The sequence below is a fragment of the Cynocephalus volans genome, chromosome 2 (genome assembly GCF_027409185.1).
Source record: "Cynocephalus volans isolate mCynVol1 chromosome 2, mCynVol1.pri, whole genome shotgun sequence".
Classification (NCBI taxonomy): domain Eukaryota; kingdom Metazoa; phylum Chordata; class Mammalia; order Dermoptera; family Cynocephalidae; genus Cynocephalus; species Cynocephalus volans.
The window spans coordinates 130,905,604-130,977,692 of NC_084461.1; the positions used below are offsets into that span (position 1 = coordinate 130,905,604).

At 34.8% G+C, this 72,089-nt stretch overlaps 3 protein-coding genes and 1 pseudogene across 3 annotated transcripts; 3 read left to right on the forward strand and 1 right to left on the reverse strand.

Annotated features, from left to right (window-relative positions):
- Positions 1-9,481: 9,481 nt before the first annotated feature.
- Positions 9,482-9,662, reverse strand: LOC134371258 (U2 spliceosomal RNA; annotated as a pseudogene).
- A 12,150-nt stretch (positions 9,663-21,812) lies between these two features.
- LOC134366908 (serine protease inhibitor Kazal-type 6-like) lies at positions 21,813-33,802 on the forward strand. The gene is made up of 5 exons (XM_063083449.1): positions 21,813-21,870; positions 24,749-24,771; positions 30,369-30,443; positions 32,646-32,761; positions 33,757-33,802. The coding sequence occupies exons 1-5, from the start codon at positions 21,813-21,815 to the stop codon at positions 33,800-33,802; spliced, it is 318 nt and encodes a 105-aa protein (XP_062939519.1).
- A 14,621-nt stretch (positions 33,803-48,423) lies between these two features.
- LOC134369131 (serine protease inhibitor Kazal-type 12-like) lies at positions 48,424-53,231 on the forward strand. The gene is made up of 4 exons (XM_063085309.1): positions 48,424-48,484; positions 50,062-50,087; positions 52,813-52,937; positions 53,186-53,231. The coding sequence occupies exons 1-4, from the start codon at positions 48,424-48,426 to the stop codon at positions 53,229-53,231; spliced, it is 258 nt and encodes an 85-aa protein (XP_062941379.1).
- A 9,560-nt stretch (positions 53,232-62,791) lies between these two features.
- Positions 62,792-70,838, forward strand: MARCOL (MARCO like). The gene is made up of 5 exons (XM_063087666.1): positions 62,792-62,840; positions 66,687-67,470; positions 67,570-67,765; positions 69,690-69,811; positions 70,793-70,838. The coding sequence occupies exons 1-5, from the start codon at positions 62,792-62,794 to the stop codon at positions 70,836-70,838; spliced, it is 1,197 nt and encodes a 398-aa protein (XP_062943736.1).
- The last annotated feature ends 1,251 nt before the right edge of the window (positions 70,839-72,089 follow it).

Genomic DNA, 72,089 nt, shown 5'->3' on the forward strand with positions numbered 1-72,089 from the left:
TGTTGTTACTTCTGTTCAATATGGTACTGTGAGTACTAGCAAGAGCAATCAGACAAGAAAAATCAATAAAAAAAAAAGACATAAAAATCAGACAGGAAGAAGTAAAATTATCTCTATTGCAGATAACATGATCTCATATGTAGAAAACCCCAAAGACTCCATTTAAAAAAAAAAAAACTGTTAGAACTAATAAACACACTCAATAAAGTTACAGGATACAAAATCAACAAGTTAATTTTTATCAGTTGCATTTCTGTACACAAGTAACAATCTATCCCCCAAAAAAATAAAAATCAAGAAAACAATCCCACTTACAAAATCACCAAAAAAATAAAATACTTGGGAATAAATTTAAGGAAAGCAAAAGATCTGTACACTAAAAACTACAAATATGAAACATTGATAAAAAACATTGAAGAAGACAGAAATAAATGGAAAGGTATTCCATGTTCATGAATTGAACAAATTAGTTAGAGAGTTCATACCACTCCAAGTAATTAATATACAGATTCAATGCAATCTCTGTCAAAGAATCTATTCTCCACAGAAATAGAACAAACAATTCTAAAATTCATTTAGAAGCACAAAGGACCCTGCATAGCCAAAGTAATTCTGAGAAAGAAAAAGTAGGAGGTATCACACTTCATGATTTAAATTAGATTATGAAGCTATAGAAATCAAAAGTGTGTGATACTGGCATCAAAACAGACACATAGACCAATGGAACAAAAGAGAAAGCCCAGAACCAGGAAGACACAATGGGAAAAGGATAGTCTCTTCAATAAATGGAATTGGGAAAACTGGATTTCCCCATGCAAAAAAATAAAATTGGACCCTTCTCTTATACCATTCAGAAAATCAAGTCAAAATGGATATGTTAAAATTTTTTGCATTTTGTGATTTTTTAGACTTCCCTGTTTTTACTATCAGAACTTTGAAATCAGGCCTCTGTAAACTTTGTGACTTATGATCCCTTCTTAGAGTTATCACTAAGGAAGATTATGCCATCTTAATGACTAGGTAATATAGAAATATAAACCTCATATAAATCTATGATAAAGAACATCCATCTATAATTGTACTATTAACCAAGTAAAGAGACATGGAAGAGACGCCGATTCAGTAGAGATCAAAAGGAGTTTAGTCTGAATATAATGGATTTTAGAAACCATTGGGACTATTAAACGGAAAGTATATATACATTAGCATGATTAAATGATTCTTCTTAACTGTTCTTTCTTATGAAATACTTGTATGACTAAAAGTAATAATAATGGAATATGTATACTGCAGAGGTGAGAGCCTTGCTCAGATTCCTCAGTTTGTTGAATGTTTTCTGACAGTGAGAAAGTGGCACAGAAGACTGTTCTTAAGGAAAGATGAATACATCACAGGTATACTCTTTTTGTATTGTAATAATAGCCTCTCTGATTACATGTTTACTCGATCTCTTCCTACATCAGTGTTCCAAGGGAAATTATGACATGTTAGCATTATGACTAAGTTTTAGAAGAGGAAATGCCCATACTGCAGAGTTGCATTCTAACCAGTCAAGCAGAAGCTTTGTGTTTTTTTTTTTAGTGAATCCCTGCTGAGTTCACACTTACAGAATGACTCCTGACTAAGGGAAAAAGTCATTATACCCATTTACATGACCCTCTACTCCTCTTTCCTAACACATTTGTAATTATAGTTATGCACCACAAAAGGCATTTTGATCAACTATGGACAGCATATATGTCAGTGGTCCCATAAAATTATAATGGCTAAACCGTATAGCCTAGGTAGGCTATACCATCTAGGTTTGTATAAGTACATTCTGTGATGTTTGCACAACAATTGCCTAATGATGCATTACTCAGAATGTATATCTGTTGGTAAGCAACACATGATATACAAAGATACTTCAAAAAGTTCATGGAAAAATTGAATTCAAAGGTAATATAAATATTTCCATGAACTTTTTGAAATTCTCTTATACTTGGTGAAGTGATTACTTTTCTCTCTTCCACATAAGAATGCAAATTGTGTACAAACCAATTTTGTGTCAATTTAGTACTCTTTGGATTGCTTCTAGGAAATAGTAGGTGTCTGATGTCTATTTACTAAGTCTAAGCTACTTACAATCTTGGGAGCCAGGTGTTGCATGATGAGAAAAAACTGGGGTTCTGTCCCATTTATTTAACTTACTTGCTGTATGGCTTTTGAGAATTCATTTATCTTTGCTGAGCACTGGTTTACTCATGTGTAAAGTAAGATAATACCTGGTAAGCACCTCACAGAACTGTGATACTTGAAATGAAATATAACAACAAATGCACTTTTTAAAATTACATTCTCATGTAAAGGAGAGGAATAGCTTATTTTATAGAGGAAAATAGACCCCCCCCCCAAAATGAGCTGTTCTACTTTTCTCACCTTTCCACGAGTATTCTTGCTTTATGAAATATGATCTAAGATCTGAGATACAACTCCTGTTTGATATTCAAACTTGAATCTTTAGTCTGTGACAACTGGAACACGGAATCTGATTTTTTTTTAATTCAAAAATTAAGATGACTGAAATAATTCAAACAGCAATCATTACAATAATCTAATACTGTAATCTTTCCTTGTACAAGAAGAACATGAAGATTATTCAATAACCACATTACAAAAACCAATTAAAATATAAATAAAAAATGAAAAAAACAGAAAGCATATCAAAATATAACAGTCATATGAAACGAAGAAAATAAGGTAGAGAATAAAGCAAAGTTGAATTTAAGTCAGACAGCATTAAATTTATCTCATTTAGCATCTTTATTCTCAGTTATGGAGTCTTCCTTTTTTGACTGAGAATGTAGAAGAAATTCTAAAAGATCTGTATAGGCTCTGACCAGCACATCTGCCTACATACTGCACTCTCTTCTGTTACTGTGGAAGAACTCTCCATGTTCCTACCAAAAACAAACCCTGGAATTTTTCTTCTTTTATTAAAAGAAGGAAGATCTCAAATCCATGACCTCAAATTCCACTTTGAGAAACTAGAAAAAGAAGAGGAAATAAAACCAAAATAAGCATTAGTAAGGAAATTATAAATATTAAGGGGGAAAATAATGAAATAGAAAACAGAAAAGCCAGTAGAAAAAGATCAATAAAACCAAAGGCTAGTTTTTTGAGAAGATTAATAAATCTGGTAAAACTCCACTCAGACTAATCAGGAAAAAAGAAAAATTACCAATAAGAAAAATGATAAAGGTAACAATCCTAGAGATTCCAAAGAAATTAAAACAATAGTAAGGAAAGGTTATGAAAAATTTTATACCAAATATTTTGAAAATTTAGATAAAATGGACAAATTCCTTGAATAACACAAACTGCCAAAGTTTACTCAAGATGAAATTGATCATCTGACTAGTTCTACGTCTATTAAAGAATTTGAATTTGTTGTTAAAAATATCTGATATGAATCTTTCCAGGCTCTGATGCCATTGCTGGTTAATTCTACCAAAGATTTAAAGAAAAAAAAAATACTGATTCTACACAAACTCTTTCACAGAATTAAAGAATAAAGAGTACTTACCAAATTATTCTGTGAAGTAAGCATTAACCTAATAACAAAACCATGAAAAAAATTTTTAAAAGATAAAAAAGAAAAGAAACTACAGATAAATATCCCTCATGAACAGAAAGGGGTGTTCTAAACAAAATTTTAGCAAATAGAATCCAACAATATATAAAAGGACAATTTATCAATACCAACTGGGGCTCATCCAGGAAGGCAAAATTGGTTAATATTTGAAAATCAATTAATATAATTAAAGGGATTAGCAAACTAGAAGAGCAAAAATGTATGATTATTAATGGACAAAGAAAACACATTCGACAATTCAACATCAATTTCTGGTTAAAACAAACAACAACAACAACAGCAACAAAAAAAATTCTCTGCCAACTTGGTATAGGATAGAATTTCCTTAACCAGATAAAGGGTATCTATGTAAAACCTACAGCAACTATCATACTTGGTAATAATAACTAAAATATTTTCTACTTAAAAAAAAGAACAGGACAAAAATTTCATCCCTCACTACTTCTTTTCAACATTTTACTGGAGATTCTAGCAATGCCATGAATAAAAAAAGAGTAAAAAATGAAAGAACAACAACAAAAAGCTTCTAGATAGGAAAGTAAGAAATAAAACTCTTTGAAGATGACATGATGGTCTACGTAAGAAATATGATGCAATCTATAAAACGAGCTACTAGAAGTGAGTTTAGCAAGGTTGGAGAATACAATAACAGTACAAAATATATTGTATTTTTTTGTTTTATTTTTAATTGAAAAATAATAATTAATGTGTGGGAGGTACACAGTGATGTTTTAATGTATGTTTACATTGTGATAATTAAATCAAGCAATTAACAAACCCATTGCCTCACATACTTATTTTTTTGTGGCATAGACATTTAAAATTTACTCTTTTAGCAAATCTGAAATGTGCAATGCATTATTATTGACTATGATCACCATTCTGTTCAATAGATCATTAAAGGTTTTTCCTCCTCACTGAAATTTTGCACCCTTTGATCAACATCTCTTCGTTTCCCCTTCATCCCACTCCCCCAGCTTTTCTGTTAACCACCATTCTACTCTGAAATTTTATTTCTATATACTAAGAGCAAACAATCAGCAATTTAAATGAAAAATAATATCGTTTCCAATAGTATCAAATATATAAAATACTAGGAAAATATCTGATGATAATTGTGCATGTCCTGTATATTGAAAACTTAAAATAACATGATGAAATAAAAAGGAGACCTAAGTAAATGGGAAGGTATGCCTTGTTCATAGGTCAGAAGACTCAATATTGCTGAGATATCAATTATCCCCCAAGTTGATTTATATACTCCATGCAATCTTTATTAAAATCCCAGCAGGTTTTTTTTTTTTTTTGGTAGAAATTGACAAGCTGATTTGAAAGTTGATATGGAAATATAAATGTCCTAGAATGTCAAAACAACATTGAAAAGAAGAACAAACTTTGAAAGTTAATGTCAGCTTTCAGAACTTATTGTAAGGTTAAAATAATTAAGACAGTATGCTGTTGGAGTCAAGACAGAAAAATCATCAGAATAGATCTATACACATCTAAATAACAGATTTAAAAAAAAAAATCCAAAGTCAGTTTAGTGGAGAAAAGATAATCTTCAACAAACGGAGCTAGAACAACTGTATGTACATAGGCAAAAACAATGAACTTCAATCCATATTTTACAACATATACAAAAATTAATTCAAAAAGGATCCCAGAACCAAAATCTAAAACTATAAAACTTTTAGAAGAATATATTTTATGACCTTAAGTTAGCCAAAATTTTTATATATAATACCAAAAGCATGATTCATTAAAGTGTACTTTATAAAGTGCACTTAATCCAAATCAAAAACTTTTACTTTTTGAAAAATACTCTAAGTGAAAAGACAAGTCATGGATTAGAGAAAGCATTTACAAAGCACATCTGATAAAGGACTGAAATTTAGTATATATAACACTCTCAAAACTTCACAAGAACACCATCAACCAAATATAAATGTGCAAAAGATTTGAATTGACACTTCATCAAAGAATACATATGGTTGGCAAATATGCCCTTGAAAATAACAGGGATAGATCTCAAAATAATTATGCTATGTAAAAGAAGTCAGACCAAAAATAGTACATCCTGTATGATTCCATTTACATCAACTCTAAAATAATGCAAATTAATCTATAGTCACAGAAAGCAAATCAATGGTTGACTGGGGATGGTAGGACCTTAAGAAATTTTGTGACGAAGGATATGTTTATTATCTTGATGGTTGGTTTTATGGGTGTATGCAAGTTATCAAATTGCACATTTTAAATATATATGGTTTATTACAGGACAATATTACCATCATACAGCTGTTAAGAAAATATTCAAGAGCCTGCACAAGCTATCTCCTCCACTCTTGCCTTCTCAAGAATGTTTCAGCAACTCTCCAGTCAAGGTCCTGCATTGTCAATTTTACTCTTTCTTCCAAACCTTTTCCAAAAGCTTGTATACAGGCTGTTGTTTCTCTCATTTACAAAAATAAAACATAGAGGAAGAGAAATATTTCCTTAATTCTACATCTTCCTTGATATTTTTTTCATTAGCTTCTTGTCGTTAGACCAAAACTCCTCTAGCGGATAGTCTACGTGCTCCAATGACAATTCATTTTCTTCTATTTTCTCAACAGTCTGCTCTAATCAGTTTCCAACCCATGACTACATCAAAACTGTTACTGTCAAGGTCAGAGATGTCTCTATGCTGCTAAAGCTAATGATTCATTCTTAATCTTCATTCATTTTTAACTACTGTGAAAGTTGTCAGAATCAAAATGGTATCACTTGTGTTAAAAAAAAAATTTTTTTTTTTAATTTAAAAAACCTGACAAATAGAGCCAGGGAAGACCATGAAAGAGGATGTTCTGAGGCACAAATGCCTAATAAAAAACATTGTCACAAAGGACTCTGCAAAACCACAACCATGCACGAAGGCCATTGCAATCTTACACAAAAAATACTTCTGTGAGAACATCTGCCCAGCCTCAGACAGACATCTCCCTTGTTATTAGTCCTTGTAGCCAGGGATAATTATCTTAGAACAATTATGTAATCCTCCATCATTTTTTCTTTAAAACCCTTTGTCTCCCTTTACCTTCCTGAATATGCATGTAATTTACAATGGCATGCAAATTCCCATTGCAATGTTACCTTCCCAATTAAACTCATTTTTCTTTTAGAGAGCCGCTCTCTGTTTGATATTTTGGTTAACACTATCGACAATGTTTTATACAATAAATCACTCCTTCCTTCCTAAAATACCTCCCCCCCCAACCCTCACACCTGGCTTCCCAGACAACTTCCTCCTACAGGGTCCATTTCAGTCACTTTGTAAATTCCTCCTCATCAGTCTGACCTCTACATGTTGAAGTGCTGAAGGTTTCAGTCTTTGGACCTATTATGGATTTTACCTATACTTACACTCTTAGGGATCTCACTCTATCCACAGTTATAACTCTCATCTGTACCTCTTCCTTGAAATCTAGATTCTTACATACGATGGCCCACTCAGCATTTATATTTGAATATCTAATCAAAATCTCTAACTAGTTCTGTCCCCAACTGAGTTCCTGACATTCCCTCCCACCCAAAATTGTTTCTCTTGTTGCTCCCAAACTCATAAAATGGAAACTTTATTTTTTCCACTTGCGAAACCAAAAACTTTATAATCATTCTTGACTCAACTCTTTCTCTCACACATAACATCCTCTCACACATAACATCCTTCAGCAAATTCTTTTGATTCTATCTTCAAAATATACCCCAAAGTTAATCCTTTTTATCACCTAGCTTGTTAATTCCTTAGTGCAAGCCACTGCTTTATCTCATTGTAATTATTACATAATCTCCTAATTACCATCCTTGCTTCCGCTCTTTCAGTATGCATTCAACATTTGTTATGCATGAACAGTTTATGTTCAGCCAGAATAATTCTTCCTAAATATTTTTTTTTTATCATGCCACTTCCTTTATGATAAATCTCCAGTGATGAGGAACGAATTGTTAGTTCTCTGATTAAGGCCCAGTACTGCTACCTAAATTAATTCTCTGCTGTTTTCAGTTCTGCCCTCTGGTTTCTTGGTTCTTCCTTCTGAGCCACCTTTTATTTTCCCTATAAAAACATGGTCTGTGTTTACAACTGAGTAGTTTTCTTAGCTTGCTTTCTGACCAACGATGCTCTGCATCAAATTACACAAAACATGGCTTCTTCGTTTTTTACTATCTGTCCATTTAATCTTGGCGTGTTTAATTTTTTCAAAAATGTTTTGGGTTCTTTATGCATCATTTTATATTACACTCTATTGGTCAAAAGCCATAAGTCAAATTTCTTCAAGATAATCCCTTTTTAACTTTTGGCCCTGTACGCTTTCTGTCAGACAATGTTATTAAGAGGGTCTATTGTTTCACAGAGAGAGTTTATGAGACATAACCTTAAGATGTTCAGAAAGCCTATTGTCTAGTACAAAGGTCCTATGAGGGACCATCTTAAAACTATCTGAGGTCTAAAAGGGTTTAACAGTTATATACTTGAATATGTCTTTACCTGGAGACATTTTACTGGTAACAACCAGGCTTTAAATTTTGTCCTGAATCTCCTTGCTGGTAGAGACTGAGAATGAGAAAAAATTATGTTTTCAAACTAATAGATCTGCAACATGACCAGCGCCACTTTAGACAAGCCCAAGAACAAAATGGTGCTGCCCACCTCTTCCCCTCCCCTCCCCCCTTCCCTTTACAGAAGCCTCGTGACTTAGAAACAAGTTTCTGGCTTCTGCATCGGCGCAGTTCTCCACCCAGTTACATCAACCTAATGGTCTCTCCCCCCCATACATTTCAAGCCCCAAAGCTAATATAAACTCTCCCAAACCCAGTGTTGGGACTGTCCACCATTTTCAGGGCAGCCATGGGCCCTGTGCCACTCTGAGCACAGCCCAGCAGATTTCTTTCTTTAATAAAGCTTGAATGGTACCCAGCATCTCGGCTCACTTTCTTTCACAAACCTAGAAAGTCCCAAGTCTTTTATATTCTCTCTAGAATCTGCTTGAAAATTGAATAATTCCTTCTTTAGCTCATCCTTATTTTTTTTTAAATTTATTTATTTATTTAGAATATTCATGAGATACAAAGCTGAGATACCTTCTCTTTTGTACCTTATGATGAAATCAGTTGATACTTTCAACATTTAAGCAGGAAATCTTTTTAGCAATTCTACCACCTCATTAGATGCAATTTTTCCTATTTTTTCATGTTATTTCAGGCTTCAATTTTGCTAAACTTTTCATCCTTCAATAAAAAATGTCTCATTTTCTCCAGGTTCCAGTAACATTTTCCTCCATTTTATTTGTGTCCTCACCAACAGCTTCCTTGAGACTCATCAGACTTCTGCTCATAGTTTCCTTAAGGCTCTTTTAGTTCAACCTATCACCTAGTTCCAAAGCCAATGCTTCATGTTTTAGATTTTTGTTATTGCCAAAACAACTCCCAGATACCAAATATGGTTCTACTTATTCATGCAGCATTACAAACCAACCCAAAATTAGTGGCATAAAACAACAACCATTTATCATACTCATGGATTCTATGGTGGCAGGGAAGAGGTAATAGGGAATAGTTTGTCTCTGCCTGATGAAGCTTCAGTTCCAGAAGATTCAAATGGTCGAGATGACTTGAATGGCTGGGAAGTGAAATCATCTGAAGGCTAACACTCAGCTGGGAAAACTTAAAGGCTGAGTTCAGCTGAGACTGTTGATTGAAACACTTACATGAGACAATACCCATGTACCCTGGGCTTCTCATAGCATGTTGGTTGCATTCCAAAATATACACCACAGCCAGGTGCACATGGTGTGGCTTTTTATGACCTACTCTCAGAAGTCACATAGCATCAGTTCTGACATACACTAGTGACTGACAAAATCCCAAACCTGCCCAGATTTAAAAAAAAAAAAAAAAATGGACTATAGACCTCACCTCTTGTTGGAAGGAGTGTAAACAGTTTCCAGACTGTATTTTACACTTGATCTTAGCCAAAAGGCCGAGAAGCGATCCAGACTGTATTTTAAAATCTCTATCCTACGATAAATTGAAAGTCAGACCATATGCCTTCTGAAACTGTCATTCTGGGGGAAAAGATTGGAAAGTGCCAGAGTGAGAGTGTATTCTGGCTTTTACTTTCTTATATTAACATGCTATAATAAGAAAGAGATGAAAGAACATGGAGGTTTACAAGTAGAAATCAAACGGGATACAGTATGGAGAACATTCAAATTGTGAGATTGCAAAGGTTATTAAAAAGATGTTTGCTTCTAAGCCCCCAAAATTAAGAAGTAAGACTAAGAAAGGCTTTTAGCAATGAAATCCATGTATATTTTTCTCTTTAAGAAAAGCTTTCAGGTTTGTTGCCTTGATCATATTAAGCATGTTGCCTTCTAAGCTGATGGTTTCAGATGACCACAAACTACCCACCAGTAAATTTAGACAGAGAAGTAAGAGATGAAAAAAGAAAAAAAGTAAGGTAGTCTTCAGAATTATGGATAGGAAAGCACTTTGAACACAGTTACTGATGTATGGAAGCAAGCAAAAGGAAATAGTTCAAGAACCTTCTACATTTTGAGGGATTTGTATTGCCAGAAAAACTATAAGCACAGATTAAAAAAGAAAGAAAGAAACATTATTTTAGATAACTGAATCAGAGTCTTATTAAAGAATGTATCCCACTACAAGGTCAGGGGTCTCTACCAGTTATAGTAAGCAGATTTTTATCAGTGTTATGTGCCAGCGACATCATGTCTATCTCATTAATCTTTTTCTCTGAATGCGAGTTTGAATTGTCCTTATCCTGTTCATACCTTCTATTCTAGTCTCTTTCATGCTGTTCTATTATATAAAGAGTATGAAGGAGGAGAGAAGAGTTGATCGCATGCCTTATAATGTACAGGTCTCCATAAAGAGCTACTTTCTGAAATCCTGAACTTTTTGGTTGTTGCAATGATTGGGTAAGACTTTAGATTATCTTTAAAAAATAGAGTATGTCTTATGTGTGAACAAAAGAATGTGCATGCTTTTCTGATGGTCTCAGGGCCTAATTGTCTACAAAATTTATGCTCCATTACTAGAATATAGTATCATTACTGGGAAGAAGAAGCTCAACAAGGGAATTAATTTCTCTGCCCTTATCCACATGGTGTGACTATGGGCTTAATTCTCAGCAATGATAAGCAGAAATGTTGTAGTTCACTTTTAAGCCAAGTTGGTAAAGAATCCCAGTCTATTGTGTGTAAGTTATTTTGCAAAGGGGTTATTTGTTACATGAGCTGCGATTACCTTAAATAAAATAATCTGTAATTAAAGGAATGATGAGAAATTGACTTGCATTAAAGGTATGAAAATAAGGGAGTTATTGGGTGGTGCTATCTGATAGATAACAGGATTCAGTGTCTCACGTACTCAGGTGACAAGACCACACCATACAGATCACCCTCTATTTGCAACACAGCTAAATAAAACAAAACTAGCTTTGGAAATTAAATCATACAATCACTGATTTTTCCACCCAACATAGTTATTTAGCTTCTACTATTTTTCCTAGTGGCTGTAAAGGATATTGGTATATATCAAATAAATCTATAAAAAAAGCCTATATAGTATTTTAAGTAATAAATGACTTATTTATGTAAGATATGTATTCATAATATACCATGTGCTAAATGCCATGAAAGATAAAATGTTCTGTTTTATTTTAAGTCAAAACGGAAATATTGGTTAATTCCTTCTTGAGTAACTGCAGAATACATTTTATTTGGAATAGGCTTTATCTTAGATTGGTTAGGAAAGTTGAGTCAGATTCTGATAAGTAGAGGTAGCAAAACGTGTTTTAGATAGAGAAAATATTAAAGGGAAAAAGTACAGGAAGAGAAAAATCCAGATTACTCAGGATTCTAATGGTTTGAGCCTCTGATATTTGGAGGGGAATCTGGGAGATGAAGTTGGCACGGAAGTATGCCTGACCATATTAGAACCTTGAATCCCAAGCTAAAGCTCTTTAACTATTGGCTAAGCTTTGTTAAGCAATGGGAGGGCACTCCCAGTTATTTTTCCTGGGGTAGCTTGGCTGGACCATTTGACAGGCTTGGGAGAGCATTTGCATAGCAGAAATAATAGGATTTTTGAACTTAGAAAGAAAAATTCTTGCAAAGGCTTTTTATTCCCAAGGTTTAGGGCAAACCTAATAATTACTTGTTTGAACTAAATCACCTGACCCGGGGAGTACTGCTTCCTTGTGATTTTAAAAGACTTTTGAAAATTTTCTCTTTATATTGCAGTGTGTCAGCAAATGTTTAAGAGGCTTCCTCTGATGGTTATAATTAAGCTTCAAAGGGAATAGGCTAAGCCAGACATTTAGTTGGGCTGACATTTAGTTTTTCCCATTGTTACCAATGTGCTATTCACCCTTGCTTGTTTTCCATTACATTTTCAAGAGGGTGAATAAATGCTCCAATTCAGGATGGTAGGAAAGTCAGTATGGTGGCAAGAATTTTTACTACTGCCTGATTTTGAGCTAGCTCCATGCTCCAGTCTGCGGAACTATTTGGTGTCCATGTAATCAACAGCCTTCACACACCCATGTCTGTTCTTGTGGGTACAAGCATAGTTTTATCTCTGTATGTGTGCCCTCCTCCTCTTTTTCAGCATCCCACATCACCACTCTACCTCCTACAGCCTTATTTTGCCATGGAACTTTTATTTATCCTTCAAGACCCACACGTGCAACTGCATCTTTCTTTTTTTTTCTTCAATGGGGACTTCTCTGATGGCACCATTTTGCAAAATTAATTGATTCTTTATTTATGTGTTCATAGCACATTGATAAAAAATATATTTTCTAGAATGCTATCACATTGTATTTGAATTATTTTGTATATTTCTGACTTGCTAAAGTGTGAACTCTCTGAGTACAGGGATAACACAATGTTATAAATATTCGAGTACTCGATGTTGTAAGTACTCGGTGTAGAAATACTCAGTGCTATAAGTATTCAAGGCGTGTGCAAATTGCTATGAAAATGCAGAGGAAGCAAGGCCAAACAATCCTATAGAAATCATTAAAAAACCTCAACATTCAAACAGTGGCATAGAAAATTAGGAGGTAGTTTATACAAGCTGACCAAAAGATTAACAAATAAAAAATGTAAAAAGTATGAAAGCAGTTTGCATTTTTTTCATTCAAAAAATATTTTCTGATCATAGGCTCAGCCCAGGAAAATCTGTAAGAGAATTTAAGAGAAAAATAAGGTAAACATATGCTTTGCCCTCAAGGTGATTATAATCTCACATGGGAGACGAAGCTACCAAACATAAATCAATCAGTAAATAATATAACATAGCAATTCAGTAACAACCTCCGTGGAACAAATTTATGGAAGTTCTAAGGAGAGTTAGATAAATGATCACATGAATAGAATTCAGCCCTGTGAGCTTGAACATTCCCCCCGCCACCTGAGCTTTTTTGTTTTTGTTTTTAATTATGGTAAAATACACATAACATAAAATTCACTATCTTAATGGTTTTTAAATTTACAGTTTAAAAGTTCAGTGGTATGAAATGCACTCATGCTGTGTGCAGCCATCATGACCATTCATCCCCAGAACTGCTCCAACCTCCTCAACTGAAACTCTATGTCCATTAAACAATAACCTACATTATCCGTTCCCCCAAGTCCTGAGAACGCACATACTACTTTCTGTCTCTATGATTTTGACTATTCTAAGTACCTCATAAAAGTAGAATAATGCAGTATTTGTCTTTTTGTGACTGGCTGATTTCACTTAACATAATGTCCTCAAGATTCATCCATGTTGTAGCATATATTAGAATTTCCTTTCTTTTTAAGGTTGAATAATATTCCATTGCACTAATATATATAGATATAGATACATGAGGATATCTATATATGAGGGTTCTTCAAAAGTTCATGGAAAGATTCATATTATATTTATTTTATTATACACACTCGTAGAGTACAATGTTGACTTTTAGTAATTGTGTAGAATGTGTGGTGGTTAAATCAGTATGGTTAGCTTATTCATCATTACAATATGCAATCATTCTTTGTGACCAATTCCTCATTAGTCCCCCTCCCTCTCCCCTCCCTTTTTAAATTTTAATTCTATTTTTGCACAAACTTTTTGAAGTACCCTCGCATATGAAGTATATTTTGCTTAGCCATTCATCTGACAAAACACTTGGCCTGCTTCTATATTTTAGCTACTGTGAATAATGCTGCTATGAACATGTGTGCACAGATATCTTTCTGAGACCCCATTTTCATACCTTTTGGGCATACACCCAGAAGTCCCACCTAGACTCTTATGACAGCCTTGTGATTCCTGTTGTCTTCACTCTCTTAAATCATTGTATCGGTAAGTTTGGTGCAGTCATCAAAGGTGGGATTCTAGGAGTAAAAAATATCTCCACATAGTGAGCATGATGACTGGTCCAAATGAACAAGATAAAACTTTAGCTTTCTATATAAATGAGGAAAATGAACCACAAAAGGAGAGGATGACAGAGATATGACTTCAGATTTAAAGCATGCTTCCTATGTCTTCATTTAGGTCAGTTATAAAAGTCCTGACTAGTACTGACGAGGATTATATTCCCCCTGGTTACATCAATTAATCCATCAGCACCTTTTTGCTCAGTCGTTCAACCAGTTATAGTAGTCTACACGTATATCTTGATCCATTCACAATTACAGCCTGAGAGACCATATCAATTAAATGCCTTGCTGATGTTCAAATCTATTATGTCTACTATATACCTCAGGGCTACCAGTATAGTCACCTTGTCAAAGAAAAAAAAATTTACTTTGACCTATTTTTTTCATACCTAAGTATCACAACACTCTTATGCTCCTCAGCCTATACTAAAATAATCTCTTCTTGAATGTTATGTCAATTAATGCCAAGCAGAAACACTCAAATTTTTAAGTAAGAGATTTGAAGAGGCTTACTATAAAAACACATATACAAATTTTAATTTTTAAAAGTGAATTGAAGAAGAAATATCCAAAAACATAAAAAAAACAAATTAAGAAGAAAGAGATCTTGAACAAAATAAATACAAATTTTCTTATTGCTGTATTAAGATTCATGACATCAGTTAACTTCCAAAAGTCTTATATAGCAAACTATATTCCGTGACATAGTTTGATTTCCACAGAGGCTATTGTGATGTAAAGAAATGTAGATTGCCCTGATCTTAGTGAGATAGAATATGAGGGAGGATAGATGGTAGAGCAGAGGCAATAAATGGTACAGGTTATATGAACTGAACAGAGAACTGCTGCACAACAATCTGAAAACTGAAAAAACTGACTTCCAATATGTTCTTAGCTGCCTGTGCACCCTTGTACGAGAGTCAGTATTAGAAGCTTTCCGTCTATGTCACTAAGAAAAAGGTAAGGATGTAGGGATTTCCAAGTGAAATTACAGTGTTGTTGAAATATACCTATGGGAAATCAAAGAAATGAAAGGAGTAGTAGGAAATTAGATGTGGCCAAATGTCTACATGTTTAAAACACGGAAGAAGACGGATTTTGGAAAACATTGGCTGGAACCATTACTAACAATCTGTAGTGAATATATAGTGTTAATTATGTTTAAAAATTGTATTTGTTTTTTGAATAAATGTTTGCAGAATAATTGCTAAATACAAAATAGAATTTTGGAGGATAAAAGATTAATGATATATAAATTCTGTTCACAAGGAGCATCTAGACAAATAGAGGCGATGTTACATAGGAATAATATAAACTAGAAGAGTTCACAAGAAAAGTAAAGAGATGAATCTTGAGAATTAAGAAGAATAAATATTCTCAAAGGGCAGGATACTCAAACACAAGTGACTTCAAGAGCCAGACAAGTAAGGCAGATTTAAATGACGTAAATACCACTAACTTCTAGCAAACCTTTGCCATGACAATGAAGGGCCCAAATATTTTCAAAGGTATTGTATTTTAATTCTATTTTTTGTTAAATATCCAAATTCTAAAAGTTGTAACCTATTTTTTAAAAAAAACCATTTAAAACCATTGCATGGGCCAAATAAAATCTATTAGCAAGCCAGAGTTGGTCTTCATGCTACCAGATTGCTGCCTTAGTGGGTAAAAAAAATGTTCTGTGAAGAGTATTGTAATTTGGACTTCCCACTGTTTGATATATGGAACTTAGACATGTAGTGATTAAAGAAAAGAACATCCCAGGCAAAACCATGAGTTAAGATAGGCAAAACAGAATGTAGTGGAACTAAATGAGAAGGCATGAATATCTTATTGCGGGAAGGGTGTAGAGTCTATGGTAGGAGGAGCAGGAAATAAAATATGAGCAGTTAGGAAAGAAGATAAAAATGACTAATAGTGCACATAGATTCATTAAAAGCAGGTCATACCAAACTTACCTCACAGCATTTTATAAGGGTGAGAAGCTTGATACTGTGCCAGAAAAAAATACGAATATTTATTTCAGTAGCATAACCTTGGAGATAAGTTGGTAAAATATCTTTGAGCCTGTTGTTAAATAAACACCTTTGCAATGACATTGAGGATGACCAGCAAGATATGTTTACTAGATTTATAGTTGAGGCAAAGCTGGGAGGGATCACGAATGTGATGACATATTCAAGCCTAAATAATCTTGAGAGACCAAATTCAAAGTTTAGTCAAAAAACTAAAAGAAATTCAATGAAACAAGTATGAGATGCATATAAATAACCCAGAAAGCTACTCTTACTAAGAATACTAGACTTAGAAAGGTTCATTATCATCCTTCAACTCACATAGCATGTAGCATGTAGAATGCACATCCCAGGTCTATCTGGAATCAAATTCTATGGTCATTCTTATATATCACAGAACCACTAAGTATAAAAGTCATATGTATATTTCTTACAAAAACTTTAGATCATATTTTGTATTGAATGGAAGATTTAGATAAATATCTTTTGTGTGATAATCAAAAAGTTTATCTCTTTTTTTCTGATAAAACATTAATGAGGATTAGGTAGAGTGGGTCTCATTTTATATAAGCTAAAATTTATGTGTCAAAACAGTGAAATTTTCCTATTTTAACTGTTCTCTCCTTCATTTCACATTAATATCCGAAAACACTTACCTTGCCAATTAAAAGTATTTCAATCTCAGTCATTCAACAAACATTTTCTGAGTGCCTATTAATTGCTAAGCATAGTTGACACTACTGTGGACACCACATTGAATAAAATTAACAAAATTTCTCCAGCTAAGCCTTCACCTATTACTAAGTTACTGTGTCTCTCTGGTTCTTTCTTCTCATTGGTTCTTCTCATTTCTTTCTTTGTGCCAAAGATGACATTTGGATTCAAGAGAAAGCTTATATAACTTCATGACATTTGCATGACATTGGCTCCTAGAGAGCTGTTTCTAGATGTCGACTTCTGTCCCCCCAAGGATCGCTGCTGTGTAATGTAGCTCCTGTGGTCACTGTATCATAGAGGGCCCACATCTCCACTCTCTCCCTCTTTGTTATCTATCTGATGTGATAGTTAGTACCCTCCGTGGAAACACATGATGCCCCTTACCAAGTTATCGATTGTAATGTCTCTTAACTCTAAATCTCATTTTTCTGATATCAAAACCCTTATAGTTCATCAGCTCTGTCAGTACTTGTCTGTCTTGGAGTCTGAATTTTAGTAGCTTTTTCTGATCTTCCTTGCAGTCTGAGAGACCTTTGTAAGATTCCTATCAGATTCGAATACCTGGTTACCTCTCTTATTATCGCCACTCTGTTTCACCTATGCCGAGTCTAGTGATGCATCTTCATTCTCCTCCATAAGCCAGGGATTTTGAACTAAGCAGGACAATGAAGTCTAAATTCTGTAACCCCTCTTTCCTTCTCTTTCCAGACCTCTCACCTTCAGTCCTAGGAAAGGTTTTTCCTCTTTCCTATGTGATCCAATGGAAGTCCCAAGAAAAACATTCTTCAGTCTGAATAAAGGTTGGGTAGTTGCAAATAAAAGTTCTTGATTTTAGTCTATCGTATGGCTAGGAACATTTTAAAAAGACTACTTCATAGTTCAGTGCTGAGCAATGACTTCCTTGATTAGTACCTTTTTGAATTAAGGTGGTGATTGTCTTTTTTGAAAGTATGCCTCTATCTCATGTCCTGTGTTAAAAGGTGGAAGAGTTCAGGGTTTGGGGGAAAAGAACATAGATGTCCGAGAAGTAATTATTTCAAAATAATACATTGTGCTATATATGGAGAAGGAAAAGTAATACGAACAAATAAAATGTTAAAACACACAAACATAGATACATGTATATCCTCAGACTCAGTCTTAAACATTCTAAAAGCAATAAAGCTGCATCTCATTAGGTGAAGTGATATTGTAACTTTAGCAGCAAAAATTATAGAATCAAAATTGACCTTAAGTTTTCTTAGGTGAATGTTAAATAAAATGTAGATGATTTTGTGTATAGTGCTCTGATTGGTAGCATTTCTGTGTGAATGTATAATGTTTATATAATAAGTTGTGCATGGAAAATATGATTTGCAGGGTGTTTGTCTTTACATGAAAGAAAGTATGTATAGGTAAATTTTGGAAGTCAACTACATGCATGTTGGGACTGCATTCTACTGTGTCTGTATACGAGCCTTCCCTTCTACTGCCTTCTCCCACACTCCTTTCCCTTTCTTTCTTCCTTTCCTTCTTTCTTTTTTCTTTCTCTCTTTCTTTCTTTTGATGATACAGTATATTGAAATTTTCTTATCCTTAACTGTTAAGATTCTTAAAGCCTTCTTTATTTTCTTTTCAGGGTGTTATAGAAAATAAAATTCAAACTTCTGTCTTCTACTTACTCTGTAGCCAAAAGCCTAGAATTACACAATCTGTGAACAATTGCCTGTAAATTTTTTATAACCTTCTATTATCTTAACTTCTTATTTAAGGAGCTAATTAAGTGATTCCCAGAGAATGTGTCTTACCTTTTTCTTTAAGTTGTATTTTAAAAATGAAAAGAAAACCAAAAGCTTTCACATAGCCCAGAAACCTAACAAAAGTGATTATTCAAGGCACCAGATTTTTTAAAATATATATACTTATGATATAATATTTTCTTCCCATGCCTATTCAGAGCTAATACTCAATTTGTGCTTTCATGCTTTGTTTCGGTGGGTTGGGTAAGTGTTGAAGATACAGAATTAAATACATTCAGAAAAAGAGGATGGAATCATTCTACATAAAAATCATTATACCAAAAACACCTATTGAAAAAGAACTCACGAAGGTTGGAAGGAGGCAAAGAAGAAAAGGCTGGAACATAAGGAGAGAGTAACATTTGAATGAACAGTGATTTTGAGAGTTTAGAGCAAGGTATGAGAAGCAACTATGAAAAATGAAACTTTGGGAGAGGGGAAGAAGTTTAAATAGAAATTTTTGAAAGGCCACCATGAATTTTATGGTGGAACATGACCGACTACTGCTGTTAACATTGTTTTTCCTTATTTGTTGATGCTTTTGAACTGTTCAAACTTTGGACATGAGATACGTTTAGACTGACCCTATTCTGGTCACAGGAGGAGAAAGAAAAGGAGGAGGCGACAGAGGAAAGGAGGAGACATTGGAAGAGTGGAGCAGCAGTACCTAAAACTAAGCCTATGTAGTGTCTTAGTTTCCAAGAACTGCTCTTTATATTGTCTCACTTAATGAGAAAAAAATTAAAGATTATAACAAGTAGAATTGCGCAATTGTTAGTTTAAAATTTCATAGCTTTTTAAAAAGAAATTTCCCATTTATTCTGTTTTTTTAAATATCCTGACTCCTCTTCCCATAAAATTTTTTTTTTAATTTAAATATAGTTTTCAAGGTTTTTCATTATCATCATTGAAACTTTTAGTGGCTATTGTAAATGGGCAGGCTTTCTTGATTTCTCCTTCTGCATGTTCACTATTGGAGAAAAGAAATGCTACTGATTTTTGTGTGTTGATTTTGTATCCTGCTACTGTGCTGAAATCATTTATCAATTCCAAGAGTTGTTTTGTAGAGGTTTTAGGCTGTTCGATATATAGGATCATGTCATCTGCAAACAGGGACAGTTTGACTTCATCTTTTCCAATCTGGATGCCCTTTATTTCCTTCTCTTCTCTGATTGCTCTGGCTAGTACTTCTAACACTATGTTGAATAGGAGTGGTGAGAGTGGGCATCCTTGTCTAGTTCCTGTTCTTAAAGGAAACGCTTTCAGCTTTTCCCCATTCAGGATGATATTGGCAGTGGGTTTGTCATATATGGCTTTAATTATGTTGAGATACTTTCCCTCTATACCTAACTTATAGAGGGTCTTTGTCATGAATGAGTGCTGAACTTTATCAAATGCTTTTTCAGCATCTATAGAGATGATCATATGGGAGAAGTCCTGCACAGGAAGTGAAAGCTCAACAGAGATCACACACCCTGTGGTACGTGATCCACCAGCCCATCATTGAAACTTTTAATGCCTAACATATTACCTACAACTTTTTGTAAAGGATTTTAAGATTGTGTGTGTATGTGTGTGTATATCATACCACCTTTGAAAAAAAATTTTTTTAACTTTTGGCAAACACACACGGGGTATTTCAAAAAGTTTGTGAAAAAATGGAATTGAAAGATAATACAAATTTTTCCATGAACTCTTTGAAGTCCCCTTGTACATTTCCTCTTCTGTGTGCCGTTTCTCTCTCTCTTATCCAAGTTCTTTCCCCTACCCTGTAAGTTCAGGTCCTTTTAAAAATTGCCAAAGAAGGAATTAAAAGAAAACAATTATTTTATCATAGTCACTTAATTTTGATCAAAATAGTAATATTCTGTCTGATTATCCAACTCAATAAAATATATTTGCCATTTTGAAAGACATAAAATTCATCCTAAATACTGAGATGAGTAAAATTAAAATTTCTAAAAATAGGTAATTTCTAAAAAGTAAACAAATGTCCTGAGATAAAGGGAATGATGTCTGAACTGTGCATACATTTTCTCAAAGTGACTACTTTAAAAGGAAACCAATTCTTCATTTGTATAACTTCTGGCTTATTTATACATAGATGGCATTAATCCCTTGTGTTTCAAATTGAACACATTTTGCATAATTGTTCACATATTTTAACTTGTTATATTTTTCTTCATGATATTTTAAATAGCAGTTTATGGATTGTGACAGACTTTTTCATTCTAAAGAATGACCATTCTTTATATTTTTGTTTCCCCAAAGAAAGATGTGGCATCTCATTGTTCTATCTATCTTGTAATTAAATTCACCATGATAGTTAATGAGATTCATTTAAGTTATATAAAAAGTATATTTCCAAGGAGTTAAAACTTTAAGCTCATTATTATGAATACCTTTTTTTACTTTGCAGAATAAAGGGATATACTAAATATTGGTCATTTCAAATATTCAATTTAGCGACTTTTTTAGCAATGATTTTTTTTTTTTTTTTACAAATTGAAAACAATAAATTAAGTCCCCTGTTCATTTTGACTCAAAAATTGAAAATCACTGGCATTTGGCTGCAATAATGATTTAAAAATTAATAAGATGATCCCTGCCCAGAAAACACTTGTTCTGGTGCAGTTCTGTTACAATGTAGGATATTTCTCTTCTCTAGGTACACCTTGGATGATCTAGACTCTGAAAATCCAAGTTACACCCAAGATTCCATTCCCCTGTGGTTATTCATCTGGACCAGACATGTAGGACCTGTCTGAAAGAGACATAGAGATCAGGTGGAACTCAACCAGTGAATCATCCCTTTAATGTAGTGAAACCTTAGAGAGAAGAACAGGGAGGATGTATTGGTTGTTAGGAAAATGTAGGCTGCTGTTAGAAAATGACATCCTATTAATAGGATCTAAGGTGCGACTCACATAATTATTCTAATTTTTAAGACTAATGGGAAGTATGAAGCATTTCTTTAAGTTGCTGACAGGTCCTAATAAATGCCTAAAGTGTATAGGACTGCATATGGCTTTAGAATGTGATTTTATAAAGAAGGTGGAGATCCCAACTCCCTCTATCATGTCTATATATACGTCTGAGTGTGTGCTTTAGTGCTTTCTGGGAAGTGTCTTGACAGAGAACCTGAGCTGGGCAAAGCATCCTTACTCTGAGTGAGCTAACTGGCACCATGAAAATATCAGGTGTCTTTCTGTTCCTCTCTCTGGCTCTTTTCTGCTTTTTCTCAGGTGAGTTTTTAATTAACATTAAGATCCCATATTTATACTGAATTAAAGATAAGAGTAGTTGTCCACCATATTTCAAAATTCTAAAAATTTTGGTACAAAAGACCAATTCTGAGAGATCATCATAATGATGGTGATTATGATAATGAAAATGATGATGGTAATAGTGATGAGAACGACTGTCGTTGCTGAGTATATGCTATATTCTAGGCATGCACTAAGGGCTTTTATGTATCATCCCTAATACTCATAGCAAGGTAGTCGTATCCCTACTGTACATGAAAGAAACTGTGGTATAGAGAAGTTAAGGAAATTGCCAAAAGACTAGCAACTAGTAAATAGAATTTGGAACCTGAATCCAGCTCTTATAGCCATCACAGTTGATGTTTGCTCCATAGAACTAGTCTGGAGGGTGGATAAATGCACTAAATATTAGCTTGACTTTCTGAGATAAAGGAAAACTTTCCTGTCCTTAATTATTATTACAAAGGGACTCAAATAATTGAAGTTCAAACAAGGGGAAAAAAGGAAACTAAATGAGGAAATTCTTGAAAAGAAGTCATTGAGCTTTATGCAGAAACATGTTGCTGGTGAACTAAACAATTCTTCAAGCAGGGAAATATCTTTGGCCACTTTAATGAGCAATAGTCATATATTCTATCAGTTAAGATGGCTCAAAAGACAATCATATTTCAAGGTGATGTTTTTCATCATAGGACCATCTGAATGAATGGGGCCATTATATCTGGTTCTTTCTTATTGTTCTACTCTATCGTGTTGTAGTGGGCAAAACACACGCTGGAGTCACTAGATCCAAGACCTATTCCCATCTCTTCCACTAATAGCCTTGTCAACTGGAGAAATATCTCAGTTATCTGGGATACTCCCTCATTTGTAAAATGCTAGAAATAAGATTGAGCCCTGGGACCTTCCATGTCTGATATATCATTTTCTGTGACAAGAGATGATGAATTTTGCTACTATCAAAGAATTTAAATGGCTAAGCATGTAAAAACAAATTTTCAATGAGATTTTGCTGATAGAAAAGCTATTGTTCACTGTAGCTGGTCCTATTTATATAAACAAATATACTTAAAAATGTGGGAAAAAATGGATAAAGTTTCCTATGATATTATGGACTACTAAAGCCAAATAACTTTAATGGGTGGTTCAATCAATTGCTGAAGTGGCAGAAAAAAAATAGATCTGACTATATTAAAATTTAGCAGTAAAGATAGTCTCAGAAATTGATTGCTATCCTTTTATTACTTCTTTTTACAAAGATGAACTGATCTTTAACAAGATCTGGTTGACTACTACACTTAATTTACCAAAGCATGGGTGCTTCATAGACATACTAGATAGTATTTGGGAGGACATAGTGCCTAAGAGCCTTAATGTTGAAACAGAGAGGAATAAATTTTAGTTTTGGCATTTCCAGTTTATAGTTGTGTGACTCTTTTGAGCCTCATTCTCCCTATGGGCAAAGTGGGGATATGTAAGAACTATCTCTATATGAGGAGTTAAGTGAGAAAATGCATGTAAAGTGTTTAACATAGTGGATGGTCCATAGAAAGTGTTCAAAAAATGTCTGCTAATATTATTGCTGCCATAACTAAAGTGTAATGAAGAGAGTACTAGATTAGACTCAGCCATTGTGATATTAATCCCATTTCTGCCTTGCCATTTCTACATATGAGGTATTGAGCAAATCCCTACTTTTCAGATCACAGATTTATACAGTGGAGAGTTGGCTGAAAAGTATAATAATGAATTTTCTTTGGCTATAAGAATCACTGAGAGTGTTTACAAAAGTATAGACTCCCAAGCTCCATCTGGTCTTATATGATGGAATTTTCAAGCAATTGCCCTAAGAATCTGTATTTTTAGTAACCACCAACACTGCACCTTATGAATCCATAAGGTTGATAACAACTGCTGAAAATGATCAGTAACCTCCCTTCAAATTTAAAAGCCTTGCTATCTTCTTATTCCCATGCATAGAGATTACACTTTGAGGAATTTGCAGTTGTCATCCCATGGGGCTGGCCAGCATTCGAGATGGATTGCACTAATTCACACTCTGTCTTGTTGGGGTGGCCATGGGCTTACATGTGAAAGGGGTTGCTGTATTAGGATTTCCACAGAAATGGCCACAGATCAAAACTCAGAAGCCCATACCAGAATTGAAACTAGGATTTTAATCATTTTAGTATTTTAAACCACTGAGCTAATTAGCCACAATCAAAAATCACACATATACATATTAGGAGGAAAAAAGGGACAGCAATAAGACAGTATATATGGATCTTTTTGTATTTTAGGAATTTAGAGAGATGTGAAAAGAGAATGAGTCACAGAAAAGACAGCACACTTGTTCTCACCAGTCTATATGTGGACCAAGTCTTAAAAGTTAAGTATAGAGGGCAGATGAGAAATTCTGAGCTCATAGAACAAACAGCAAATCAATCCCTTCCTCAAGTGCCTGTAACAAAGGCATTTGGGAGGAACTGCATGGACTGAACCTTGGAATGTGAATGTTAGAGACTTTTCACTCCAACTTTTCCAAAGTGAGACTGGAGATGAGAACGTCCTTTTCATAGTAACATAGCAACTGGGCTAGGATTATAACATTAATTTCTAGATCCTTAAACCATTTTCTCTCACTCACTGTAACCTCCAACAAATGTCCCCTTATGGTCCATGTCCTTACATCACCTCCCTAAGAACTGAGCAGGTATAAAAATGAAACAACATGCCATGACTTCTGGAGATGGCCAAGAACCAGGAACAGGTCTTGGTCATTTTTTAATTTTGCAAATCTCACTTTTCGTATGTTCATAAATTACAGTGTTTGGATTTTGTGCTTTTTTTTTTTCAGGTGTCTTCAGTCAAGGAGAACAGGTCAGTGCCTATTTTTATATATTTTTCCTACCTTGTGGTGCTTGGCTAGTTTTCCCTGGCCAAAGAGAGTTTTTGTCCTGGGTAAAAGAGCAAAAACAATGAGCAGACAGGCGAAAGGAAGAAATCAGGTAAAATGATTATTTTTTAACTACAATCTTTCATGAGTAAACCATTTCAATTTAAAAAAGCCTAAACACATTCTCACATTTTGTCAGAGTAGAAAATATATAAAAACAGGATGGATTTGAGATACCATGTTCTATCACTGATTTCACTGTGCAATCTTGGGCAAGTTACTCAGCTTCTTTGAGCTGCAATTTCCACAATTATAGAAAATGAATATTATTCCCTTCATAGAATTGCAATTATATTTAAATTACAAAAACTTTGTGAAAAAGTTTGGCAAACTGTAAATGGTTATATATTGATTCGTTATTGATTAGTAATTAACAGTCTCTGAAGGAGTTAGAACAGGAATTATTACTTGTTTTTTAGAAATAAGACCTGAAAGTAGACAGAAAACTTACATAATGTTCTGTAGTGAGGATACAAAGACTGGTTCACTCTAACTTGAATACGATTTGGTTTTAGAAATTGGAATGCGCACAAATTACTTTCATTGTTGGACTTTTTATACCAAATTAATTCACCAACTTCTATTTTTCTGATTCTAACTATCAAAAGGTGACACAAATAAGTGCTATTGTCTCTGCCAATTCTGCTGCTGTGTCCATACTGAGAATTTTTACTTGATCCTGGTGCTTGTTCCTGCTTAGCTTGTGTGTGTCCAAAACCATTAGAATCAAAATTTCCAGACTACTGCCAACTGATTGGAGGTGGCACAAACGTTGAAAAGTATTTTCCAACCCTGATATACCCACTATGTTGCATAGGACTTCCCCCGCCACACCAATTTTAGCACCTCATAAATCAGATACATCTTTCATTGATGATTCCTTACAGTTAACTGCCTGTGTGTTTGCGTGTGTGCATGCACTTGTGTGTATGTCTAACATGTGCACACATGTATGTTGCTGTTGGTATATAAAATTGTACATCTTAAAATAGACTCTTTATGTTTAAATAAATATGGTAGCACAGGCTATACTAAATACAAAAACAAACACACAGGGAAAGACATAATATCCAGCCAACACATTTCATATCCCATCAGGTAGTTAAACTACATAATAAGACCTTTACACACAGATATAAGAGATACGGAATTTAACTCCAGTTTTCTCGTGAACGTGCAAGTCATGTAGGGGGCCTTGATTTCCCATATTTTTAATAATGTTTTCTTAAGTTCATTTAAAATTTACTATTTACTGATTCTTTTCCTTAGATGGGCCAAAGTCTAATAATCTGCTTGCTTCAGGATCACCTAGAATGCTTACTAAATATATAGATCCCCAGGTACCATACAAGACATTAAATAATAATCACAGAGGTAGGGGTTTGAACCTGCATTCTAAATAATTAGCCAGGTGACATTTATATATAATAAAATCTGAGCACTTTTCTCTAGTTAAGAAGAAGCAAGCTGTACTGGGAAGCAGTGGCTTTGGAGTCAGAAAATATAGATGAGTCCTAATTCAAATACTTTCTTGCTGTGTAATTTGGAGAATGTCTCTTCCCTTCTCTTTCCACATCTCTAAGATGAAGATTTGGATTTAATGATCTCTAAAGCTCCTTTCTGCTCTAAATATCTGAATGATTATGAACCAAGCCTATCCTTCCAAGACTGCTGTCTCATTTCCACTCAGACTTTTCCTGCAAGGGAAGGGAGGGTGACACCCTTTCAGATGGCATTGAGGCTGCCATTTCTTCTCTGCATAGCTATAGGGAGGATGGGAGTTTCAATGCTAGGAAGAAGAAGTTAAAACTAATGTTAGGAGCATTCCTGCTCAAGTCTGATCCAGCCAAGACAAAAGAAAGTAAGATTTCCTCCAACACTCAAGTCACTTTTCTCATGCCAATAATTCTCTCCATGATGAAACATCTTATGGCAGATTATAATTAGCAGTCTAAATTATAGTCCTTTAAAAAGCTCACATTATTTCAAAAAGATTATTCAATCTAAACAGAAAGCATGTTCCCAGACTTCTGGAATTCATATTACAGTAAAATTTCTCTGTAAATGTGAATGACTAATATGCTGCTGACTCTTTAATTTGCCAAGAAGGTACATTAAATAACAATGATAATAATAATGGTAAAATAAAGCTACTATTTTCCACCATTAACATTTCATTAAATAAATTGCTGTATAACATCAAAATGTTTGAAAGACATATTCTTAGAATAAGGTTAGTTCTTAGAACTGGATAAAGTTGGCTTTATGAATCACTCACTACATTGCCTTTAATGTTTTTTTATTTTCCTACCAGGTTTTGTACTTGGAAATCATATCCCCAAAGATCTGTTTAAATGACTAGTTTAGATTGTAATTAATAGAACAAGCCTCTTGAAAGCAAGAATTGGCAACCGTATTCTGTTACAATACCTTTCTGGATCAGTAAGTTTATTTTTGTCTGCATTTTAAGATACAGATTAGTGAATTTTAGTACAGTTAGTAAAACAATGCTCCATGACTAAAGTGAATTTGGGACTCTTCATTTTTCCAAAATAGCTTGATACTGACAGAATATCTAAATGTAGTTTGGATATGTTATCCAGCATCTACAACTGAGCTACATAACAGAAACTGAAGCCTCAGAAAGAGAACCTGGCTCTCTTCAGCAGGCTTCAGTTAGCTTCAGTCTCCCTACAGCAGTACAGCTGCGGAATCTATATCTCAGGATCCCTGACTCCAGTCGGAGTGAGCTCTCCACTGCTCTGCACAACCTTTCATCATCAATAGAAAGCCATTGTGCCGTGCATATGAAAGAACTGAGAGCAGTATAATTTTCCAAACAAATAGAAGGTAGTGATTACAATCTTCATTTCTTAAGCAAAGGATATGATGAAAACAGTAGTTTAAAATAACTTGTCTTTACATGTAGGAAGGATTTGAAATTACAAGAAAAGGAGGTAGAGAGAGCAGAACTTGTGTTGGTTCAGACAAGAAATGTGGAGGGCTGGTACAGGCAGTAAATTTGCAATTGGCAAAGAAGAAGTGTACAAAAGGTAACACTGATGAGAGAAAAGAAATGGCAATGTTTAATCTGAGGGCAGGCTGGGGAATCTGAAGAAGGGTACTATCACAAAAAATCAAAAAATTAGACTGCAAGACTAGTTTGGAAAGAAAGATAAAAAGTTATATTTTGGACATAAATGAGTCTGAAGTATGAATCAAATTATTGACTTGTGTATTGTATACTTCAATAGTTTGAACTACTGATGAAAACTCAAGAAAAAAAAAGGCTGCGATTCATGTCTATCAACTGGGAGAACATATGTTCTTATAGAAAATCAAGTATATAAAACTATGTTGAAAATGACCATAATTAATGCTCAGGAGGAAAAAAGAAAACACAATAAAAGAGGTTAAAAAAACAAAAACAGTTGGAGAACCAGAGAACTGACATATTACAAAAGTCTAGAAAGAGTTTTAAAAAGGCTGGAATGGTGAAGAATTGCACATATGATGAACCACTTATACATAGCCAAAAGGTATATGCTGAAAGGCATAATTTTTGAGAGCAGTTTAAGTGGAGTAGAAGGGATGTAAAAGTAGGGGAACGAAAAGCCATGGCAAGGAGGGGTTAAGAAAACTGGTATGGTAAAAAATGGAGATGATTTAACCACATAGGTAGTGTTTTCCAGTAAAGGGAAGAAGAGATGTCATCCTACACCCTAGGTCTGTGTGTTCATGATTACAAATTTTCATTGGATTTATTTGTAGACCTAAAATGCTGGACTAAAATATTAATGATACTGAGTCCTTAGTTAACTTAATGGCCAAATATGCTCAATTCTCCAACCAAGTTAAATAATTTTCTTGTCACTATTAGCTAAGATGACTAATCTGGGTACTAAAGTGTCCCTCCATTTCAAAATATTTTAGAAGGTACAGTTCTTTGAAGAACCACAAGGGGTCAGGCTGCTGCTGAATGTTGGCACCATGTGCCTAGAAGTAGCCTCTGGTAGCTGAATTATCCACGGAGATGAATGGAATTTCTTGTTGAATACAATGCCAATCTAAACAACATTAAAAAATAAAGTAAAAAAATTTTTTTAAATGTGATACAATAATTTACATTTCTAGTGTTTATAATAGCAATCTTCTACTTTACAAAGCATTTTTACAGGATTAATCATTACAACATCCCTAGAAAACAGTCATTACCAATGGCCTGTTAAATATGAAGAAATTTAAACTCAGAGCAGTGACATGTTTGCATAATGTACGGCAGCTAATAAGTGGGAGAAGCAAAATTTAAACCCAGGTCAGTCTAGTTCTATCTACAGGACAACCCTCCAACATTACAGCAGCATTGGGGCATTTTCATTGGATTCACGGAAGATTTCAGCTCTCCTGGGCTTCCTAAATGCTTCATCTAGGAAAATTTAAAGGAGAAAAGGTAATCCTACAATCACCACCAGTTTAGACTTGCTTTGACTTTCACTGAGAAGCCAGTTGTTTGGATTCTGTGTAAGGGAGTCCAAAACAAAAATATGAAAGAGAGCAAATGGAGGGAAAAGAGAGGCGTATCCCTCAGAAATCTTAGTCTATTTCTCCTCAGGTGATGACAACAGTGGTCTCTTTCTAGTCCCAACCCTGATATTTCCTTGCCTTGCTCTTTGCCTTAAAGAAGGGACTTCTGGATGGCTCTTCAGAGTCATTCCATACCATCTGAAACCCCTGAGGACCACAGAGAGTGGCCCTCTTCTGCCCCCAGCCACCATGCTAAAATTTCTCACACCATCAGTGAAGAGGCCTCTCTAGATATAAAGCAGAAAGGATTTGGGCAACAGTCGCTATTTCTCCCACCCAAACAAAGAATTAAGGACAAAAGAGCTTTATTTAAGCCATTTCACTGAAAATGGTCACTGCTAAATCTTGGATCATCAAAACTGAAGGGCTGTAGGGACCCTCTAACCTTATGGTACTGACCATTTTGTGTAAGTTACAGATGCTTTTCATAGCTAGCGTTAGGACAGACCTATGGTAAGAAGGTTAATTCCTGCACTTGTAATCCAGGACTATTTCAAATACTCCACACTGACTCTCTGCAACTCTTATATGACCACATTGATCTTTTTAACAACCCTGGGAATCTGGGAATGAGGCATGGAAAGTGTTGTTTGTTTATTTCTTGGTTAAGAACATTGGGGCGGGTGTTGAGTTCTTCGTCCAAGATAACACAGCTAGTCAATGGCAGAACTAGGTCTGCAACATGATTCTCCATGAACTTACTTCAGGGATCACTGAAGGCCACTATGGTTTAAAAGTAAGGAATGTACCTATTCTTAGGAGGTTTGTTCATATGCCAGTTGATTGATTTGATTTGATTTATTGAAACTTTCTTCTTCTTAGTCTTTTTTCAGGGGACAAGGGAAGGGGATAAGTGGGTTTGGAGAGGGCGGTGGATCTAGAAACTCTCAAAGTGAATGCCCTTCCCAAGCGCTACTTCCATATCTGCTTTCTAAAGGACAAAAGAGGCTGGATCACAAGATCAGAGAGCCGATTGCCAGGGAAAGGTGTCTTAAGGAGGCGTCTCTCTCAAGTAAGAGACTTGTTTCCTTTCCTCGCTGTCCTGACTGCAGAGACACACATACCCTTGATTGAGCTGTCTTTGCTCAGCTTCCACATTGCCTGTGCCTGTCTCACTGTGGCATTTATCATGCATCAGGCTGTAATTATCTACGTTCTCTTTGCACTCCTTGTGCAGATAAGACTGTGAGGTTGTTGAGATAGTATTTATCACTAATTTCTCCCTGGATGATTATTACCCAGCACTGTGTCTTTCAGATATTAGTTACCTATTGGATGTTTGTGGAATAAATGGAATATCAACCATGTACTGCAGTTCACAGTTCTTTCTTGACCCCAAAACACTGCTGCAAATGTGTAAATTAATGACTTAAATATAAAATACATTAGCTTTCGAGAAAAACGTGCCCATGGCTTATCATGTCTTCAAGACTTTTTTAGCTGTTTTTTCCATTTGGAGACCTAAGGGAAAGATTACCATTCCGGAAGTAGTATGTGAGGATGGAATTATCTTTCAGTGCAGTGGGGGAAACTGGGGCCATAGGTTGGACTATAAAAAGCCCAGGAATCTTCTATTTAACCAAGCCCTAAGCACCATACTACTCAACCTCAATAGTATAAGATGCCCAATTTCAGCATAAACGTGTGTTCTATAGTCTCAGTCTCATTAAACCTGATAATGTGGTAATATTTTTAACCTAATTTTATGACACTTTCACTGAACATTTTCCCATGAAACCTTCAGAAAACTTTGTCATGCATAATGGTTTGCTAACATCTTAAATAAGTGATTCCTCTTTCCAGTGCTCATACATTTTCCTAATAATCTCCTTTTCATAATAAATCTTGTTGTGTTTACTTAAGGCACACAACATGATTTTATGAGATACATATAGATAGTAAAAAGGTTACTATAGGAAAGCAAATAAACATAACCATCAACTCACATAGTTACCCAATTTTTTTCTTTTTTGGGTGTGGCTAGAGCAGCTAAAATCTACTCATTTAGCATGAATCCCAAATATTGTACAATCTTATTACCTATTATTCTGTTGTACCTAATAAGCTATTTTAATGAAATCTACGTGTCTTGACTATAAGTGTGGTGAAGGGTACATAGGGACAGTTTGTCTTTAATTCTCTCAATGAGGATGTATTGGAAATCAACCATAGTAGATTGTTGGAAATTCTGGATCAGCAATAAAAAGGAATATATTCAAGCATTAGTAAGCCATTTAATTTTCCCGAAGACCAGTATTCTCACCTGTCAACTGGTTGATATGATGATATTGCTTAATATACCTCTCAGGGTTATTGCTAGGCTCTACTGAGGTCATCTATATGAAAGTAGTTTAAGCGTTATGAAGTAATTGATAAACATAAGGCAGTATTATTTTAATGGAACAAGAACAAGAATAAAGCAAATTTTCTCTATCTATGTGTAAATGTCACTTCATTCCACACAGCTGATATTTGAATGGGTTCGGTTTAACCTATTGAGCCCATGATGATAATTATTAATCAGTCATAACATATGTTCTCAATAAGACTAAACGCAACCTCAGAATCATTGTAACACAGCAGCTTAGGCAGCCATTACTAAATTATTATAGTAAGCACAAAAGTTAAAATTCTACACACAGGCTCTGAGATAGAGTAAGTTAATATAAAGACATTATAACTTTGTTTTCAAAGGATAGTAAATGATGTTGCATCCACAGAGAAAACTAACAAATCATCAGGTAATGTCCTGGGGCCCTTGCAAAGATCATCCATGTTTTTATAGCAATGCAGAAGGAGTGCTGTTAGTGTACATTAATACAATTTTTTTTAAAATGTCATTTAATGACCAAAACCCACTCTAAATTGAAGCAATTTAATAATATTGGAGCAATTTAATAATATTGGAGCAATTTAATGTTGGAGTCAAAAGTCTTACCTATAGCAATTGACAACATCATTAATTCACTCCTGAATGCAATAATGTAATAATGTACATCCTGTAATGAGTTCTGTCTCAAAGAAAAAATCCGAGTTATATTTCATATATAGTCTGCTTAAGCAGATCAGGAGAGGTATTTCCTATTTCAGGATGCTTTATGTCACAACTATGTATACGTAATTTTAAAAGTTTGCTGCCCAAAGCTTCTGTTCTGAGGAACAGTCCCTTAGGTAGAATGCACTAATGTTGATGTCACTGTGCTTGCTTTGGTAGATCGACTGTGGTGAGTTCCGTGACCCCAAGGTCTACTGTACCCGGGAATCTAACCCCCACTGCGGCTCTGATGGCCAGACATATGGCAATAAATGTGCTTTCTGTAAGGCAGTGGTGTAAGTATCATACTCACCAAACCTGTCCCTTGCAAACACAAACTTGCAGAATATGACTAAGATGCTTTACTTGAGATATTGTAGTAAGTTCTACACATATCTACTCATAGACACTGAAGAAATAAGCTTCAGGCAAATGGATTGAAAACAAATGGGTCAAAAGCAATAAAAAAATCACATAATAAATTATTTGAAAATATAATTGCTTTACTTGCTTATTATTACTTTTGATTCATCTTAAGGAAGTTTTTAAAAATCATACAAATTAGGGGCTGGCCCGTGGCTCACTTGAGAGAGCGTGGTGCTGACAACACCTAGTCAAGCCTTAAGATCACCTTACCGGTCATCTTTAAAAAAAAAATCATGCAAATTATACATAATAATTATTACCTTTAATGATTTTGATACTTTTAAAATTTTTTCTTTATTTTTAATTTAAAATGTCAATATCATTATCAATACATAATGAACACACGTATACACTTATGTATAGCATAACTAATTAATAACAAACTTTTCTCAGGAGGACGTCAGTGGGTAAGATGAAATTTGAAAGAAAATGCATGTTACCTACAGGGCCTAAATGTGTAGGCAGCTATAAAATGTCAAATGCCTGAATATGTGGTTCAACTTTTTACATCTTCTGTTAAAATAGAACTATGACATTCTAGTCTCTTTGCCATTATTGCTCCCATCACTTTTACCTTTTCCAATTATATATAAATATATTTACTCTCAGAGAATGAGAAACTGGTACCAAAAGTTCTAATTAAAGCTTATCAAAACTCTGAGATTTGTTTAAGAGTCATGCTTTTCACAGTTAAGCCAGATGTCATCTTTTAGTGCATTTATTTAATCTCTGCTGAATCATAGACATGGATATCTACAGAATCAAATGACTAGATGGACTATGCCATAGTTAAAACTGCTTCCAACCTCTGTGGTGAATATTTATGACATTGCACTGAGCATATATTTGTCTTTTTATTTTATAGGAAAAGTGGTGGGAAGATTAACCTAAAGCATGCTGGAAAATGCTGACTTAGAGCCCATGCTTCGTGCTTCTTGCCAGCTCTGTTGTCCTTCTTTTCTCACTTCTGCTTTTACTTTTCTCTAGTGCATTCCTTACATTTATAAAGATATACCTTCCATTATGCCTGGGTCTTGAGGAGTTCAATGGATATGTCTATTTCCCTTGACTCGCTTGTCAATAAAGAAAATTCTGCAGAAGCATTGATTGTGTTTTTACTTTGAGATCAAGAAAACATACAGACACAACATGGAATAATTAACCTGGCACAAACTTTAATCAAGAAACCTGTTTTCCTGATCTAAATCGACAATCCAGTTACTTTGGGATCCTGGAAAAATTCCTTTCCTCCTCTTGTCCTTGGAATCTCCATGTGGAGAACGAAGGATTTTGAAAACATGACCATAGGTTATGCTTGCAATTATTTCAAACATATCTGTTATTTAAGTTTTAGAGCACATAATATTGGTTCTTCCCAATTTCAGGAAAAGTATTTTATGTAAAAGCAAAACATCTGTCTTTTATGAACCATAGTTTTCTCATCTCTCTGGAATGACAGCTTTAAACTATATGATATCTAGAGACATACAGTATTTGACTTCCCAGCAACATCATAGGGCCTACCAGAAAGAAAGAAGTGAATAAATATACAGTTAATAATAAATATTCAATAAATAGTAAATATTCAATAAGTAGTAGATACAAAAATCTCTAAAAACATATACATTTAAACAATGTAGTCAATTTTGAGCTTAATTGTGGAAAGAGAGAACTGAATGAAACATTAGGAATCCTAAGGCCCAGAGAAAGTTTAATTTGTTACTTGCTAAGGAAAACAGCTCCAGTTAGAAAAAGACGGAAGATTCAAATATTGCTCTTTTGATAACCAGCTCAGTCTTCGTGTAGCTGGCCCAGTCCCATGAAGACCCACAAGTTGGATATACAAATATCTCATTCTGAGCAGTACGAATGAAAGTCTTGGGAACTTTTCCTTGGAGTACTTTCATGTAGCAATGCATGTTTTTATAAATAGCATCTTCCTGGAGAAACTCACACAGAATACATATCTAGATATATTTACAATGTAACAACCTTCACTCTGGCAGCAAATCATTACCAGGTGTCTACTCTGCCGTAGACCCTCTTCTAGGTGCTTGGGATACAGCAATAGATGAGGGTGAGAAGAGCCAACCATCCTTCAATACTTAATGAAGTTTACATCCAGCAGGGAGAAATAGACTATAACAAAAAATACAATAAACCAGCAAACGGCAGAGTAAGGCAGAAGGTGATGAAGGCTGTAAGAATATGATAATATTGAGGAGAAATGCCCAGGGAGGGATGGTAGCTAATTGCAGTACTAAATCAGATGGTTGAAGTGGTTCCTATTTTGAAGACCTGGAGATGAGGGAATTGGCCAAGCACTATCTTGGAGATAAACAAAAGAAGAAGCTGGAACCCTGACCTGAAGGCTGGGGCATGTCTGATTTGTTCAAGGTACAATGAGGAGGCACTGGTGGCTGAAGAGGAGTGAACAATGGGCAAAGTACTAGATGATAAGGTCATGGAAGAATGAACCCAAATAATGATTTTGTAGTTATGCTTAAGATTGTGGCTTTTACCCAGATGCATAAAATGTGGTTTTAATTATAGATAGTAAGATTATATTTCCGATTTTAAAAATCTCAATTATATTTTATGTACATAGATATTACATTTTATTTATATGAGTAGAATGGAAGAGGACCTAACCAGACTGGGGACCCAACTGATATCTGGATAAGTAGCCAGAGGGTGGAATAGGTTATGCTTGGGAAAATAGATAAGCATGCTGTTCCATACTTAAAGATTACTCCCCTTGAAGGATAAAAATGATCACATAATATATAATTTGGATACAGCAATAATAAGAGAGTGGGTCACCAAGTTACATGGACCAGAATGTGAATCAGGGCTCTGTCATTAGCTATGTAACTTTGGACAAGTCATTTTGACTTCATTGTATCATTATTCCTTCATCTGAAAAATAGGGATAATAGTATCTACCTCCTCTTTTTATGGTGAAGATTAAGAAAATGATGCATGTAAAGTATTTAAACAGACTCTGGTATGTAACAAGAGCTAAAAAATCAGTAGCTTTTATTATTACGCTGTCATCTGTTTCAGTATTACACTGTCTTCACTGATCAGGATATTTTTGTTTCTGTCTTATTCACTGTCTATCAGTAAAGAGATATAAATGGATAGATATCTAGATGGATACAGATAGATAGCTAGACAGAGAGAGAAACAAAAAAATATATACATAGATAGATACAGATGTGTCCACTTTTTCTATTTACCACTTTTGGAAATCTGCATTTCAACTATTTTGGTAACCGAATCACTGGGCATCTTTGAAAGTAATTCCTTCCCTCTCCTGTTGGACCCTCTGCTCCAGCCCAGCCAGATTCCTGTCCACTGTCTTCCACACAAGAGGTTCATTTTCACTCTGCCCTGTCCTGCCTGGAGCGCCTCTTACGCCCTCTTCTGCTGCACTGCCTTCCGCTTCATCCCTCATACGAATCTCTTCCTCGTATCTACATCTTAATTCTACCGTTTATTTCAATGCTTACTTCAGGAGCCATATCTGAAAATTGTCAGAATACCCTCTCTTGTCTAGTTCTGAGCTATTCTTCGAGGATGAAAGGAAAACATATAAAAACAAATCACAGAGAACCAGAAGTCTTACATTTCTTAGAAAGAAGAAGCAAGTCACATATAAAAATATGAATAATCAAAACATAGAGATTTGGATTACAGAGATTTATACATTTGTCAAAATACAGTGAATACACATTAAAGATTTTTGCATATCATGGTTTACAAATTTTACATCAAATATAGACAATAAGCATTTAGTGAAGTCTTAACGATGACATGCACAGGGAAGTTTTAGAGAAGGGTACTGATGTCTGCAATTTACTTTAAATTGAATCCAAGATGAATTAATGGATAGATAAATGAATAAATATGTGATAATATATGTGGAATCTTTTTTTAAAAAATAAAATAAATATAAACAGAGAGTAGAATGGTGGTTACCAGGATCAAGGATAGGAGGAAATGGGGTGAAGTAGGTAAAAGGTACAAATTTGCATTTAGGTAGCATAAATAAATCTAGAAATCTAATGTATAGCATGAGAACTATAGTTAATAATTTTGTATCATATACCAAAAATTTGCTGAGAATAGATTTTAAGTGCTTTTAATAAACACACACATACAAAGGTAACTATGGAAGGTGATGAATATGTAAATTTGTTTAACTGTAGTAATTATTTTACTATGTATGTATTTATCAAAACATGTTGTACAACTTAAATATATACCATACAAATAAATTTTCAAAAAACAGTATTGTAAATATTAATGGGACAATCTAGGTTTATAAATGTCCTCTGTAAAAATTTTTTAACATTGCTATATGTTTGAAAATTTGCATAAAAATGTTTTTAAAAATGAAAAAAACACGCAGACTCTGCCAACAGGATAAAATATTCACAATTCTGTTTATGCCCCTCATTATTGTGATGTCCAGGACAGAACACACTGTTTCAAGTACAGTTTGTACTCCTTGCTTCAAAGCATAAAAAGATAGTTTATTTGATCCAAGCACCCATTTCTATCATTATACCTTCAGATGACAATGGGAATGTTGTTAAAAGCGGATCTTAACAAACTTGTAACCATTAGCCATCCTTAGGCATTTTTATTACCTCACTCTAATTGTCACCAAGTCATGTCTTTCTCAGCCCTTCTTCTCTTACTGGTTTTTTGAAGGTAAATTCATGACAAAAATGATGAGATATGTCAATGATTAAGCTTGTGTTAAGGGAGTTCCTGGGGAACTGTCTGTCTATGACAATGTGTAGGTTTCTTGAAGTGAAATATACACACACACACACACACACACACACACACACACTTACAGACACACACTTACAGACACACACTAAAGTAAAAAGGGTTACAGCATGAAGAAAAAGCCAGAGAAAATAGTAACGAATACAAAGACTAAAGTCTCATTAATGTCAACTGACCGATTTACTGAGTATGGCACACATATTACATTTATATTTAGCAATAACTATGAAGTTGTAGCACCACTTTTATGAAACAGGAGCCTGAAGTACAGAGATTTGAATAGTTTGTCCATGATCACATAGTTGGTGAGTTGCAGAGACTGAATTTAAACTCAGGATAGTTAACATGAGTCTCATATTCCTAAACTATATATCACATACTCATAATAATTTAAGTGACTCTGATGTAAATGTTGAATTGGAGAAAGTAGTTCTAAATATTTGAGGATATCAGAAATAGAAGTATTCATAATTCAACAAAGGCTTAAGCAAATAAATATGTACAGAGGGTGACACGTACCTTACTATGTGAATTATTATGTTGACTTTGTGATAGGGCCACAGTTTTAACATGAGAAGGCCTGAGTTCAAATGGGCTGACTAATTCTGCTGTAGGAATCTTATGAACTGCTTTCTTTGTTTTTCTCTGACTTTCTTTTTTCTTCCAGAGATGGCATCTGTGACTTTTCAAAATGTTGGTTCATTTCAATTTTACAGTTTGAGTTAAAGGAAAGACAGGCAGAACTGATCTTTCCCGCTTTAAGTTTGAAAAGATTTAGACCTAATAAGAAAAGGGAACCCTTGCATGACCCTATTTAGCTCACTACAGTTAATCTTTAGAGTAAATAATATATGTGTACTAAAAGAATGCAAATACAAAAGCATACTTGTGTACCTGCTGGGAATCACTGTTGATGACTTTGGGTAGCATTGTAGGCTTGACAATGTTAGGTCTTCCGATCCATGAATGGAGGGTCTTTTTCCATGTATTTATGTCTTTTCTGGTTTCCATCAGCACTGATTTGCAGTTTTTAATGTAGATAGCTTTCACCTCCTTGATCAGATTTATTCTTAGTATTTTAATCTTTCTGCTGCTATTGTAGATTAACTTGTTTTCTTAATTTCCTTTTTGAATTGCTTGTTGTTAATGTACAAAAACACAACTGATTTTTGTGTTATGGATCCTACAACTTTGTCTGATTCTTTCACTAGATGTAAAAGTTTTTTTGTGGAATCTTTAGGGTTTTACACATAAGATTAGGTCATGCAAACAGAAATCATTTTATTTATTCCTTTCCAATTTGGATATATTTTATTTATTTTTCTTATGCAATTGTTCTGGCTAGAACTTCCAATTATGTTGAATAGAAGTAGTGAAAGTAGGCATCCTGTTTTCTTTCTTTCTTTTTTTTTTTTTTTTGGCAGCTGGCCAGTACAGGGATCTGAACCCATGACCTTGGTTAGGCTGCACTCTAACCAACTGAACTAACTGGCCAGTCATAAGTAGGCATCTTTGTCTTGTTCCTGATTTTAGGGGAAAAGCTTTCAGTTTTTCACCATTGAGTATGATAACTGATTTAAGTTCTTTCTTCCTTTGTAACGTATCGATTTTAGTATGAATAATAATCTAGTAACATATATTTTATGATTAGTTTTATTTTTACCGTAGAACTAATAACTTTTACCTTTAACTTTCTGCTTTTTTTCTTTCAGACAGGATTACAGTAAGAGTATGAGCCTTGTCAGTCTTTTTATTTACTGATGTATGCCCACTGTATAGGGCAATGAATGATAGATACTTCGTGCTAATAAATGCATATAGGATCAATAACTTAAATATAATTTAATATCAAGTTTACATTGGAATTTTGTTGGAGACTTGCTGTACATAATGTAATGTATAGTGAAGTCTAAAAAAAAAATCTAATGTCTACAGAATCGAGACTGGTGTAAAGCATCTGGTGATAGGATATTGGAAATGGTGAGAAATGTGGCAACCAGTAAACTAAATGCCCCATCAAAACAAAAATTATAGCAGCAAAGACAGAACAGAAAAACTGCAGACTGAGTACAGCTTATGTACCTCCAGCTTGTAACCACTGCTTTAGAAAGTCAGCCATTACCACTAGAAGTTTACGCAGCACATATAATTTAAAACATTTCTGGAAAGATAATTTGACAAATAAATTATGGAAAAATAAAATAATGCAACTAAGGTGAAATTTTTATCTAAAAATATTTGAAAAGATGAGGTGTGAATACAAAATATATAAAAATCAGGGATAGATTGATGTTCAGGAATGGAATGAGCATGAAAGGGTGGATGCAGAAAAACTAGTAGTGAGAAGTAGAGGAAATTAACTCTCAACTTTGCTGCTAAAAAGTTATGTGAGGTCATCTGCTGAGTTAGGGAAGTGGTCATGGTAATCACAAAAATCGGAGGTAAGAGCAACAGTGGCAATTGCCTGAATTATTTTATTTTTCTATGTAAATAGTTTGATTTAATAAACATGGTCCTTAAATTCTCATTACACAGAGAACTCTTTGCTCATCCAATAAAATTTAGCTCGTTTTGTGGCAATAATCTTGTTGGATGTGCAATACTTTAAAAAGATTTATAGACTTAAGCAATTTCCATTAAATACTTTCTCACTGAGTAACAAAGCATCTAGTCCCTCCTATAGGCATCATAACTAATTATAGTTTAATTTCTGGTACTTACTGAGAGCCTCCTACTCTTTTATATAAATGAAACCAGCAGAATCTCATGAACACATCACCATGTAAAAATTCCTTCCCGCCCCTCTAAGGACACTAGCTTTTTGTTCCAAAAATCCTAGAATCTGGGAAAAGACTTACTTCTACCTGCTTATAAGCAACATACATACCTAGTTTGTAGGAAATTATCATACATGCTGTTGGGAAAATATGACACGCAGAAACACATTGAGACATAGAAATGTGTAGTCTAGTAGTCCACATAAAGTAAAAAGGTGGCAAAAGAGAATAATCATTCTTTTTCACAGATTTCCCTTTTTGCTCCTTTAGCTCAAATGTTATTATCTAAAAGGGGTTGGGTCTTAGCAGCCTTTGTCCTCACGCTCACCCAATCTGCATGAGAAATCACTCTGGCCACTCAGAAAATCTGCGCTATGGACAGCCTGTCAGTCTATTTTCTCCAGGGGTGCTGAGTCACTTGAAAGAATTGGATTTGTCGTTAGATAGACACCTTTGATTTAAATTCTGTTAGGAGTTATAAAGTAAATCATAATTTGCTGAGGCTCAAAAGTGTCACATGGACAATTATAATAAGATTTCACAGGTACAGTTTTAGAAAGAAATGAATAAATAAAACGTGCATGAAATCTCTACACATACTTCAAAGTGCTATCTATGCTATAAGGAAATATGCTTCCAATGATAACAGTTATGAAGGAAATATCTTCCAGTTCTGGGAAAACTGCCCTAAAATGCACTCAATTGCTTGATTAAAAATGAGTTTAAAAATTATATTAAATGAAACAAGTCAGGCACAGAAAGTGAAAATACCACATGTTCTCTGTTATTTGTGGGAGCTAAAAATAAATAAATAAATAAATATACAAACAAATAAAGAGCGGTGGCGGGCAGAAGGCACAACAATCACAGCAATTCCTTGAACTTGTCAAGACAAGTGAACAGATGTGATGCAGTGGGTGGGGAGGGGATGGGAAGGGGGGAAACGGGAATGGCTAAAGGAACACAGAAATCAACTACAATGTATATTGAGAAGTTAAAATTTAAAAAATAAGTTCTAATATCTTCTAACATATTTTTGTTTTGTTTTTATGTATCTGTCATGTTTATCTTTTTTTTAAAATTAATAAATTTATTTTTAAGGCGCTTTTAAGTCCACAGCAAAAATAGAATGAGAAACACAGAGTTCCTACATGAGCCCTTCTCCCAACACATACTCAGCTTCCTCCACCATCAACTTCCCACACCATTGCAGTACATCTGGTACAGTAGATGACTCAACATTGACACATTGTCAACCAAAGTCCATAGTGTACAATGGAGTTCACTTTTTGTGTGGCACATTTTCTGAGTTTTGACAAATGTTTAAACATGCATCCACATTTTTAGTATCATACAAAATGGTTTCACTGCTCTAAAAGTCCTCTGTGCTCCCCCTATTCATTCCTCCCTCTTTCCCCATAACTTCTGGCAACCCCGGATCTTTTCACTCTCTCTATAGTTTTGCCATTTCCACAAGATCCTATAATCAGAATTGTACAGTATGCCCCCTTTTTGGATTGACTTCTTCCTTGAAGGTTCCCTCATGTGACTATTTCACATCCTTGCCCGCATTTGGTGTTGTCAGTGCTTTGGGTTTTAGCAATTGTAGTAAGTGTGTTGTGATACCTCATTGTTACTTAAATTTGCGTTTCTCGAATGATAAACGATGTTGAACATCTTTTCATATATTTATTTTCTGTCTTCATGAGTTGAGAGTTCAGATCTTTTGTCCATCTTTAAATCAGGTCGTTTGTTTATTTATAGTTAAGTTTTAAGATTTCTTTGTATATTTTGCATAACTTCTTTATCATATGTGTCTTTGATAAATATTTTCTTTCACTCTTGCCTTGTATTTTCATTCTCTTGACAGTTCTCTTTTGTACAGCAGATGTTTTAAATTTTAATGAAGTCCAACTTATAATTTTTTTTTTTTATAAATTATGCCTTGATGTTGTATCTGACAAAATCATCACCAAAACCAAGGTTATCTACATTTAATCTTATGCTATCCTCTAGGAATTTTATAGTTTTGCACTTTACATTTAGGTCTACGATCTATTTCAAGTTAATTTTTGTGAAGGGTATAAGGTCTGTGAATAGATTCTTTTTTATTTCTTTGCCTGTGAATGTCCAGTCACTCCAGTACCATTTGATGAAAAGACTATACTTTCCCCATTGAATTGCCTTTGCTCCTCTGTCAGAGACCAGTTGATTATAAATATGTGAGTTTGTTCTGGTATCTCTATTCTGTTCCGTTAATCTACTTGTCTATTATTTTGTCATCATCATACTGTCTTAACTACTGTAACTTTATAGCAATTCTTGATGTAGGTTAGTATCAATCCTCAGCCTGTTCTTCCCCTTTTGTATTGTGCTATCTAATAACTTCTTTTTTTATTTTTTATTTTTTTATTATACATACATGTGGGGTACAACATTGACTTTCAATAATTGTGTAGAATGTGTGGTGGTTAGTTCAGTATAGTTACCTTATTCATCATTACAATATGCAATCATTCTCTGTGTCCCTTGAACAATTCCCCCCCTCGCCTTTTCCACCTCTAGTTTTCTAGAAGTTCAAAGTATTGCTGTGATTGCTGTTTGTTTCTTTCTTTCTCTCCATCTCTCTATATTGTTCATTTGTTTATTTATGGATTCAGCTCCCAGGTGTGAGTGAGAGCATGCAGTATGTCTCTTTCTGTACCTGGGTTGTTTCACTTAGGATAATTTTCTCCAGGCTCATCCATGTTGTTGCAAATGGTAGAATTTCATTCTTTTTTTATGGCTGAGTAGTATTCCATTGTGTCTATGTACCACAATTTCCTTATCCAGTCATCCATCCATGGACATTTAGGTTGGTTCCATTGCCTAGCTATTATAAATGGAGCTGCAGTAAACATGGCTGTCCCGACCCGCGGGATATTCAACGCAGACCCTGGAGGGGGGAGTGGGAATTGGATGGGACAAGAGACGCGAGAAATGGAGACAAGACAGTATTCTGATCAAGTCTCGTTTATTAGCCAGAAGGTCACAGCTTATGTAGACAGCAGGAGGGAATCAGCAGATAAGGAAGTATGCAGAAGTTTTCTGGAAAAAATCACAGGGCAAGTCTTTCCAGGAAATGGAACATTTGTCAGCTATCTAAAGCAAAGCAGCGGTGATCTACGCCTAGGGCTGTGCAAGCAGTAAGGAGAAAAGGGCGGAAAGGTCACAGCATTTATATCTTTAGTGTCAGAGGGCTATTGGCAGGGCTTCATGACCCTGGGCAGGCTATGACCCGGCTCTTTGGCCCCAGACAATGGCAGTGCAGGTATCCCTTTCAAACTGATGTTTTCCAATCCTCTGCATATATCCCCAGGAGTGGGATTGCTGGATCATATGAAAGTTCCATCTGTAGTTGTTTAAGGAACCTCCATACTGTTCTCCATAATGGCTGTACTAATTTACAGTCCCACCAGCAGTGCAGGAGGGTTCCTCTCTCTCCACGTCTTTGCCAGCATTTGTTATTCTCTTTTTTACAATAGCCAGTCTGATTGGGGTGAGGTGATATCTCAAAGTGGTTTTGATTTGCATTTCCCTGATGATTAGTGACATTTAGCATTTTTTCATATACCTGTTGGCCATTTGTATGTCTTCCTTTGAGAAATGTTTATTCAGGTCCTTTGCCCATTTTTTAACTGGGTTATTTGGGGTTTTTTTTGCTGTAAAGTTGTTGGAGCTCTTTGTATATTCTGGAAATTAATCCCTTGTCAGATGCATATTTTGCAAATATTTTCTCCCATTCTGTAGGATGTCTTTTCAATCTCTTGCTTGTTTCCTTTGCTGTGCAGATGTTTTTAGTTTGATATAATCCCATTTGTTTATTTTTTTCTTTTGTTGCCTGTGCTTTTGGGGTGTTATTCAAAAAGTAATAACTTCTAACATTTTTATGTCCCGTGTTTCTTTCAGAATTAAAAAAAATGATTTATTTATATAAAAGCATAATACAAATATTTAGAAGAATATTCACTTCTATTAAATGTTAGTGATGAGCACGTGTGTGTCTGTTTATTGCTTTCTGTATTTTGTTACGTATTTGACATATCTCACTACTTAAAAATATTAAGAATGTACTACCAGGATATTTGCTATATCTTTGCTCTTTCAGACAATCCAAATTTGTTTAACGCCCTGATTTTCTCTTTTTGCCTGGGCTTCCAGAAAGTTTTGCTCCAAACTTAATGTCTAATGATGGTAGTCAAGGGTCCTTATAATTACATATTTCTTTCCTCGGCTTTTACCATAACTTTTTACAAGGTCTGTTTTCAAAACCATATGTGTATATGCATTTAAGAGTGAAATGCTTCAAATCCTTTTTTAGAAAGCAGGAAGTTTATGAGTAAATACGATCATGACTACATTGTGATTTGATTTTTCAAAACTAAGTGGAAGTCATACATAGCTGGCTAATATGAGAACCCAGGTCTACTCATGCTAAAACCTGTATTTCTTTCTCTTGCATAAAGGCAGATTTAACTTTGTCTTTAATTTAACCATTTCTGTACTAGTCTTAGTCCCAGAAAACCAATGAAGTGACATCCCTGACCAACTGTAAGGTATTGTAAAACGATGCACCAGCACCTAATTCCCTACCTTGAATAAATCAGGTCTATAAATATTGAAAGAATTGCTTTGTGTAAAGGGCAGAAGAGTTTTTGAGGCAGCATGAAATTATAAAAGATAAGACTGAAGTACTGATGATACTGGTATGAGATGCTGTAAGTTAGAGAGGATGAGTTGTGGGAATGAATATTTAATGTCTTAAATATTGAGGTTGCAAACTCTCAGCTATTACAGCATACTTAGACAATGATTTTTAAAATACACTCCAGTGCCCCATAATCCTTACCCCTTTCAACCCATTTTTCAAAAAGTAGAAGCAGTGATTTTTATAATTATTTTAAATCATGTTACTCATGTGTGTGTGCATATATATATGTGTGTATATATATATGTTATATATATATACACACACACACACACATATATGTGTGTGTGTGTGTGTGTGTGTGTGTGTGCATAAAATCACACTTAGAGTTTTAGCCAAGATGCAGTAAGAGGGATTGGATTTATCCTTCCACCTAATAAACTAGACAAAATATATGCAACAATGTTTTTCACACACACATTAGACATGAATCACAGGACACTGATCCCTGAGAGAAAGAAGAAAAGAGGTGAGCCCTCAGATAGCACCAGTTTACTTCCTGAAGAGTTTCCAGATGAAAGCACAGGTAGGGGAAACCCAAGTCAAAAGCCTATAGTCTCCATAAGGTGAGGACAAGGCAAGTTGTTCACAGTGCTGAGTAAGAGAGATCGGGAGCTTTGCGGAGGGACCTGCTCTAGTCTTCAGCTGAATGTCGATCACTATGTGTGTGTTAGGAAACTACATGAAAAGAACTACCCAAATAAAGCACTTGGAGAATAATCCTTGAAGCCCACACAGGATTATAATTTATTGGTTCCACCAGCAGAGTGGAAAACTTTATAATACATGAGGATCTAGGAGAGTTTTCTGAAGGGCATTGCCTCTGAAGTCAGGTAAAATTGGCTCTAGACTAAAGGCTACTTTGGTCCCATCTAACAAAACTTTAAAGAAAGTCACACACACACACACACACACACACACACACACACACACACACAAATTGATTCTAATTTAACTGTACCCTGAGGACAGGATGACAAACATTTACAGAAATACAAAAATATTCAGCATCCAGTGAAATGAAATTTACAATGTCTTGTATCTAAAGAAGTAAAAAAATATAATTCATGGTGGGGAAAAATATCAGTCATGTCAATGAACCCAGAAATGATGTAAATGATTTAATTGATGATGAGGGCATTAAATCAGTTCTCCTATATGTTCAAGAAAGTGGAGGAAAGGTAGAGCATGTTAAGTAGATACAGGAAGATATATAAAACAGTGTATTTCTAAAGATGAAAGAACACAACGTTCGAGAGGAAAAATGTACCATGGTGCAGAAGAAAAAACTAGTCAACATGAAGACATGGCATTAGAAATAAACAAAGATAAAACATGAAAAAATCCTGAAAAAAAAAAAATAATGAAGACAGCATCAGTAAGTTGTAGGATAACATCATGAAGATTGGAAGAAGAGTGGCGAAAAGCTGAAAAAATATTTGAAGAAATAACAGTTAGAAATTTTCGGAATTTGATAAAAACTATAAATCTATAGATGCAAGGATTTTAATAGACCCAAGTATGAGAAACATGAAAATCCTTAGCTTAAAAAACCTTTTACCTTAACATTCATCTCTGCATTTGAGTCTGAGCATTACTCTCATTTCTGAAAATATACCTTAGTTCTTATTTTTCTCATTGTATTGCTTATTCTTGGAATGTTGGTTATTTCTTTATGTGCCTCAAGACCTTCTAATCACCCAAGCACCAGGTCCTCTGTGAAGCCTTGTCATGACCACCTCTTCTCTGCCATCCTTGCACCCTATTTCCAAGTGAATGTGCTCTCTTAATGTTCCCCTACTTAGTTGTGGATAGCTGTAATTAAATTGTTTTCTTCTCTTGCTGCCTGTGAGCTTTTCTTACTCATCTTTAAATCCCCAGAATACAATAAAGTTTCTGTAGCCAGTAGTTTCCCTCCAGCAAGTGTTTCAGAAAAGAACTAAGAATGTAAGCTCTGTGAATGTGTCTTTGTTGTCTCTATGTTTCGGCATCTAGTATTACTGGCAATAATTGGTGCTCAATTATTATTTTCAAAGGAAGAAAGGAATTTTTATTGGTTCACAATTGTAAAATCAAATGGTGTTTGCATGCTTCTACATGCAAGACATTGTTCTGTGCATAGAGACACAGCAGAGAAAAAGATCCATGAGCTTATATCATAGTGTGTCTGGGCCTGCATTTATGTATATTTAAGTGTTTATTTGATGGCGGGAAAATATACAAGTAAATAATTAAATAAAAAAGATAATTTTAAATATCGAACAGCATTCCAAACGCAATAAAACACATTGATCTGATTTGAAATGGGGGTATTTTGAATGATCAGGGAAAACTTTACTGAGCAGGTAATACATAAATCAATATTTCTGGAAAGAAAAAAACCAGCCATTGAAGTTTCTGGGCCAGGAGTTTTCCAGGCAGAGAAAATAGCAAGAGCCTAAGGTAAAGGATGAATAATAAAAGAATATTTGAGAAAGAGAAAGAAGGCAAGTGTGAACAGTATATGAACAATAACCAAAATCCACTGTGAAATACTTCTTAAAATAAAAATGTTAAATAGAAACCATTGTACATAAGTAGCCTACATGAAAGCAAGGGGTTGAAGAAAATAGCACCATAATTCATTTTCACTTTGAATGTCGAGAGTTTTTAATTCAATGACTATTTGGGGTGTGCTTTTGACTCTGTCTAATAAATTCCCTGACCTCAAAGTTCCTAGCATCAGCATTTTAATTTCCCTGGTAGTTGTGACACCAAATCTTATTAATATTTTGCACAAATTGTGCAGACTGTCCTACAGTTTACTGCCATACAGAAGCTTTCTGGCCCTAAGGCTCTACTGGAAGCAAGTCCAAAATATGCAAATTGGAAGATAATGACTTGATTGCAATTATCACCATGTGCTAAACAGGGGAAATTCTGGGTGTGTTACTTGTAATACATTTCATTCCTCCTAAACACCATTTTTGACCATTGTTCCCGACTGTTTGAAAAAAGCTTGAAATAAGCTGCTTTGGTTTCTAATGTCTCTACTCTCCAGGGAAATAGATTACATAATCAGGGTGGAGAATGTAGCTAACTGGCAAATGTATAGTGCTTAGATTTGTGCATATGGATCTACTTATAAATACAGCCTGTAGAGCATCCACAGTGGCGATCTCTATTAACATACTTCCATCAGACCTTGCAGACCTCATTGATCATGAAGCCATCACGCACCCTTCTGCTTTTAGTCAGTGTGGCCTGTTTGTTTCTCTTTGCAGGTGAGTTATATCTATATGCCTATCTATATCTGTATCTATATATATTTACAAGCATATGAAATGGAACTCTGAACCAGGCTGGTCAATGTCAGCAGTCGTGATGTGATATTTTTGTTTATGATGATGATTATGATAAGGATGGTTAATGATGGTGACTACCCATCACACTCCAAGTTTAGAAGGAACTGTTATTTAAAATTAAATTACCTGCATTAACATTCACTGTAATACTATGTAAGAGATAGTTTTAGCCAATTCCTAAAACAGTTATATCTCATAAAATGAGATGGCCATTCCTAGGTCATGGGGCCCCCAAGTGGCTGTCCTAGGAGTTCTAGGCCAATTGTGTTCCCCTCAGTAGACCACAATGAACAGCATAAGGTTACAAATAAGCTTCATTTTTCAAGGAAGAAATTTATACTGAAATTAGAAACTCTCATCTAAAGTCACCTTCAAGCAATTCTTATCTAAAGAGTTTCAACTGTCAGAATTTTCCTGAGATTCTCCCGTTTTATTAAAAGCTGAATCATTCTTACCCTGTAGGTAAGCAAAGAGATGACTAGATAGGTAGGTAGATAGATAGATGAGAGAGACAGAGAGAGACAGATGTGTGTGTGTGTGTGTGTGTGTGAGAGAGAGAGAGAGAGAGAGAGAGAGAGAGAGAGAGAGAGAGAGAGAGAGAGAGAGAGAGAGAGAGATGACGATTATGTAATGTAGTAAAAGAGCCCAGGACTGGGATTCTAAGATTTGGCTTGTAATCTTCATTCTGCTGCTATCTCTTTCTTTAATGTTGAACAAGTCACTTCCTTTCTCTTGCTACTGTTTCATCACATGTAAATGGCATATGTGAAACTTAAATGCCCTAAGCCTTCTTTCAATAAAACTTATGCTTCAGTACATTGGCTTAAGAATCTAAAAGACCTAGGTTTGATTCCTGCTGTGCCATTTACAAGGTGCATATTCTTAGGCAAATTACTTGCCCGGGAGCTCAGTTTTCTTATCTTTGAAAATAGGGTTATTAGTATGACTTAATTTATGTAAAATTTAATACAGTGCTTAAAATACAGGAATTCTCCAGCAGTAGGTAGAAATTGTTAGTGTTAGTGGGAATGGTGGTAAATCATACGATTTTTTTCAATGCTCTCAAAATTATTTTTTATTTTGTTATATTAGTAACTTGTTCAGCAGTTGTCTTGGTTATCCTTTAATCAAATGGCTTCTAGATTTTGGAATTTTCAACTTCTTTTTAGTTAATATATACCTCTTTGACAAAGAATAGATCTAGAGTTTGCTTTCGTTTCTTCAGGTATAGCCTAGTTTTAAGGCAAACATTTAGATAAAAGCCACATAAATAGCAAACATGGTGAAAACAGCTTTGTACTGATCATTTGTAGCCTGATCTCTCACTCAGTTGTACCATTAATAGGCTGTGTGTCCCAGTGCAGTTTTTTACCCTTCTCTGGGCCTCAGGTCTTCATTCATAAAGTAAGGCAGCTGTAATGGGAGATCTCTAAGGTTAATTTTGACTTTGAATTCTGAGCTGTTGTGATTTATCAGTGCCTGTTCTCTCTTTGCAGAGGCTGTGAGCCAAGGAGGCTTTCAGGTATGTGCTTCTTCCTCATGACAACAAATCTTACAACAATGGTGATCTTAAGCTGGGAAGTTCCATTAAGATCGTCTGAGCTCCTTTGGCTGGTCTGGTGAGAAGGTAGAATGATAGCATGACATGCTGTTCTAGACAAAGTGTCATCAGTGGTGCAGATGCATTTTCTTAAACAGTGGAAAAAGACTTGAAAATTACCTCACATTTTTTTAAAATAGCCAGATGTCACATTTCCTTATAAGGAGTTTATATTCACTCAAAGCCTCTCCAACAGTACAGTGCTTATAGAAGTGAGGAGAATATCAATTATTTTCGAAATCAAAATAATTTTGAGAATGAAAATGGTACTTAATAATAGTTACAAGAAGATAATTATATTGTTCATTTGCTTATTTATGGATTCAGATCCCAATTATGAGTGAGACCATGTGGTATTTCTTTTTCTGTACCTGGGTTGCTTCACTTAGGATAATTTTCTCCAGGCAAAGAAAGAAAGAAACAACAATCACAGTAATATGTTGACCTTTTAGAAAACTAGAGGTGGAAAAGGGGCGGAGAAGGAGGGGGAGGGGGGGTTAATGAGGAATTGGTCAATGGACAAAAAAGAACGGTTGAGTATTGTAATGATGAATAAACTAACTATACTGATCTAATCACCACACATTCTACACAGTTCTTGAAAATCAATTTTGCACCCCACATGTATGTATAATAAAAAAGAAAAAAAAAGAATAAGAAAATTATAAACTAGGACTATCCCGGGCAACCTAGAACATATGGTCACACTAGATCTGTCACTCTAGATTTGAATACCATATGCATAAAAGCCAGGACAAAAGCTTAGTAAAATGCACATTTCCTCTCTCCCCATGTACATATTAGATCTATGAATTGAACTGGGAATTAAGGAACTAACTCAATAAATACATCATCCAAGGGGTGGATGGTTGAATGAATGGGTGGATTAATAGATGGGTTTATGAATGAAAGAAAGATTCAGCAAATGTTAGAGAATATACAAGAAAAGTATCAGATATAAAATACAGTATTATTTTCACTTTCTGAAAATTAGCCTACTACAAAAATTTTGAGATGTGCCCTTTTTTATCTATACATCTTACCTAAAAAATTACTTTAAGATACTTTGATGGAGTGATCTAAATTGATTTCCTGTATTTTATTTTTAAAATCTTTTTTTTAACCTTTTCATTTTAAAATAATGAAGTTGTAAAAATAGTCCAAAGAAATAGTGTATACATTTTACTTAACTTTCCCAACTGTTAACATTTTATGTAAACTTAGTACAGCATCAAAATCAGAAAATTAATATTGATAGATTAATTTTTCAAGTTTTACCAATTGCCCCCAAAATGTCATTTTTCTGGTATAGGATCTAAATTAAGACCATATTTAGCTGTTTTGTCTCCTTAATCTCCTCAACTCTTTTTGAGGCAAAAGCTACTTTTTTGAGGAAAAGTTCAATTGTAAGATTTTAATTAGAAATTTGATTATACTGCCTTGGAAATTCAAGTTACTGGCACAAAGTAAGTACCCAATTAATGTTTATTTCTTTATGAACTCATACAAAAGGAAATTTAAAAGTTAACTAAGTAAGAAAAAGTGAGAAGACACATTTTTGGAAATTAAATCAAGCTAAATCAGAGTGGAAATAAGGGATCTTTTTTTTATAGACTTGTAGTGAAACAAATCTCCTCTATTCCACCAAATGTAAACTTTTTGAATCAAAAGTTGTTTTGCTAAAGAAACTATTTGGAAAAAATAAACAAATTCAATTATTGCTTAAACTATACCATACCAAGTTTTGGGTTTTTCTTGAAAATGTCTTGTCAATTGACAGCACTAAATATCCCATTTAAATCCCCATTCTCAGTGTGTTTTGATACAAGCCAGAAGTTGATTCTCAGTGCTTTTCATCCCTTTTGGAGACTGACTAAATTAAAAAGGCGAATCCGATATGACTTATCTCAAAATGTTTCTAGCCACATTGAGGAGTGATAGCTTACACACAGGAGAGGTATAGACAAATTTCTCCAGGAATTATTAGAAAGTGATAAAGAATTTCCATTTAGATAAGCACTTAACGATAAAGCAATTTGGCAATAAGTATTGAAATCCTTCAAAAGTTATACCCTTTGAAATAGCAATTATTTTCATAAGAACATAAACTAAAACATAATCAGAATATATACAAGTATTTATATGTAAAGAAATAATCCCAGTGCAAGAATGTGGGGGGGAAAAAAGAAGAAAAAAAAAAACATAAAATAGTGGATTAGTAAAATAAAATGTCACATCTTTATGGACTATTATACCACAAAATCATACTTTTTAGAATGTGCATAGTGGTGCAGAAAAGGTAAGTGATAAAGAATAAATGGAACATATGTACAGTGTGGTTCTATTTTTTAAATTATACATATGGAAATAGAATGCGTAGAGATGGAGGGAAAAATAACAAAGTGCTAACAAAGGAGGTATCTCTAGGTGCTAAGAATGCAGGAGATTTTTGCTTCTTTTTGTTTTCAATATCTATTTTCACTGTAATAATATAATATGAGCTTTTTAAAAAATTCTAAGTGTATAAGTTTAGTATATATATATGTGTGTGTGTGTGTGTATATATATATATATATTTCATTCCTTAAGAGAGCAAATGATGTCAATGCCATTATTCATGAAATAAAAACACTTCATTTAAATACAGGCTTTTTGCAGTGACTATGAAAAACCAGCTACGGATGGAAAACCCTGTCCAAAGATCCACAAACCAGTGTGTGGCACTGATGGGCGAACTTATGAAAATCGCTGTGAATTCTGCAAAGCAGCTATGTAAGCACACGGAAGCAGCTATTGGGACAGCACCTTTAGTTTGGGTCAATGGAGTATGAGTCAGACAAATTATTTATTAAGACTTTACTGTGCTGTACATTTTACAGATCATTCCTATTTAAAATAAGGTAATATTACTATCCCCAAACTAAGACCTAGGAAGTGTAAGTACCATTTCCAGGTCAACCAACTTGGGATTAATTCATTCCATTTAATTTCATTTCTAAACACTATCTCTTTTCTTTCAGGGAAAGAAGTGGAAAGCTTGGTTTCAAACATGATGGGAAATGTTGATTCCTCTGATGTTGCAAGACTGGAAGCACCTTTGGTATGCTTTCGCATCAGAAGGATTTATTCCCTGTTATCCAGTCTCTATTGCAATGTACCTCCCACCAGTTATTATGCATAAAAGAAAGAAGTTTCAATAAAGTGATCTTGGCAGAATTTCTACACTGATTTTTTTTTTCCAGGTAATAATGAAGGCACCTATGTTTGATTTAGTTAGACTAAGTGTTATACTACCTTAGTATGAAATGATACAATTTGAATAAAAACACAGGGAAAGATTATTACCATACTTATCAAATCCAGAAATTTCCAATCAGTACTCAGTTCTTCTGAATTTATGTAGATTAACTCAAGTATAATAAAGTTGGATTCAAAGAAATAAATATACATTATCTGACATAAATTAGCGTTCTTTAGTATACGGTAGTTGGGGAGATGTTTTGCCCAAGGGACACACAGAGTCCATTTTAGTACTTCTCAGTTTATATGCTGAGGCCGGAAATAAGTAACAAGTGAGACAAAACTTGAAGTTGGTCCCTTCAGTCACTGGGACAGCTGAATAGGTTAGTTGAGCCCTCTAGGTTAGTTGTTTCTGGCTTTATCAGTTTACTACAGTTTACCACAGAAAATGTTATAATTTTCTATGTGTGGTAAGTTGTGAAGTAGCTTGAAAATATAGATTTGTTAACGTGGTGTGGATGCTTAGAAATCTAGAGGTGAATAGCCAAGCTTGGCACTTTCAGGCACTATTTGGAGAGACAAATGTATACTAACTAAAATATAGTTTGATATACACCTGTTTAAACATTTCAATGAATGAATTATCGAATTTATTAACTATACAAATAACTATTCAATGCCTGTGATATACCAGATACCATTCCAACCATAAGGCAAACAAAAACAAGGTCCCTACTTTAAAGAATATTATGGTTTACTGAAGAGACAAAAATGAATTAAAAAATATATTTTTAGTTATTAATAAGTTTAGAAAGAAAACAAAATAGAGGCATACAATGGAGAAAACTGGGATACAGTTTTGAGAGAAGAATTATTTAAAATTGGTTTTTAAATTGATTCCTGAGAGATAAAGAGGATTCAGGCACATGCAGATATGAAGGAAGAGTATTCCAAGCAATAAGAATTACAAGTATTAAAAAAAATAAATAAAAACAAACAACTGAAATGGGAATAAGGTTGGCATAATTAAGCGAGTGAGAGCAACCAGTTTGTCAGTTCATGCAAAGCTTTGGGAGCCAAGTTAAAGAGTTTGGATTTTATTTAGAGTTATGGATAACTACTGAAGTACATTAAGAAAAGACTTCGTAGAAGGGACGGCATTTTAGCTGATCTGTGACATATGAGAGATTTGCTGGGTAGAAAAGAAGGCAGTAGCATTCCAGGCATAAGAAACACAGTGAAAACTGGTGTATGTGAAAAGATTGTTTCTAAAGTGTCAAAGTGAGTATGTGGAGAAAAAAAGATCAGCGCTCAGTATCACATACCTAAACATACTGCTTCTAAAGCAGAGGTGTCCAATAAATGGCAAACAAACTGGATGTGGCTTAGGTTTATTTACCCCACCTACTTTAACTTTTTTTTTTTTAAGTGCACATAGAAAACTGTATTTTTAGAAACTCTTGAAAAATGAGACTATCTGGTTATACAGTGCTTAATAATCAATTAGTTAACACCTCATCCCTTTTGATGGGCCATCCAAGCAGTGCTCCAGATCAGCCTCCCTCCTTCACATTAGCTGCTGTTTCCTCGTGGTATATGATGCTCATATCCCTACTTTAAGGCATAACAGTGTTGGAAAATTCACAATCTAAAGAAGCAGCTCAAGCAGCAATAGAAAACAATGTTTCTAGAGTAAGTCAGTATTTGTCTCTTTATACTTCCACCAAGTTCCATCCAAACACACAATAATGGCCTCCTAGCCACCATATCTAACACACATACGCAAACACACAGAGGTAACACACAAGGCACACACACAACTTGTACTTCCTTTGCCACATCTTTTTCCTTTAAATATCTCCTAGATTTAAGTTCTGTCTGTAGAATATCATTAGCTGCCTTGCCAAGCTTTACGTAAAATCCCTTTTTGCTAACGTCAGACATTGTTTTCTATGTGTCAGACATCGTTTTACGGAATTTACATATATTCACTTACTATATCTTCACAACAACCCAATTGGATAGCATTATTATTATATTCATGATAGAAATTCCTCTTACGTAAGAGGAATCTGAAGCACAGGAACTTGCACACAGTCACCAAGATAGGAAAAGGCAGAGCCAGAAGTCACACTCAAGCAAACTGTTCCTCAATGGAGAAATTTTGCAAATATTTTTTTTCATGGACTTAGATGAACAAATTAGTGTCCAAAGTGTTCAGAGGTACCAACCGAAAGCAAACATAAATATACCTGAGTATTTCAATTGTGATTACTAATCTTGCAGTGCTAAAAATGAAATATTCAAGGATCCCCCCCCACACACTGGACTGTCATACTGCACCATGGTGGGTGGCATCTGACAAAGATGAAAAATAGTTTGCTGTGTTGTTTCAGCTCTAATACAGGCAGGTATTATTTTACAGAAATTGAGATGACATTTAGAATACGGACTCTGTCACAATACAATTTTGCCACACTCTCCTCTGTTATTTCGTTGGAGAAACAAGAATAATAGTTATATGATAGGCTGTTTAAGGATTGCATGAGGTAATTCATGTAAAGCACTTGGCATGGTGTTAGGTCCTAGGTAAGTAAGGGTTTAATAAATATTTGCTATTTTTAATATAGGGATATAAGTTGGAAGTAAAAGGTTATTAAATGATCAGAAAATCAGAATACAGAGATGACAGTTGATGTGAGAACCAACAAGCTACATGTCCTTGGCAATCTATTTTCCATCTTATAAACACTGAGGTACCACATAGCCTGGACTCACAATTTTAGGGTTTCTGAGTCTCCTACTATCAGAATACAGAAAATAGGCTTAAGTGTGTGATGGTATCAAATGCCATAAGCGGTTCAGTGTCCTATCTGGTCACAGAGTATAAAGGGACCTGTGACCATTACCTAGTAAGCAAATACACGATTCAGGGAACATCAGAGTAGGAATCAAGGCCAGGCACTACCACTTGTTTTTGGAACTCTGGTGATTTTTTTCTTGATTCTCACTTTCCCATTATAAAATGGAAGACTTGGCTAGATATTCTCTAATGTTTCTTATGGTTGTGATATTCTAAGATTTAGTCATCTATACAACCCACAGTTTCTTGAATATACTAGGGTTCATCAGTGCATGAATTGAAATGAAAAAACAATATATTAAAATCCATGGAAAATGTCATGGTAGAAAAACTATTAACACAATGATTCTTAAAGTACTGAACAGGTATTTCTGATATATAGTATGTAATATGATCTCTGAAAAATGTTGTTTTAAAATATTTGTTTTTATGTATTTGTTTTAAAGTGTATTTAAAAAAAAAATAAAAGTAGTCCATAAAGTCAATAGTATTGGTTAAAATGACCCTAAATAAAACATAATCAATTTAAAAGAAAAATATAAGCACTAAATAGAACAGGTACTATGTATATATGCCAAAAAACTGTTCAAAAAAGACTGATTTCTTTTTTTATCTTAAATCAATAGATGCTACATCTGATTTCTTTGTTTGGTTTTGTTATCGCCATAGACACATTTTTTTTTTTTTTTTACTAATAGACTATTGTTTTAGAGCAGTTTTAGGTTCACAGCAAAATTGAGAGGAAGATACAGAGATTTCTTATAAACCTCCTGCCCCCAGCATGAATAGTCTCCCACATTATTAACATTCCACACCAGAGTGGTGCATTTGTTACACTGATGAAACTACATTTGACAATTCCTTATCACCCAGAGTCCATAGATTGCATTAGGATTCACTAACAGAGTTGTAAATTCTGTGTGTGGACAAATTTATAATGACATTTATCATACAATATAGTTTCACCATTCTAAAAATTATCTGTGCTCTGTCTATTCATCCTTCTTTCCTCCCCTAACCCCTGGTAAATACTGATCTTTTCATATCTCCATAATTTTGCCTTTTCCAAAATGTATTATAGCTAGAATCATACAGCATGCAGTCTTTACAGATTGTCTTCTTTTACTTAGTAATATGCGTTTAAATTTTTTCCATGTCTTTTCACGGCTTGATAAATCCTTAGTGCTGAATAATATTCCATGGTCTGGATACACTACAGTTTATTTATCCATTCAATAGTTGAAGGACATCTTGGTTGCTTCCAAGTTTGGGCAGTTATGAATAAAGCTGCTGTAACTATCCATGTGCAGATTTTTGTGTGAACATAAGTTTTCAACTTTTTTGGGTAAATACAAGGAGAGGAATTGCTTGTTCACACGTTTAGTTTTAGAAGAAACTGCCTGTGTTCCAAAGTGTCTGTACTATTTTGCTTTCCTTCCAGCAATGAATGAGAGTTCCTGTTGCTTCACATCCTTTCCACCATTTGGTGTCACCAGTGTGTGGATTTTGACCACTAATTTGTTAATCCAAGTCCATGAAAAAAATATTTACAAAATTTCTACATTTAGGAGCAATTAGTTTGAGTGTGAATTCTGGCTCTGATGACTGTGTGCAAGTTTCTGTGCTTCAGACTCCTCTTATGTAAAATGAATATAATAATGCTATCTCATTTGGGTTGTTGTGAAGGACTGATTGAGCTCCAGCTGAGGGGCTCTTAGGCCAATCTCTAAACTAAATATTTAATACCCAAGTCTCGATTTCTAGAAATGGTATTACCATGCTTCCAGGTCTTCAAGGATGAGCTTCCTTACACAGACATGAAAAATATCTTTACTAGACTGAACTACATGGTAATTTATTGACTCTGTGCTTGAGTATCTTCATTAAATACTTAAGGTGTTACCAAAGTATTGTTTTAAGTATTAAATGGGATAATGCATATAAACTGACAGTAAATGGTAGTTAATATAGTTATCATGGGGTCTTGATTCAATGTAGAAAAGTAATTACTGTCTTGTCAACAACATTATAATCGTTATCTATCGCTGTATAACCAATCACTTCTAACTTAGTGGCTTACAACAAGAAGTCATTGCAGATTTATGCAATTTGTGCTGACATGGCTGAGCAGGAATAGTCTGTCTACACTCCATATGATACTGCTGGGGGCTTGATTGGAATCCAAGATGACTTCCATCATATGTCTGGTGTTTCAGTGGAATGGCTAGGTCTCTCTCTCTCTATCTGTCTCTCTCTCTCTTTTTGTCTCTCTTTTTCTAGTTCACTCCACAGTTTGTCATTCAACACTGCCAGGCCTGTTAAGGCTTAGACCTAAAATCTGTTGCCATTTCTACTGTATTCTATTGGCTAAAGAAAATTATGACCAGTTCAAATTTGCGGGGAAGGGAAATGGGCTCTTCTTCTGCAGGAGAGGGGTAACTTTTATGAAGAGATGTGGGAAGATCCATTGGTAACAATCTTTGTAAACAATATTCTACAAACATTCTATATCCTCCAAAATATAATTATAAGACTAACTATAAGTGGAAATTACATGGAAGGTGATTGGAAGTAAGGCTTGAGAAATTAGAGAAAACTTGGAATTTTATGGCTAAAAACAATAAATCTGATGTTCAACTTGGGACTTAGACTATGTAATTTATTTTCTCTTACATGTGAAGATAAAGCTAAAAAAACAATAGCAACTGTTATGCTTTATGGTGGTGGTAAATGGGAGGTTAGCATGCATGGGAGAGAGAGAGATTATACTTCAGATTTTATTCCTAGAATTTGCAAACTTGCACACCAAAGATTTCCACATAACGACAATCTCAGAAATAAGTTAGTAAGTGCCTATTAATACCAACTTACTCCATCACTAACAAAATTACGCTCTATTTTATATTGTTTTGTACTCTAGTCACCTTGTGTGGGTTCAACTAAAGAGAAGGTGGCCAGAGTCATATTTCTTATCTCCTCAGATGCTGACACGAGTATAATAACAATAGTTAATACTAATGAGACATTTGTGTGTGTGTGTCAGACATATGCATCACCTCAATAAATAATTATGAAATTGAGTACATTTGAATTTCAATTTGCTTTCAAACTTTGTGTGCTGAATGAAAGCATTGAAACCCAAAGCAAAGAAGTTACCCAAGATTCTATCTCAAGCTCCTACCCCCTCCAGGACTCAGTATTCTGAAATGATGCCTCCATGTGGAGGAAAGATTGGGTGAAATGATCAGGTAAGTGAGCCAACTGAGAAATGGCCAAGGGCCTCAAGTTAGGTAGTGGTTACCTAGTGGGTGACTTTTATCCTCTTTTTAATGTTATAAAGTATTTAATGAGATTTGGTAACCAACTGGCAAACCTCCCTCTGTGAGCTTTGGCAACATGAAGCTAAATTTAAGAGTCATTGTGCCTCCCACGTAATAAGAATTACGTGTCAAACACCAGACCAAACATTCAATTTGTCTGGCCGGGCTCAGTTAAACATACCTGCATCTATGTCTGACTAGCCTAATGAATGCTTGAAGCTGATGCCTTTTCCATTTTACTGTGGTCAGACTTTATATTCCTCCTGGGGTCCAAAGAATAAAACTTGACAGACATGTGTTTTCTTTCCCTGGGGAAGAATAAATATGAAACAGTGACTAAAGTATTCAGCAGGAGAAAGCTATTAGGGAGTTCGCAATTCCCTTTTCTTTAGGTGCGTGACAAATGGCTTGTTGAGATTAAATCAGGTAACCCCAGGATGCTATGAAACATCCCATAGTCAGAAACCAAGGGTACTAAACTACAGGTGAGAAGTTTTTCCACAACAAAACACCTAGCAAAGATTGACTTCTTTAGTGGAGTATTATTTAGAAAAAGGAGAGAATGAGAGAGAGAGAGAGAGAAAGAGAGAGGGAGAGAGAGAGAGAAGGAAGGGAAGGGAAGAGAAGAGAAGAGAGGTAATAACCTGCATAAAACCACACAGCTAAAAAAGAAGGGAAGAGGCATCTCAGATCATTTTACTCTATAGCTATTGTTATTTCCACACAAGTGTAATAACTACTGAAAGAATAGCCTTTGTCGGAGGAAGGAAAGAAAGACCACAGTGGTGAATTGGACTTGCAGATGGGAAGGACATACCATGGGTTTCCTGGGAGGGTGGGGGAAGAGGGAGCTCAGGGATTAATTGGGTGGAGGACATGGGGAATAACTGCAATTTGTAGTAATAGGCATGTTGATAGTATTGATCTGACCATCAATCACAACTTGGGTACAGGTGGTGACAGTCAGCTTTGCACCCCATGAATATGCACAATCATTTTTTAAAAAGAATAGCTTTTGTCTATAATTCCACTCCATGCCATGCAAAGCACATTCTCCCCCTTTCAAATATGTGGATGTGGTGAGCATTTTCTAAACTTTCTCCAAGCCCGAATGTTGACCTCACTCCTAGATGTGAAGGTAGGTAAAAAATGGAAGACAAATGTACAGTTGGGAGAATTCCCACTATCATAAATTAAATGTTTCAGTTAAGATAATTATCACATTAAAAGAAATTTGTCAAAAAACCCTCTGAAATGTTTTGGAGAGCAGGTACATAAAGAGAAGGAAAGCAACCTTATTCTGTGCAACAAGCGCCATCCTCAAATAATCTTCTGATGCAGTCTCTGAGATCTCAAAGTATAAGCACCATGAGACTTTACCTTTTCACTGAAATATCCTGACATTCAAGGCATTCAATAATTTTTATTGTATATATGTACCATTTTGAAGTACCAGTAGCACTGGAACTAGGAAAAAGCATGGCTAGGACAGATGACAGCACTGAGTGTTTTAGAGGCAATTGTTTAGGCAAAATGTAAATGCAGCTATTGTGACCAATGTGTTATTTAGAAATTTACTTTACTGAGTTTTATATGTGCGTATCTGGATGTGAAAATAACTTCCATAAAATTTATCCATTTTGATAGATATATAGTGGAGCAAATATAACAAAATACTAATTGATGAATCTTGGTGATGTGTATATGGGTTTTCTCTGTACAATTCTTTCAACTTTTCTGTATTTCAAAGATTTTCATAATGAAATTTTGGGAAAATGTACCTGGTCTTTAAATATATAAATATAATACATACATATACACATGTATATCTACATGTGCATACATGGGGGTGTGTGTGTGTGCATATAAATACATATATATATATATATATATGCATAATTAATCAAAAGTCTTCTGGTTCCCTAAGTCTCTTTTGACACTCATGAATCCCAGTCACTTTGGAGAGTAATTATGCAGGGAGAAAAAGCTGCTTTCTTACTATAAAAAACTGTAAGCCTTTTTGATGACATAAAATTGCTGACTAGATTAAAAGAAATTATTATTTTTTAAATTGCCCTTCTAAATAAGCCAAAGAGGAAATCAAAGACAATCCAGAACCACTAAATCTGAGGATCTTAGAATAGGAAGGGATTGTAAAAATCCTCTAGTTAATCTCCCCTTCAAAAGTCAAAATTTTCTTGAGAACTCCAAAATGTTTATTCTGTGCTTCCTTACACTAGTTCTGCCATATGGAACTGCACAGATCAAATAATATCTTTCTTCTCCATACTAATGCCCTGAGAAGATGAAGCCAACAACCAGATTGCTCCTAAGTCTGTCCTTTCTCAAGCTTATATTTTCTACTGACATCAACCTTCATCATGCTGTATGGTCTCCAGACCTCACATCATCAAGGTCACCTTCTTTTGGACATACTCCAATTCAAGTTTCTCTTCTATAGGGCAGCAAGTCTTGAGCACAATATTTTAGTCTTTTGTAATATTGAGTTTATGACCAAGTAGAAATCCCAAGGTGATTTTCACATGAGCTTCTGTTGGGCATAATAACTTGAGTAAGTCAATAGTGTAATGTTATTCCTCAAACATGAGATCTATTGTCTCTTGTTACCTCATAAAAATACATTATAGTCATTATTTCCCCACTGGATGCATTCATCACTTACTAATGACCAATATTCAATGCATTTTTATTTGCTTTTAAAATATAATTTGAGGTAAATAATTGGTATATAATTAATTTAAGGGAAAATGCCTTGAGAGTCTCTATTGTGGACACATAAACTTGGAGTGCTGATAATAGTACTAAACTGAATATAAGTTATTTCTTAACAATAAAAAAGTGAGCACTAAATTTACCACTTTCCCAGATGGGTTTCACCATTTTAATTTTTTTTCTGGGGGGAAGATATCTGATAGACGCATATGAAAGTTTGGATATTTATGGGAGTTGGGGTGTGAAGCTAATTTTTAAAATGACAATTCATTCAGGAAGCAACACCTTCCAGTTTGTTAAAGTTGCTCTATAATTTTTTTAAGACAGAAACAGTGTTTAGCAATTAGGGCGGAGGATTTTTCAAATATATAACATGGTGGCAATCAGCATGGTTTATTCGGAGAGCACCTACCGAAGAATTACGCTTAACTCCACCCAACGACCAAGTCTGAAACAACTGACTCTCTGCCATGGGGGCTTTCATTTTTCTTCCCTTCATGTTGCTGGCCATGTTCTCAGGTAAGAAAGTCATAGCCAATGACTTTCCTTCCAACTCTCAAAGTAAAGAATTAAAAATGTTGAGTGCTTTAGCAATGTTTTCTCAGAAGATTTTAAAATAGGAAATCTCCATCAGACAGAGAAATAGAAGAAAGTAATTACAGATGAAATAAATGTAGATCAAGAACATAAAAATCGTGACTAAGTGAAACCATACTGAATAGTTTGGTGTAGCTCACGAGAAGCAGGGGCAAGGGAATGGGAAAGGCGAGACATTAGACTCGAAAGATAAACTCAATCTGAGAGGATTATGTGGGTGTGAATATTCAAACTTATATTCCATAAAGGAATGGTTTCCTACTGTGATCCTGGGCTGTGTGGTCAAATAAAAATATGTTTAAATTGTATTTTTTTTTTTTTATGTGATTTGGGGCAACTTGCTCAACTTATGTGAGTCTCAGTTTTTTCATTTGTAAAATGGAAATAATTACACTCTTCTATATTGTAGAAATCATACAGATAAAAGCATCCGCCACGATTACTTGAGTTCTTAAGAGCTTGACACTCAACATATTTCTTTCTATTCCTTAACTCAATACAGTTAGGTCGTTGTCAGAGATATAAATATCTAGCTCAGCGATATAAATTTCTCAAGATAATAAATGGCAGTTAACACCTTTCTCAAGATAAAAATTATGATGATGAAATGATTCTAATTTATCTCAATATTATAATATCCTACTTGATTATCTTTCTTATACCTAGTAAAAGGAAATAATAAAAGTAAAGTAACTAAGATCGTCAACTTCTTGAACTTGTAACACAACATATTGTGGTTCTCTTCTCATTGGAAACACTGTAGAGTTGTCTCAGATTGTTGAGTACAGGGGTTATCATATCAATCCTGTTGAAAACTATCAGTATTGTAGTAAAATTGAAAATGGATTAAATATTAGAAAAGTTGTACAGAAATACCATTAGGTAGCTGCTGAAATAATAGAGTTAAGAGTAGGAGCAAAGAACTGAGAGATAGGGTGAGAGAAGGGAAGAGAAAAGAATATATATATATATTAGAGGGAAAAAAACATACAAATAAAATATCTCACCAGAATGTATGTTCCATGATGGCAGGTACTACATCTGCTGTGTGCCTTCAGTGCTTTGCTAGGTGACAGCATGTACTCAGCAGATATTTGTTGATGGGAAAAAAATTATTAATACCAGATGTAGTGGTTACATGGAAGATAAAAAAGAGAGAGGAATCCAAAAAGCAATGCTAAGAACATAGCAGAGTTACATCAGAAGAGTAAAATAGAAAACAAAACAAAACAAAACTGAAGATAATTATTTTCCAAGTTTTTAACATAAAAAATAATAGATGGCCAAACCACATTCTGATATCTTGATTATCTCTTCTTGCCCACAAGTTCTACTCCTAATTTTTATCTTATAAATTTGTTTATCCATGTAAGAAATGTGTATTATTGGAATTTTCATTAAATCATTGTTTGTAATAGCAAAAGAAGAAAATAAACTACCTGCTCATTGATAGAGACTGGTTAAAAAAATTATGGTAAACCAATAAAAGAATATAGTAGGCAGCCATTGAAGGGAAAAAAGATAAAGGTGCTCTATATGCATTGATGCAGAGAAAGTGTCACTATGTTGTCAAAAAAAGAAACAAGGAGTAGAACAGTGTGTAATGTATGCTACCAACTGTGTGGAAAAATATATTAATATATGCTTGTAAGTACGTAGGATGTCTCTGAAATAATTCACAAAAACCTGGTAAATGTGATTGTGTCCTAGGCACCTTACTTGTAATATTTCCACCTTAGAAGGAAAAAAATTGTGCCTGGATAGAAAAATGGGTTTTGGAGAGAAAAGAAGGGAAGGGAAACTAACTTTAAACTGTCTACACTTTTGCATCTATAGAATTTGGTTCCATTGCTTGTGTCACTTATGCAAAATCTAAAAATAATTAATAAAAAACAGCTCACCAACTCTTTTTTCCATTTCATCCACATCTCTACTCGAATTGATTTCTGCTCGATGTTAGTGACTGATAATGAACAATGTTTGATTCATAGAATTCAAAAGCCCATCTCTCTGCTGAAATAATTCTTCCTTTCTTATCCTTTTTCTGGCTGTGTCCTATGCTTCTTATATGTCACCTCCTCTAGGAAGGAGAAACGATGTCACATTCTCTGCTACCTTGATCAGGAGTATATTGTCTAGTTTATGTCTCACATTACAGCACTGATCATCTTACTATAAATTTCTGTTTACTTGTTTGCCCCCACTGCCAGAATTCTCAGCTCCATGATGGCAGGACCATAAATAGCTTGTTCATAGTTTAATTACTAGCTCTTACTATAGTTCTGGCATAGTAATGGACTCTTCAGGTTTATATTTTTTGTTAAATTGAATAAATGTCTAGATTACACCCACAGACTCCACCCCACACAATATCACAGTTTTGTAAAGTAGGTTGCTAACTGCTAAACTCCTGTGCCTGGACTAGGACTGTAACCATCTGCAATAGTATATACCATAGTATGCTCAAAGGATCAACAATTGATGATGCGTTAGATTTTAGTTATATTGACTTGAAAGTACAAGTGTATATATTCATGGAAATATAAAGCACGGTAACTGCAAATGCAAGTGAGACCCTAAGTATAAATTTGGAATCATCCGCATTGAAAGGATTTAAAGTCGTACAAATTGAAAAAATAATTACCAAGGAAGCCTGTGCAGAAAAAAAAAAAAGTATGAATAATGTTATTAAGGTAACTCCAATTAAGAAGGTTAAAGAAAAAAAAAGAGGAACTTTCAAAAAAAAGAAAAAGAAAAGTAGAGAAGGCTAAAAAGAAACACTTATACCAAACAAGGGATAAGAAGCATAAGACCTATTGTAATACCATTGTAATTAGCTCTAAAGCCATTCCATTTACTTATTCACTATTTTCTAGATCCTGCTAGAATCTTTAAAAAAAAAAGTCTAAAACAGATTAGATAGATAGATAGATAGATAGATAGATAGATAGATAGATAGATAGATAAAGGTGATTATATATATACATACATAATATGTATATATTAGGTGATGGGTGAGTTTCCTAAATAAACTAGAGAAGCAGATAGAGTAGATGAGTTATGAAACATAGATGTTAAGAAATAATCAGGTGATATCTACCATTCTCTTGAGTAGTTTGACCAAAAAAGAAAGAAGAAAAATAACCACCAGAAGAAGTATAATTGATGCTAAGGCTTTTACTGGAAATGGTAGACCAAAAACCGAAAAACAAAGTACTCTCCAAAGAAGAAGAGAAACCTCTGTCTTTAGGACAGAGTAAGGGAAGGAAGATGTCTATAGAAAGCATGTATAGATATGTAGAAGAGAAGATGGACACAGGTCTCACATCTGCCAGCCTTTGCATCTGAAAAATTGATGATGGCAGCTTCTATAAGGTGAGGCTGAGAAATTAGGAACAGAGTCTGTAATATGGAGAAAGTTATATAATAGGCATTGAGCGGAGTATGTTTGATTCATCAGAAAATCATTAAAAGGAATCAGGGCAGAATGAACATCCTATTCAAATAATTCAGATTCTGTAATTTAGAAATGGGGCAAACTGGCTTGATGCTATAATTTTTGGAATCCATGTAATACAGACAACATAAAAAAGGAGGAATTAAAATATTCAGGGCAGAAGGAAGAATGAGAAAATTCTATCTTGGGGCTTGTTTAAAAATATCAAGGAGGGATTGAATATAACTGTATCTTGGGTAAATGGTGTTGATTTAAAACTCTTGAAGCTAAATAACTTTACTTTTATTTTTGTGCTTGTGGTATTATTTCAGTATCTTCAATGCAGATTTCGAAAAAAAGTGTTTTCAAACTAGAAGAGAATCCAGAGCCTGCACTTATTCTCGAGAAAAAAAATGAAGCTAACAACCTAGGAGAACAAAAGGAAACTCAAAAGCAAGGAGGTAGTTATACACAAAGAAAAGCAGGGACTTTTAGTCTTCAAGGACAACAATGGTACTCTAACCAGCCATGGAAAACAAGAAATTTTAGTCAACAAGGGAGGCCAGGAGTTTTGAAACAGACTGAGATGTCAGGAGTTTCGATTTTGCCAGGGAATTCAGGGGAATCTAACCAAAAAGGGAATCCAGAATCTTCTGATAAGCAAGGAGAATTAGGATCTTCTAGCCAACTAGGAAAACCAGGGTCTTCTAGCCAGCAAAGGAAACCAGGGTCTTCTAGCCAGCAAGGGAAACCAGCGTCTTCTAGCCAGCAAGGGAAGCCAGGGCCTTCTAACCAGCAAGGGAAGCCAGGGTCTTCTAGCCAGCAAGGGAAACCAGCGTCTTCTAGCCAGCAAGGGAAGCCAGGGTCTTCTAACCAGCAAGGGAAGCCAGGGTCTTCTAGCCAGCAATGGAATCCAGGGTCTTTTAGCCAACAAGGGAAACCAGGGTCTTCTAGCCAGCAAGGGAAACAAGCGTCTTGTAGCCAGCAAGGGAAATCAGGGTCATCTAGCCAACAAGGGAAACCAGTGTCTTCTTGTCAGCAAGGGAAACCAGGGTCTTCTAGCCAGCCAGGAAATCTAGTGTCTTCTAGCCAGCAAGGGAATTTAGGATCTTCAGGGCAACAGGGGAATCCAGGATTATCTAGCCTTCCAGGGATGCCAGAGTCATCTAGCCAGCAAGGGAATTTAGGATCTTCTAGCCAGCAAGGGTCTTCCAGCCATCAAGAGAAGCCAGGGTCTTCTAGCCAGCAAGGGAATTTAGAGTCTTCTAGCCAGCAAGGAAAACCAGGGTCTTCTAACCAGCAAGGAAAGCCAGGGTCATCTAGCCAACAAAGGAAACCAAGATCCTTTCACAGTCAAGAAGAAAGAAAAAATGTAGACAACACTTTGAATGGCAATCTAATGGAGACTCAGGTTAGTGTTAGCATCATTTATTTTTTTCTGTCAATTTACCTTGGCCATTCTATTTTCCAAGACTAGAAATGGTTAACAGTGCACACCATATTTATGACAAACAATTTGCAGTGACCCTGATAAAACAATATTAGAGGAACCGTGGAGCTAATTATGTTTGCACACAACACTTATGATCATTAATGAGTGTCATGCTCTTTTATTCTCTCCCTCATTCCATTCTATCGTTTTCTGTTCTACCTCCTCTACATGTACTGGACTAACTCAGACCCCCATTAACTGAATCCACACCCCCACCAGGTTTAACTTTCATTCCCATTTCATCCCATGCCTAATCTACAAACCACTGAAGTGATATTTCTGCATCAAAAACCTGATATTTAGATATTTCAGTCCCCACTCTCAAAATTCTTCAGTGGTTACACTACCAAAAAGATAAAACCCAAACTCCTGAACATGGCATTTAAGGTTTTTCATTATTGGGCCCCCGTACGCAATCCGGCTTCATTTCATGTCACTGCTGCTCACAAACCATCCATATCATTCAGAGCTCTTTGATTTTCCTACAATGTATTCCTAATACTAATGATTTCCCCCATCATTGAAATTACCTTATTACCTTGTAATAGACTGTTTATTTATTCAACTAGATCATGAACTCTTTGAAGAAAGTACCATTTCTTTTCAAACCCGTATCTCTAGATCCTAGAATAAGTGAGGCATATACTAGGTCCTCTTGAACTGCATGTTAGATGAATGAATAAATGCCTGATGCTTGGGAGCCATCATTGCAAGAAGGTGAACATCCATCTGATGTGTAGGTCTCCTGTATCCTCGTCTGAGTCCTGGTGTGCTTTTACCTTCACTTGCCAGTCTTTCTCCCAGGAATCACCCTCCTAATTCCATTTAAAAATGACTCTGGACACTTCATTTAATGTTCACTTCCAAAACAGTTTTCTAGAACACTTCCTCCATCTCATCAACTTAATGGAAACTATTTTTGTACCTTACAAATTGTCATTCCCATAAATCTTTCAGATGAACATTACTTGTTCTCTTCATATTTCTTGATTGACATGTAGTAATCTCCCAGAGAGATTCCTACTGCTCAGACCATAATGCCATCACCAGTGGGTATCTGAGTCTTTAGGGTGTCACTTAAACTTTTGCAATTTCATATTCATTCTAAAATGGGAAAGATAATCATGTCCACTTTACTGAGTATATGTGAGTGAAAGAAACTGATTGTCATAAAATGCTTGTAAGCTTTACCCCAGTGGAAAATTTTGAGGTATTTTCTCATCTTCCTATAATATCGTGGCTCTGAAAAGACTATGTCCTCAATTAAAAAGTCTCCACCTTCCTCCTTTGTGTTTCTGTTCTCATCTGCTGGTCAAAGCTTCTTTATGTTCACAGGCTTCTGCCATACTGTAGCTCACGTCCAAAGAAATGCCCTTAGGTACTATTTAAATTAATTCTGCACAATCCTATCTCCTGCATCATTTTTCTTTCATGGGAAGAAGAAAAAAGAAGGAGATCAATAAATTACGACCATATGTGTTTTTCAATTGCCAGTGTGACTTTTTCCTGACTATTGTTTTGCAATTACGAGAAGAGATGTCTCCAAAGAACTAAAGCAGAAGTAGTCTGACATGTAGGTAGAGCAGGGGCTTTGGAGTAGACTTGAATCACAGCATGGACATTTAATCTATTTATAGTCTCAGGCGTGTCACTTATAAAATGGGACAAAATATACCCTTCTTTCAGTACTCTTGTATACATTAAATACAAGGGATTAATAAAATGATTGGTTCAGTACAATGCTTCATTAATAAATAAAGAGCAATAAATATTTGTTTTATTATAATATGTAAATTAAATTGATTCCCCTATCCTTACCTAATGGTTTTTCACATTACTATAGACTGGCAATACCAGCGGCAAGAGCCCAACTAAAAAAATAAAATGTCCATCTATCTACAAACCAGTCTGTGGTTCTGATGGAAAAACCTATGGTAATCGCTGTGTACTTAATGAAACAAAGAGGTAAGGTGGCTTTGTTTTCCTTTGTATCAGGAAATACTATTCAGACTGATCCATAGGCAATAAAAGAATATTTCTGGTCATGTCTCAGTAGTTTTCTCTCCATAGTCGCTTGGTTATTGTTTGTCCAAAGAAAACGGAAAAAAATACTTAACCCTTGATCAGGAAATTCGTTCTATTTTTGGAGGATATGATTTATTCAGGTATTAAAGGAGGAGTAAATTTACTTTTGAGTCATTCGTTTAGTGAATATCTATTGAACACTCACTGTGTACCAGACAGGGCTTTAAGAACTAGAGGTAAAATGGTGATCAAAACACACAAAAATTTCTGCTTTCACAGAGTTTTCATTTTTGCAACAGTGGAAAAACAAATAAAATATATCAGAGGATGAAGAGGACTGTGAAGCCCACAGATTTCTAATTGTTGCCTACTAAATTATATTTAATCTTAAACAATAATATTAAAGGTTGAATTTGATGAGCAATCCTAACCTTCAAGAGTTACACACTGTCCACAAGAAATAAGATGACTATCCGGCTAATTAAGATTGTAACTATATGATTAAGAAAGAGTCAAATATCTCAGCTTTTAGAATTTTTGAATGTTTGAGTATAAAAGGCAGAAATAAGATAAGAATAATACGTTTTTTTTTTTCTTCTTTGACAGTTCCAGAGCTTATTAAGTACTTAGTAAATCCGTATTGGAGAAATTAAATGTTAAGTTAAGTGTCTCCTGTAGCCATATAGCTAGAATTGGAAAGGACATTAGACAACAGTTCTCTCATATTATAGATAAGGCCTCTGGCTCAGAGATGAGAAAAGACCTGCTCAAAGTGCACAGACTGTTAGAGCAGCCGTGAGAAGCACCTGAGCCAGCACCTGGGTCTGCTTCTTCCAATGTGATTTTTGAAATAATCGTATATTTTCTTTTTGGAGGTGCCACAACTACTTGGTCCTTAATTTCTCTAAATTTTTTTTTCAGGTTGAATAATGAAAAATTAAGTCTGAACCATGATGGAAAGTGCTAAGCATTTATTTGAACCGAATTATCTGGAACCTCAAAATCCACTTGCAATTCTCTTTAAACAATGGATTTCTCTGAAAGTTGCACTGTGAGTTCAGCATGAACCTTACAGATCTCATGGATCCTACATTATTTTCAAGTTGGTTCCACTGCAAATAAAATCAGTTCCAGAGTAGCTTCTGATTTCTGAGATTGTTTTCTAGACTTTCCCAAACCTTGAGTGTCCGTGATCACTATGTTCCCAAAGTGCCAAAATAGTTATAAATTACGGTCTCCCCTTCAATGTTAATACTTAAGGACCTAGATGAGCAATGCACAAACCATAATAGATGTAAGGATTTCAGGACTGCATATAAAAAATAAAGATTCTCCACTTTAGAAATACTGATGTAGATGTCTGCTAAAGTAAAAGCCACTGTCGTTTTAAACTACATTCCAGTTTTTTCTGATGAAAGTGGTCTCTTAACAGTTGATGTGAAACTGAGTTAAGATTTTTTAAGGATACATTGATTGGCTTCAGAGGGGCCATGGAACCATATGGAAAATCAATGATCTGTGTACCTTTTTCTTAAGAGAATGTCAAAGCTTTCCTTAGATCCTTAAAGGGATTTATAACTACAAATAAATTTCAAAATTATAGATTTACAGACATTGAAATGTAAAAACAACATACTTATCTGAAGTTTTGTCTTAAATCTGTCATAGCCTAAAACCCAGATGATTAGAAGGAATCTCACCAGAATATTAATCATATTGATTAGCAACATGGGACTCAAGAAAAGGAACAAGATTTAGCATGATGGCAGAATCAGAGCTGTTAAAAAATGGTTTAAAGAAAATGTCAGCAAAAGTATTGAGCAAGATCTGGAGGTCAGTGGTGAATAAAAGTACCTTTACAGCCAAGGTTTCCATCATTGCAGCCAAATATCACAGTAGGGAATTCAAACAGCAATGGATATTCAGAATATATGGTCTCAATAATAAGAAATCAAGCAGAAACACAAACCCAGAACATGGCACACAGGCCTAATCAAACTATAAAGAGAAGCTGTGGTATCAGACAGGGTAAGTGGTTAAACCTAACTAAGGAGAAGAAAACAACAGTAGTCCATTGTGCTATGGCCTGGAAAAGTGAAAAAGAGAAAATGCAGAAAGTTATATCTTGAGGGAAATTCAGGCCATTAAACGGAATATTATTAAGAGCATTCAATCATATATTTCACCAGCATTGAGCAAAATTCAGGGATCAACTGCA

Bases quoted from the DNA above. Each gene is read 5' to 3' on its own strand.
- LOC134366908 (XM_063083449.1), top strand. From the start codon at position 21,813: ATGAAAATATCAGGTGTCTTTCTGTTCCTCTCTCTGGCTCTTTTCTGC. The intron at 24,772-30,368 runs GTCAGTGCCTAT...TGCTTTCTAAAG, and splicing joins TCTTCAGTCAAGGAGAACAG to GACAAAAGAGGCTGGATCAC. The intron at 32,762-33,756 runs GTAAGTATCATA...TTTATTTTATAG, and splicing joins GCTTTCTGTAAGGCAGTGGT to GAAAAGTGGTGGGAAGATTA.
- MARCOL (XM_063087666.1), top strand. From the start codon at position 62,792: ATGGGGGCTTTCATTTTTCTTCCCTTCATGTTGCTGGCCATGTTCTCA. The intron at 62,841-66,686 runs GTAAGAAAGTCA...GTATTATTTCAG, and splicing joins GTTGCTGGCCATGTTCTCAG to TATCTTCAATGCAGATTTCG. The intron at 67,471-67,569 runs GCAACAGGGGAA...AGGGTCTTCCAG, and splicing joins GGGAATTTAGGATCTTCAGG to CCATCAAGAGAAGCCAGGGT.
- LOC134369131 (XM_063085309.1), top strand. From the start codon at position 48,424: ATGAAGCCATCACGCACCCTTCTGCTTTTAGTCAGTGTGGCCTGTTTG. The intron at 48,485-50,061 runs GTGAGTTATATC...CTCTCTTTGCAG, and splicing joins CTGTTTGTTTCTCTTTGCAG to AGGCTGTGAGCCAAGGAGGC. The intron at 50,088-52,812 runs GTATGTGCTTCT...ATTTAAATACAG, and splicing joins TGAGCCAAGGAGGCTTTCAG to GCTTTTTGCAGTGACTATGA.